Here is a 72,089-nt window from a genome sequence, read left to right on the forward strand (position 1 = left end):
ATTTATTCTATAGGTGATCTTTATTTTGGATATGATCAATTTCAGTTAGCATTAGAGAGCAGGGATCTTACTACGATGCGTACACCTCTCGGATTGGTAAGGATGTGCACTCTGCCACAGGGTGCTACTAATTCTGTAGCTCATATGATGAACGACATGAATAAGGTATTAAGGGACTTTATACCACATGTTACTATGCCTTTCATTGATGATCTACTGATTAAGGGCTGTGAGGAAAGCTCAAAAGATGAGGTAAAAGATCAGAGGGGGTGCCGACAGTTTGTTGCTCCACATATTGCTGACTGTGATGCTATTTTATCCACGCTTGAAGAAGTTAACTTAACACTTTCAGGGCAAAAATCAACTTTTGGTGCCAAAGAGGTTCTAATTGTAGGGTAGATGTGCAGTCCAGAAGGTAGAAGGCCAAGTCCGGCTAAAATTGAAGCTATTCAAAAGATGAAGGAAACGTGCTCTTCGGTTACTGAAGTTCGCCGGTTTCTGGGTGCATGTGTTTTCTATCTTATTTGGCTGCTACATTTTGCTCATGTTGCAGAAGTGCTTTATCAACTGCTAAGAAAAGGTAAAAGATTTGTTTGGGAAGAAGTTCATACACAGGCTATCAGGAAATTAAAGAAGATGCTTCTTGAGGCTCCGACCTTGAGGAAAGTCGATTACAAATGCGGAAGGCCAGTAATTTTAACAGTTGACATTAGCCCGACAAGTATTGGATGGGCTATAGGTCAAGATGATGAAGAAGGTAACAGGTATGCGGTTAGTTTTGGAGCAAAAGTGATCAATGCTCGCCAAAGAGGCTACCCACAGGTTAAGAGAGAACTTTGGGGCGTTGCTACTGCTCTAAGGTCTGATAAAGAATACTTTATTGGAGCTTCAGTCATGGTAGAGACAGATTGCTTGCCACTGATAGGGATGATTGCAAATTGCTCTACTCCGGATATTGCTATGCTACGATGGATAGCCTATATTAAATCTCTTAATTCCGAATTTTGTCATATTGCAGGTAGAGATAATCCTGTTGCAGATATTTTATCAAGAGCTAGATTTGAAGATGAAGAAGAGATGTTGACCACAAGTGATTATGTTGGCTTGAAGTCTATTCGTCTTCTTATCTGCATGCAAATTGTGGCAATATTGCTCATACTTTTGAGGTATTTTCTGAAGAGCTCTATGAAGGAGAATGGCTTTTGATTCGCTACCTTAGAACTCTTACTAAGCATGAAGGGTGGACGGATCAAGAGTACAAAAAGATCAGGAAGAAAGCTTACGGCTATTTTTCGAAGGATGGCCATTTATGGAAGCAGCCAAAACGCTCTAAAGGAGTACTGCAGCGGGTTATTTGCCAACCTACTCGACAAAATGGTGGCATCCAAAGACCAACACAATGGAAGAGGCCTAAATTTCAAAAACTTATGGAATTGGGTTTCTGGCCTTGAACAGGTAAGTCCAAGTCGCCATTAAAAATACATGGCATAAAAGTCAGAGTCGAGCAGCTAAGCCACTAGATGAGCGAGACGTTAGTCCCAAACCTTCATGTAATATTCTATGTGGTCTAAGCGTCTTAGTTATTCTAGGTACTACTAAAGCTGGAAGAGTTGAGCATATTTTATTGTGTCTCTCATGCTGGTATAGGTGAGCATAAGAGTCGAAGTCATTGTACTATAGTGGTAAGTGAAGGAGGAAGTCCAAAAGACACTCACGCACTTAGCACAATGAGATATGAGTGGAGAAGCTTCTACATCGAATACCCTTCTTGGAAACGTGGAAGCTATTGAGACGTCCTTTGATGTCACATGTGCTACATTTGTTCCTTGAAGCACCCATCAACTCCATCTCTTACACTACATGCTTTTGTTTGACAAATTTCTCATAAGCATATAGAGTGTCCCATAATTTGCACTTGCATTAGGCACTCTTCCTTTGTTTCTCCCAAGCACTCACCTTGCATGACAGGTACTTTAAGTGGATTTCCTCAACTCCAATAAGAGCGTATACCAAAGGCACTTTTTTTCCACTGGGTTTTTTCCCTTTGGTCATCCAAGTTTTAAGACCCTAATCTAGAAACCCTCATCATTGAATTCTTGTATATATTTCTTCTACATCAACAATAAGAAAATGTCTATCCAAATCAATCGACAACGACTTGGAGCAAACATAGCAGGTCTCCATATGCTTATCAAGAGCATCTTTTATCTAAAAGGGTGACAACAAAGCTCCATCAAAAAATGGCAAGTCAAAGAATGGCCTACAATGACAAGCAATGACAAATTCCACAAAAGAGTCATCAACAACAATCAAAAGTAGCTCACACAGTGCAACACCGGCTACCTATTGTGGAAAACTCGAATTGCAGTAGACATGGAAAGCAAACCCATCATAAAGTCAGCACCACAAAGAGGCTCAATTCTACAAACTCAAAAACATGAAAATCCCTCTTCATGGTGGCCTAGATTGGCAACAAAGAGGCAACTACACAACAAGAAGAAAATTTGCCTCGAAAATCAAAGATAAAATCACGTATCAACAACATGGCAAATATGAATCACTCAAGGAAGGGGGGAGTGTCATCAACGACAAAGCTCTTCCAAAAATCAAGTCCAACCTTGAAGACAACCCTATGACAAGACTGCACAAGGTCGTGTCAAGGGACGACATAATTTAGGAAGGGGGGAATGTTTGAGGAAAGATCAAACGGGCGTCCACTTGGTCGGACACGTAGTTGGACACCACATTTGTACTCTATTAATTGTCCGAGCTAGTGTAGTGATACTCTGTGTAAATCCCAATTCTAGAGTAGCAATCAATCCCCTGAGTTGTAATGTTGTAATGATATTTGTAAAGGTCCGTGTGAGCCGGCCACTGGTCATTTAGAAAGCCCTAGGTATAAAGGTCAATAACTTTAATGTGAAAGGGAAGGCTTATCTTGAGAAGAGGAAGGGAGCTCAAAAAATGTACACTCAAGCCACGAGCTGCTCCAATTTGTAATCAATGCAACTAATGAATGGGTGATTAGTTTTCAAATCCAAAGTTGCATTGTGTTTCTCTCTCTTTGCTCTTTAATTTAAGTATAAGCATTGTCAGTTTTGTTGTGGTTTGTGACTACGGGTCTGTGAGCTATAATTGCAAATTTGAGTGCTTAAATCGTTGTTTTTAGTCATTTTGACCATAGGAGAGTGTTCTTAGACCATAGGACGACAATTCTAGATAGTTCTGTTGCGGTTTTCAGGACCTTTTTCATGATGGAGGGTGATTTTGGTACCTTGTTGGATTGCAACCAGACTTGCTAGGGTAGTGCCCCTAGGTGTCCTAGACCTCCTCCTAAAGTTTCATTGCATTTCGAGTCCATTCGAGTGCCAAAATGGCGTGATGACCTAGAGCTGTGAGAAAGGACATAGGCAGATTTCCCTGATCATTTAGTGTTGGTTTGCTTGTAGAGTTGTTGAGTTTGCTTGTTAAGGTTTACTTCGTGAGATTGACGATCTCATAGAGTCTCTGTGCCCCATCCAAGTCACTTTCCCTGAGTATTGACATTATGTTAGTGGAAGAAAGCTATGCTAGAGATGTCCGTCGCGGCGACCCGCTAACAAAAGTCACGAGGAAATCCACATTGGGAGAAAACGTTTTCAAGTTTATGAAAATCCGAGCAACATTCGGCTAAGCACCTCAATATTATTAGAAAAGGCATAGAGGGTGGGAGCTAGACTAAAATACTATTACAATATACAAGAATCTTTGACATTTTCTATCTATAGACACGTTTAGAAAAATTCTAAACGTATAGAAATATTAATCAACAATGTGCAATATATTTTCTACTTACAGATACACAAAGAGACAAAACAAAAAATCTAAAATTATTTTTCTAGTAATTTAGAAACTACTCAAAATATCCCTCAAATCTCAAAAATGGCCAAAATTCTCCATCATATTTTTTGAGTAAGTCTCACACTGCAATTACAAATTTTCAAAAGTTCCAAAATACCCTTTATGTTATTTTTGCAAATACATTTGAAGACTTTTTCTTTGGTAACACTTGATCATAGGAAGAATGGTTCTCCCTCAATACAAGATGATAGAACTAGGACTTTATATGGTCTTGTAGAATCTTAAATGGTTTCTTGGCCTATTTTGGTGGAATTATTTGTATATGGCACTTAGAGATGGATATAACTGCCAAAAAGCATAGTGTCCAAAAATTGTTGAATCCATTGTAATTTGATTCAATTTAAAATTGATACAACGTTATTTTTGGAATGTTTCAATTTTTTGGGTATTTTGTAATTTTCACAAATTTTAGGATTATTTTTGAAATTTTCCAAAAAAAGAAAACTTTAGTCAATAGACCTTAAAGATCTAAACCAAGGAGTCTTCACACACACACACACACACACACACAGAAAATAAATATTTTCTAAACCGTTAGAGCTTGCACCATGCATCCCTATGGTGGACTATCTGTACTATTTTACGAGAGCCTATACATCTCGGTAGCTCCTACATTTGGCACCTACCTCTTCAATGCGAGAAATAGACCCAAGAAGATCTTCAAAGGATGGTGAAAGTGGAATCTGAGGTGCAAATGGGCCAGGTCTTTAGAATCTTTGTAAAATACCAAAATATGCTTATAATTATCGATCAAGATGCACGCTTAACAATAATCGGTTGGTGAAGCTGCTTCTTAATATTGCAATGCTTCAAGATTCTCCTTGCCGTTCATGATACAAGCTACACAGTGTGGAAATCCTTGTAGTCTAGATTCTCTTGACAATGACCTTCTTGCATGGCCATCGTAGAAGTTTTAAACTTGGCGCTTTGACAATTTTCTATCTAGTGTCTTCTTCTCAACTACCTTGGCTTGGCCACGATGGTACATCATATTTTGCTAAGGAGGGAAAATTTTGTGAGATGAGAGCACTCGAGATTTGCATATTGGTAGGTCATGACACTTTCCAAGCCGTCAATGAACTGGCCACCCACAAAGATGGCGAGTAGGGAGTGTGGGGGGGGGGACTGCCGGTGAGCACCATATGAAGTTCCATGTCAGTGTTTTGGCTGTCTTGTTCCAACTCTAGGTCCATGCTTGGATTTGTGCCCATCCACTTTCACTCAATTTTTGTTGGCTTCACTTATACAATACGTTGGCTCCGTGTTCCAAGTGAAAACCTGAAAACCGCTTGTGGCTAGCCATCCACGCCGTCATGGATGCCCGCAGGGAGTTTTCAGAAGTTCCTGGTGTTCTTTTTAATGATGCTTTTGGCAACAGGAAACCACACGCTCATATTCCTTGCGGATAGCAGGTTTCCGGAGAGAAAAACGTACACATCTTTGCCCAGGATGAAAGAATGTGCAGAGTTGCCGGTGCTTGCCAACTGCACCCAATGCGACACGAGCTTCACAACGGACTGCGCCTCCATGTGGGTGAGCTTCTTACAATGGAACCATATCTCCATTGCTTGCACAGAGACCAGCACAACATCCACCTCCTCGTTCTCCACTATGCGCAGTTGTGGCTTGCTGACCATGCCCGGAAAGCCTAATTCTTTGCAGAAAATGGATAGCAGTGCTTGTTCTTCCTCCCCAAGCACCTTGTTCGTCAACTCCCTCGCACTTGATTCACCATTCCCCGCGGACTCGCAAGGCTCTACTGCTCAGAAGCGGAAGCAAAATTGTGGTTGCTAAAACTATCTATAGCCATCCGCACTGACGCGGATGGCCACAAGTAGTTTGAGTAGAAATGGCCCACCATTTCCGTTCCAAAAACCTTTTTTGCCCTTGTGTTCTTAATGGATCACTCTTCAGTGCGGATGGCCACAAGTAGTTTGAGTAGAAATGGCCCACCATTTCCGTTCCAAAAACCATTTTTGCCCTTGTGTTCTTAATGGATCACTCTCTATTGACATTCAATGGAAAACTATCTGTAGCCATCCGTGCTGGCGCGAATGGCCACAAGCAGTTTTCAGTAAAGATGGGCCACCGTTTCCCTTCCAAAAATCATTTTCTTTAAAAAAAATTAAACTTGAACCATTTGACCAAGCCTTGCATACTTATTGGCTCATCTCTATTGACATTCAATAGAATCTTCATGAGATTCTTTCACTCTTCAAGGAGCTTCTTGCTTATCTTCTAGTGTTGATCATTTATTAAAAAAGCGAGGGTTGAACGAAAATTGTTGCAAGGTGTATTTTGTTGGCCTACACTACTCAGACGAACCCAACGGTGCCTTCAATGTTTCCAATTCACTATAAATAAAAAGCGAGTTCCAAGATCGACTCACTACTCTTGCAATACTCCCAACACCTATGACTCTCGCTCCTGCAGTACTTCGTGCCTTGCAAAGAAGATGGCTATTTGTGTGCCAAGAGAGAGAGAGAGAGAGAGAGAGAGAGAGAGAGAGAGAGAGAGATGTGCCAGTTTCCATATAGGCTCCAAATTGGACGATAGAACATCTTTACCTGCCATCCTATCTGGCTTTATGCTTGGTGGCAAGTTGCTCGATTTTTGCCTTGCTCGGAAATATTAGCTCACCATTTGGTAAGACTCAAAAGTCACCGTGTACTTGGGGAATTTTTCTGTGGATACTTCTACTGTGGTTATGTTTCCAAAATCGAGTTTAGAGTAGGAATTTCATCCCGATAGAAGTGGGACAGCTTGTATAAGTTTATAGGTTTTTCTCAAGTGTAATAAGAATAAAGAAATATCAAAAGGGACAATAGTCTTTGGGGCCAACAGGGTGTTGTTTTTTTCTTGATAGCACTCTAGCTACTAGGCCATGGTTTGTCTTGAAGTGTTGAATTCCAATCACATGCTTCTTTGTGAAGCTCCTTTGTGTCCTAAAGTCTAAAGTAAAGTTTTGGGTGAAAGCCAAAGTTTACTGCCATATGGGCCAGTTTCATGGTTCCGTTGTTGGGACAGAATCACTTTTTCCTGAAGAAATGAGCCTCGGTTTGTTTTTGAGCAAAGACACAAAGCTCAGGAACTTGCAATTACACTATGGCTGACAAGATGGATGAAACTAGGGAAGAGGGTTCCACTTCATAGGACATACATGAAATTGGGCATGTTCCTACATAACCTTTTTGGCGTTTGCCATGCTAAAAAAGTGGTCAAACTAGGATTGATTTTTTGCTCCATTTTTAGGGTTTGCAAGTATGAACCAAGACAGGATAGGGAGAGGTCTCATGGTGGGAGACTTGCCAATAGATCTCCTGTGGGAATGATGTGGGGCTGCCAAGTGGATGATTCTCTAAGGCGATTGCTTGGATTCTTTGACGCATTGGTAAATCATCTTGAAAATTTGAGGTTACTTGGTGGTGGTGGGTAGTATGCTACAATGTTGTGGAATTATGCTCCTTTGCAGAGGCAAGAGCCTCTTGCACAGGTAAAAGTTAAGGGACAGGTTGCAAGATGCTATTTGGTGAAGTTCAAGAACTATACACCTATGGATGCAAAGTGGATGGAAGAGCATGAACTGTCAGAGTCACCAAATGTATTGCAGATTTACCTTGAGGTCTTTGGGCCGGGTTATAGCCTATGTATGCCCCAACCCAACGTCTATAAAGGAGGGGTAATGATAGAACTAGCACATCAAATGTACTCATGGATTCAAAGCAATACCAGTGTACATATTGTTTGACAAAAGTATGAAGGTCTCATTAAGTCATTGTATACATGTTTTGAGAGTATTTCTTGCATATACATGCGATGATAAAAGGGTGCTTACCACACTAAATCATCTATGGCATATATATATGGCACGCAATCGAGGACGTTTGCAATTTTAAGAGGGCGGTATGTCATGAGGAGGTGGAAATTGCTAACTTGAGTTGTTGGTTTCTTTTCAAAGATTTTTGATTAATTTTTGGGACCCTCTTTTTGAAGTTGCAAATGGCCGGACATGATATGGCCAATGTGAATTGGTCAACAGTCAAGAGTTTCACCTGCAATTGGAAAGGGCACGTCACCACAAGTTGGTCCAGCGAATTGACACTGGAATTCGAGCACTAAAAGGGTGTCTTGGATCAGTTCAAAGTCATTTAGGCCCCTCGCTACACTTATAAGTCAGTGGGCACTAGGGAATTAACTCAAAAGAGGCAAACTGGACAGATGGCGACTCCAGATGCATTTGCTAGAAGCATCAGCAAGGGGACATCCATTTCAAGAGAGGGGGTTGATTTCAACCCATAAGAGTGCTACTGTGTGTGTGAGCAGTGGGTGCAGGTGCTCACAGCTTTAATGGAAAACTTGCCTTCTCCCTTGCTCTATGTAGCACGACGATTTGCTCTCGCACATCTCTCTCTCCCCTTTGCATGTATGGTAATGCCCCACTAGTTGGGATTCTAAGATGACCATGTACAGTTCTGGGGGAACCAGATTAGCTAATTGCTAATCCCCTTCAGGTATGCACAGTTCCATCATGAAAGAATGAAAAAATGAAGAGTTTTCTTGCGTGAAAACTCATTTTATTTATAGAGGAACTTCCGTATTGCAAGCAGGAGCACTTGAGATATGTGTAGACATGCTCTCTCAGCTCAAAACGATCGAAAACAGAGAATTACACATGCTGTGTTTCTCTGTTGTGTAGGTTTAGGGTGTTGCACCTAATTTGTAAGGAATCGCTTGGGGAGCCTTGAAAAGGCCTTGGGATGCTTGTACAGGACAGTAGGCACCTAACAGTGGAAAAACAAAAAATTATAACATGATGAAATTGACCTGCAGGTCACTAGAAAGCTTCCATACCGCAAGGGAAAGCGTCCTTGACGTGTACTTTTGATGTACAAGGATATTTGTGCCGTTATGCTGGTGAAATTGGGTCAAAAACTTGCATTTACAACCATGGACAAGTTTTAAGATTAAAAACGTCAGAAAGCGTGCGAAACGACTCCAAGTATAGAGAGACAAAAAGCCGTGGGACGTTGAATATCCTTAAAGTAGATAGGGATACACAGGTAGGTTAAGGGGTGATTTAGGTAAAAAAAAGGATGGGACACCAAACGCGTTTCGCTCATACTGAGCTCATCAGTGGTGTGAGTTTTCATATACAAGTAAAGGAGGTGAATGGGGATTTATATAGGGGCAACTTGAGGTTTTGGGGGGAAAAAATAAGGGAGTTAATGGTAGTGTACAAGTGTACATAAGAAAGAGTTAGGGTGGAAGAGTTAGGGACAAGTGAGTTAATGGTAGTGTACAAAAGTACAAAGTGAAAGAGTTAGCGTAGACATGTTGTACCCAATAGAGTTATGTTTTTCGAAGATGATGGTGATTTGATAACCAAGTTAGTGGGAGATAGAGGGTGAAGAGAAAGGTCCAGATTTGGGAACATAAGAGGATTTTTTAATATCCATTTTATATTTTTGATGGAGCTATTAGAACAATTTTATATTTTTTTTATGGAGCTAATAGACCAAAAAACATTTATGGGGCTAGTAGACCAAAGGTGTATTGGTAGGTGGAGTTGGCTAATGATTTAACAAGGGGTGTAGAAAGAGGTAGGTAAGGGATTGGTGGGGTTTAATTAGCCGAGGTGAGCCGCCAAGATAAGGGAGAAAGGAGTGGTGTTGGGGGGGGGGAGAGAAGGGGGGAAAAAAAAGGAAGTAAAGAGCGCGCGAAGGAAGGAAACGGGTAGGTGTGAACAAGATTAAAGTAGAAGGGAGGGGCCCCACCCAAAAGTCCACTATTTTTAAGGGAAAGGGTAGGGGTATCCAAAAAATACGGATATTTCCAAATATATATTTTTGTCGAAGGTGTGTGGCAAGCCAAAAGGGGAATGTGTAGCCCATTCAAAGATTTAGGTGAGTCTTCCAGGGTGGTGCAAGGTATGTACAAGCATGCTATGGAGGTTGGGCCCAGAGGTCCAGCAGATGGTGGGTCTAGGTAGAACCAAGAGTGAGGGGTTGTATTGGCAAGCCGAAGCGATAGGGTTGCTGATACAAAGGGAGGGTGATAGCCTTCTGGTGGAGGGAGTGAAAGGTAACTTGAAGGTTATGGGGGGTGATTTTTTAAGTCGAAGAGTGGGCTCCATGAGGGAGGTGCGATTCTGATAGGTGACTTTTTTGAACACATAAAGAAGAAAACCTTATGGATATCCTTTTGCCCCAAGGCGTTGATATAAGAGATTGCGGATAGCAATGAAACCTTCCAAGGAGCTTTCTCTAATGATAAATCTTTTGAGTTCCGCAATAATGAAAGCCACTTTTAAGTGTGTAGGGTGCCATGAGATCCATGGGATGTAGTTATAGGCATTTAAGGGTTTTTTATGGCAGTGAGAGTCTAAAAGGCTTGAGGAGGCAAACTTTGTTCCTTTAAAAAATCCTATGTCGAGGACAATGGCATGGTTGGGAGAGATGTGGCTAGATATTTTAATGTGATCTTGAAGTGGTTCTCCACAATCATTCAGACAAGAGGTGAGGGATTCCTTAGAGCCAATCCATAGCCCAAAGGCATCATCTACATACCGCTTGAAGTAGAGAAGGTTAGGACTATTCAAAAGAAAAGAAGAGGCTTCCAAATGGCATAAGAAGAGGCATGCATATACTACGACAAAATTGGAGCCCATAGCGATGCCTTTGACTTGTTTCCAAAACTTTCCTTTGAAGGTAATGTAGTGGTGCAACAAGATGAGCGCCGCAAGAGAGAGGATAAAGTGGATTTTGAGAGGGTCAAAATGGGTAGAAAGGGAGGCTTTGAGAGCCGCGAGGCCATGGTTGATTGGGATACTAGGGTAGAGGGCCTCTATATCAAAGGTGAAGAGTAGGGTATTGGGTGGGAGGGGGAGTTTGTTAAGGTCCTCGATGAGGGTGAGAGAGTTTTTAAGATTTTGTTTAAAGGTGAGGAGGATACGAAAGAGTTGGAAGTGAAGCCAAATGGAAGCTTTTTCAAAGATATAGCCTTTATAGGAGCAAATAGGCCGTGAGAAAAGGGAGGGTTTGTGTAGTTTAGGATCAAATAAATGGGGCAGGGTTTAAGTTGCTTGTCAAGGGGCGAGAGGATGAAGTTACGATCTAAAGTAGGTAACGTCAAAAATTGGATTGTAATGGAGGAGAGGAGGGAAGCAATAAAGGGAAAGGGGATGGAGAGGCAAGGCTCGTATCTGGAGGCATCACTGAGGTGAGTGAGGGCGTTACTTTCGTACCAATCAAAAGGTAGAATGGCCAAGCCTAGGTTTTTGTCGGCAGGTTTTATGACAATGCAAGGATCCAATTTGAGGCTATCTAAGGCTTGAATGACAAAACGGGGAGGTCTAGAGGGTGGGAAGAAATTAGAGTTTAAAATAAGGTTAAGGTTAATATGGTTAGTGAGTAAGATTTGGTTGAAAGCTGGGTTTTCCAAGGGCGGCTTCCAAAGGGGATTTGGTATTTTGAAAGGAGAGGGTGGTAGAGTTGGATGATTCTTAAAGAAAAACTTTAGTTTGAATTCTCTTGCCATTTTGATATGAGCGTTAAGAAGAGAAGCGGATGAAGGGTTTGAAGGGGGGGGGATGTATTTTAAACCTAAAGCTAAGCATCGCTTTTCAGGGAGGGAGAGTGTTTTAGGTGAAAGGTTATGTATTTTAAAGTTGGAAACACCGAGCTCCAAAGAGAAGGCTTTAAGCTTACCAAAAAGGAGAAGTTTGTAGTGTTGAGGATTTACAAGGTGTAGCCAATACTTCCTTCTCAAACGTCCTTTGCGGGTTGGGAGCTCGAGGTAATCTTTGTCAAATGGTGATGTAGCGGAAGTGTTGGTGACCCAGAGATGCGAGAGGAGGGGGGCTTTAAGAAGGAAAGATGCACCCATGTAGTGGGGTGCTTACACCCTAATCCCTCCACTCTCTTCCTTTTCCCGAGTGCTTTGCATTGTAGTGGGAGGTGCTCTTTTGAAAAAAAGTTTTCTTGTGGGAAGAGGAAGCGAGAGGAGAAATATTGGGGTGGGAAATGGTAGGGTGTGGGGGCCTAATGGGTTTAAGAGGGTAGGCCGGATTAGAAGGTAAATTGCGATGGTGGGTGTAGTGGGGTTTTTTTACATAGGGCGGAGATGCTTGGTGGGGAGGTTCTAAAGTTCATTTATTGGTTGGGCCTTGAGATGGTTTAGGAGCTATAGATTGAGGCTCCAACGGAGAAGGTTGAGGGTAGGTAGAGGGTCTAGGGGATTGGAAGGGTTTTTTGGAAGGAGGGTTGCATGTTCTTTGTGGGGAATGGAAGGGGTTTTTGGGAGGGGGATAGGGTTTACTTGGGGAAGAGGAGGGGGGGAAATGTGGTTTAGTGTAACTTGCATTTAAGTGCCCCTTGGTGTTACTTGAACCCAAGTGATCCGCCACCACTTGCTCCATGAGTCTTTTATAGTTTGTTCTTTGGGAAGGGAAAAGACCTCCTCTTCCAATGCATTGATAGATCTTTTGCGTGCAAGTATGGCATCTTCCTCCTTGGTAGAGGTTAGATAGGCATTCAAGATGTAGGTTTGGATTTCAAAGAGGAAGAGGTTGAGAGAGGAGGTTTTCCATTCTTTAAGCTTAAGACTCCAATCATGTTTTGACAGTAGTGGAATGGAAATCAAGAGAAGCCTATTGTTAAGATCATTGAGGCGTTCTTCAACAAGTGCATGGTAGCCATCAAGATAAGATTGGAGGTTTTTTATGAGTAGAGTTTGTGCTTGGATGAGAGCTTGTGTGGAATCAAGTTGGAAACATATAGTGAGTAAAGTGAGCTTGGAATTAAGCAGAGCTTGGGCTTGTGATGATCTTGTGAATCATCAATGGTAAGCTTGGGAGGTTTGATACAAAGGCTATTGGGAGATTTTTGGTACGGAGTAACTCATTGAGATGTGCCAAGAAACTTTTAGCTCTTTTTAATTCACCGTGTAGTTTCTTGAATTCTAAAATAGAATTGGAGAGAATCACCTCAAAATCCACTGGCTTCTTGAGTTGTGGTAGCGACGCCAAATTGGTGGAAGGGTAAATTGAAGAGGAAACCTTTGGCTTTTCGAAAGCAAGAAGTGTGTTGATGGTGGAGGATGAAGCTATATTAAAACGGTTGTGGGTTAGGTCAGTTTTGGCAAGCACCGAGGAGAAGTCAAAAGAATCTTCAGGGAGTTTTTCCAATTCCTCTGTGATATGCTCGTAATCATTCAAAGCATGCGGGTTGTCTGGTACAACGATGATGTTACCAGTGGGTGCGTGCATTGGAGGCACAAGGGTAGACGAGGTTTCTGCCAAAAGAACCGTGGTGGCTGAGACAAACCCGGGGAGGGAGGGTGCGGGGGGTTCCGCCAAGCCCATTGAAGCCGAATCCAAAGTGAGGGTTGTCGGTGGTAATTGCAGAGTTTTAAGGTTATCCATGGCAGGATAAGTGATAAAGTGTGTTGCCGATGAGGTGGGTTAGGTTAAGAAACGTGGGCTAAAGTGGAAAAGGGTGTAAAGTGTTGCATGCAGCAGAACAAACTATACAATGCAAGCTAACCCAAAATCAAGCTAAGTCCTCCAACGAAGGTAGAGAAATTGAAGCTCTATTGGAGTAGGGTGACTTTAGGTGAGAGGGGAATAGATCCATTTAAGTTAAGGTGAGAGGTTAGCCATGTAAAGTGGAAGGTTTGCCATAGCTCAAGGAGAACATTGTTGAATGGATTCCCAAAGTAAGTGGTGGAAAGGAGAGCTATGCCGAAGGGATTTCCGAAGCGTGTTGCAAAAGGACATCGACCCTGGAGCCAAGAGTTCTGCCGAGATTTGAAGAAGAGGGTTGTGACGTTGTTAGCGGTCCTCCGTCTTCAGTGTGTAAGCATTACTGGTGCACTTCAGCAGGCGGAGTTAGGTGGTGCTGCGGTGCTGCTAAATTAAGCTTGGATGTGCTCCAACAGCTCCAAGGTTTGCAAAGCCCATGCTGCTACATATACGATGGCATGGGTCAGACACGGAGCTGCTCCGTGGCCAGCCCCTGGTAAATTGGTTGTATCGAGTATGTGGGGTTTAATGTAGACAGGGCTCCCAAGGTGGGCGGTGGGGTATACACAGGAAAGAAAGTGGGGAGATGTACTCAACAGTGTGTTGAGAGTAGGCATACGAGCAAAGGGCTGAGTGTCGGGAGTGGAGACCCCAGTCAAGGGTACTTAATGCAGGTTGGCAAGCCTGCGGGGCACAGGACGCAAGGCAAGCGGGGAGGATTGTCAAAGAAGGAGTGCGAGGGAACCAAGAGGAGAAAGGGAGTTGAACAGGGCTCAGCTTGTTTTGCAAGGCCTTACAAGGTGAGCATGAACCAAGAAAGGTTGAAAATAAGCAAAGCCGGAGGTAGGCAGGATCGAAGGGGGCTGAGGGCGTGAGGAGGACCCCGCCTACGAGCATTGAAGCAGGGTGGAGACAGGGTGGAGGTGGTGTTGAGCATATGGCGCTAGGAAAAGGATGTATTAAGCATCGTTAGGGAGGGCGGAGAGCACAGGACGGGCCATGGCGGGGAGCGTTGCTGCTGCAGTTACTGAGAGGCCAAAAAGTAGTAAAGGCTAAGGTGTAAGGTTTTGACCGGAGTTTTTAATAAAATAAAGTACCATAATCCCAGGGCTTCAAAATGGAGGGACATCGTGCAAAAAATTCAACAGAGTGTCGAGTCTTTGATGGTAGAAACAAGGATGTATGGAGCATGGGGGGAGGACAAGAAGTAGAAAAAGAGGGCAGGTGGACTAAGAAGAGCTTAAAGATGATTCAAGTGTATGGCATCTTAGCGAGGAAGGACGAGTGAGAGCGGGAGATATATATGCGGAGTGTGCATCGCTTATGTATTCAAGAGACAAGTTGTAAGATAAAAAACTTTTCAATGATTTTTGTTTAATTTTTGGGACCCTCTTTTTGAAGTTGCAAATGGCTGGACATGATATAGCCAATGTGAAATGGTCGACAGTGAAGAGTTTCACCCACAATTGGAAAGGGCACATCACCACAAGTTGGTCGAGTGAATTGACACTGGAATTCAAACAGTAAAAGGGTGTCTAGGCTCAGTTCAAAGTCATTTAGGCTCCTCGCTACACTTATAAGTCAATGGGCACTAGGGAATTAACTCAAAAGAGGCAAACTGGACAGATGGCGACTCCAGATGCATTTGCTAGAAGTATCAACAAGGGGACATCCATTTCAAGAGAGGGGGTTGATTCAGCTCATAAGAGTGCTACAGTGTGTGTGAGCAGTGGGTGCAAGTGCTCACAGCTTTAATGGAAAACTTGCCTTCTCCCTTGCTCTATGTAGCACGACGATTTGCTCTCGCGCATCTCTCTCTCCCCTTTGCATGTATAGTAATGCCCCACTAGTTGGGATTCTGAGATGACCATGTACAGTTCTGGGGGAACCAGATTAACTAATTGCTAATCCCCTTCAGGTATGCACAGTTCCATCATGAAAGAATGAAAAAATGGAGAGCTTTCTTGCGTGAAAACTCATTTGATTTACAGAGGAACTTCTATATTGCAAGCAAGAGCACTTGAGATATGCGTAGACATACTCTCTCAACTCAAAACGGTTGAAAACAGAGAATTACAACATGCTGTGTTCTTTGCGAGTTTAGGGTTTTGCACTTAATTTGTAAGGAATCGCTTGGGGAGCCTTGAAAAGGCCTTGGGATGCTTGTACAGGACAATAGGCACCTAACAGTGGCAAAACAAAAAATTATAACATGTTGAAATTGACCTGCAGGTCACTAGAAAGCTTCCATACCGCAAGGGCAAGTGTCCTTGACGTGTACTTTTGACCTACAAGGATATTTGTGCAGTTATGCTGGCGAAATTGGGTCAAAATCTTGCATTTACAGCCATGGACAAGTTTGGACAGCTTGGTGAGAGTTAGGAGGAAGCATTCAAATCGTTTTCCAGGGGAGCCTTGGGAAAGCATTGGGTGCTTGTACATGACAATTTAGAGAGATTTCCCGCGGGGAATCTCATTGTATTCAAGAGGCAAGTGACCCTATAGGTGCGAGAGCTCGAATGCTATCCATAGAAGTGATCGACACGTGAATCGGAGCGTAAACCAGAGAATTCAACGTGCTACAATTTCTCACCAGGTTTTGTGAAGTGCTCTAAAGTGTGTGGAAAGTCATCGTGTACTTGGGAATTTGTCCATGTAGACTTATAATGTGGTTATGTTTGTCACAAATTGATGATGTGGTAGTACTGCCTGGACACACACACACAGTAGTAGATTGATGACGTGGGGAATTGTACGAACTTCCCAAAAATTGCATTGTTTGGCTGATGACGTGGCAACTGTACGGACATCCGCAATTCGCATTGATATGCTGATCTGGAAGTTGTACTTCGTAATTTGTGTTGGTTGCTTTTTTCTAGCTGTTGAGGACTAGTTGCTTTTGGAACTTATTTTCTTTTAAGTTTGAAGCTTTTGGATTTTTTTTTTTTGAGTTTAATTGATTTTGGGGTTCTGCTTTTGGCATCCCTTGTAAGAATAAAAGAGCCCTAAGGGCCTCACTCTTCAGAGCATCTGGATGCAGAGTCTAAGAGAGAGGACCCTACGGGAGTTGTACTTTGCTCAAAGATTAATATAAAAGAAATATCGAGAGGGGTGCCAGTCTTTGGGGCCAATCTCACTAGGCATGGAACTACATCGGGCCGTGCCAACCAAATTGAATTGTGATTTTAAAGTTATGAAGTATTTTAAGTGATTCTCTCTAGTGTCGTGACAGATTCTAGACTTGGAGTGCCCAAGTTAGTGACAGTGGTATCAAAGCATCAGGCGTGTGCTTTTCTCAAAGCATACCAGTCCTACTAAAGAGCAAACAAGGCACTTTTCGCAAATTCGCAAATTGTTAATGAAGAACCTTCGTGCTCTAACCCCAGACTTATTAGCCACTCCCACACTTACTTTGTCGCGCATCACGCGCGCTCCCATTTTCATCGCTCTGTCTTACAAGGCATAAAGCCATTAAGAATCCCAAATTACACTTATGGATTCCTACAAGAATCAATCGACTTCGACTTCTTCTGCATCTGTTGTGATGCGAGAGGAGACCATGCAAAAAATTTTAACGATTTAATTGAGGAAGATTACGGGCCACCTCGGCCTAATTAGTATGAATTTCAAGAGATGTAACATCAAAAGTAGGTTGACGAGTGCAGAAAGCTGATGATTCAATTTGCAAAAGACCCTCTGTTTGCAAAAGTTTTGTCTTGGCATTCCACCGTTGAAGTGCACACTCCGTGGTAGAAAGCCACCGAGCCACTAATCAAACCGGAAATCAAGAAGCCTCCTACATCGATTATGTTTATGGAATAAGAACTCCATGACGCGGTCTAGATCCATATCAATCAGCTTCTGGACACTGACAAGCGCAAGAAAAAAACGGAGCCCAGCGGCCTCTACACTAGGCTCGTGCACGCAAAATTCGTCAAGGGGAGTGAACATGGGGCACCACCTAGCTTTGAGTGGCTAGTCATGGAAAATATCGATTCAATAACACAAACACAGCATATTGCACACACGCACACACACACAGATAGAGATGGAGACGTTGACGGAGGGGATGAAAAACCCTTTGGAATGTGAGGGCAAACTTGATTCAAAATGGTATTTACAAAACCCTTCGTTTCGACAGATGGAGACCGCGGTGTGTGTGTGTGTGTGTGTGTGTGAGTGAGTGAGAGAGAGAGAGAGAGAGAGAGAGAGAGAGAGAGAGAGAGAGAGAGAGACTATAGTGAATTCTGTAGGGAATTTTCACGCGTGCAGAGATCCTACTTTTGTGCATAATGACCCTTGGAGTCGGTGTGTGTGCATGAATTCTCTTTCAAGTGCTCACCCCCCCGATAGTGACCTCGTAGTGCTCTTTTATAGGTGTAGGCTGCTTAGTTTACTATAAACTGATTAAGTTTAGAGCCCTAAACTGGAGAGACAAAGCAGGCAGCTGGGTTTCGGATGGTTGGCTGGTGATTTTTTTTGGGAGAAATAAGAAAATGATATTCTCTTAGGTGGGCCTTTGTGACCATTATGTATCTCCTTAGAAACACTATGTATCTTTTTGGTCTTCTGTGGTTATAAAAATTTGATTTTTGATATAGCACATATTGTCTTGAATGAAGATATAATAATTGAGTTTGAATCTTGGTTTTATCATTCTAACTAACTTGAGTGATGGTGTGTGTGTGTGTGTGTAGATGACTACTATCTTACCTTGAGAGATATGGGCGGTTATACTCTCTCACCTTATGGTGGAGGAGCATTTTCAAACTGGAGTGGGAGTACAAAAACTTGGCACTACCACGCATAGTGGGCAAGAGAAGAAAAGGTTGATGTCTATGGATTTCATTGTACCAAATACTTTCTGAGCTTGGTATCATTATGATATAGAGAACCCCGAGTTTAGACCCCTTGAGCATAGACCCTCGCTTGTTGTGAGTATCGAATGGATACAATCTAAGTTGGAAACAGAGATTGTAGTCACTAATCAAATACTATACATAAATGCTTATGAACTTATCCTAAGACCGACATTGTTTTCGCACTATTGTCCTCATACATTATATTAAATCCATTAAGATTTATTAAAAACTTTCAAGACACTTTGTAGATTTTAAAAAACCCAAGGTTTTGTGATATAGGAATTGGATTAATTTACACATTATTTTTTGTCCTATTTCCTTTGCATCTTATCTTTAAATATCTATTCTATTTGATTTGAGGACTTCTAGTGGAATAGAATATTTTAGTAAGTGTAACCTTGGTTGATATGGTGCAGTAAGTTACCATGCCTCCTAGAGGAAATGCGACTACTACTAACAAATGCGCCTATTGTTTCTCAACACACCATCATCGATAGAGACATCAATGCTATGCTTCGCAAGTCTCAACCTAAAAATTTTAGCAAGGAAGGAAAAGATATAGGCAGAGTTCTTGAAGATTGGATTGAGCGCATGGATAACTACTTTGACTTAGCCCATTTGTCAACAGTAAACAAAGATATCATCGTGTTAAGTTCAAACTAGAGAAAACAGCCAAGCGTTGGTGGAGAGACCATTGCACAGAAAACAATGTTTATGATAATGTTGTAACTTGGGATTATCTTAAGACCCAGCTTAAGAAGAACTATCAAAACAAGGTCTATCATTCAGATCGTATGAATGAGTTTCTTAACTGTACTCAAGGAACCAGAGATCTGAAATCATTCTATCAACATTTCTTAACCATTGTCAAGTATACTCCAACAGGAATGACTCAAGAGGTCAAGGTAGCTTGATTCATGTGAAGGTTACATAATCCTATGAAGACTAGACTCCAGAGTCTTCGTCTTACCAATTTTGTAGATGTCCTTGATGCAGGCAAACCCATCAAAATAGAGTTATCTACTACCGGAAAGAGGAAACCAGAACCTATCCCTATTCATGAAATCAAAAGACCTCGTTCCGAGGAGGAACAAAGATCTGGGAATCCACAACAAAGAACAGAGAACTTAATACGTATGAAAGCTAGATAGGATCATTTGTGCTACACTTTTCTTGATCATTGTCATCAATCCAAGGTGTCCATTTAACAATTCAAGCTTTACAGGATTGGTGTACAATTATGAACATAGAAACTTCAATCCGAATCAGAACTTCAAAATTTTAGACCTAGACCATCGGCAGTTCAGAGGAATTTCAATCAACAAAAACTTTAACCAAAACCAGAGACAACCCCAAAACCAAGCGAATTTTAGGTCAGGCAATCCACCTTTTGTTCAAAATCGACCGCCTGTCAATAATAACAACAACGGGAATGTTAATCGTCAACTTCGTCGAGGAGGAGGAGGAAATCAAAGACCTCAAGGAAGACCTCAAGTTAACGGAGCTAAAGGGGTTAGAGGTGAAGGAAATCAGGCAAACGTGTATGTTCATGCTGCAATTGAACATCAGGGAGTGAATGAACAATTTTCAATTATTCAAACCCCAGCGAAGGATCAAGGTAACCATTTTACCTTATTGATTGATTCAGGGAGTACACATTCTTTCATATCTCCTAAGTGCATCAGAAACCTCATTTCGCTTGAACACCTTGATACAGCCTTACGGTAGAATCAGCTACATGTAGGAGGGTTAGATCTTCTACTTCAGTGGGTAACTTGAAGTTTGTTTTTGATGGTCTAATACTTCTGTAAACTTTAGAGTCTTACCCATAGGAATTTACGATGGAATTCTAGGAATGGATTGTCTTAAAGCCAATGATGCTCACATACATTGTAAAGATGCTTCATTGAATTTTCAAAATGATCAAAATCCTAGGGTTATAGTTACTAGGAAATGTGAGAAGCCTAAGCTTAGACTAGTAAACTTTACCAAACTTATGAAGAGTCATAGGAAGAATGAGAGGATTTATGCAGTAAAGCTTAACCCTAAGGAGAAGAAGATAGATTCATCGGAACACAAATGGATAACAAAATTTGATGATGTATTTTCCGAAGAACTTTTGCAGCTACCACCCAAGTGTGATGTTGATCATGCAATAAAGCTTACTCTAGGAGCTCAACCAATTACTCGTAGACCTTACAAAATGTCAGTATCTGAATCTGTGGAACTCAAGGAGCAATTAACTCAACTCCTTGAACAAGGCTTCATTCGACCGAGTGTCTCTCCATGTAGTACTCTTGTTCTCTTTAATTGGAAGAAGAATGGTACTCTACGTCTTTGTATTGATTATCGTGGATTGAACCAGGTAACAGTCAAGAATAAGTATGCAATACCAAGCATTGATGAATTGCTTGACCGATTACATGGATCTTCTATCTTCACAAAGATTGATCTTACGTCAAGGTATTACCAAATCCAAATCAAGAAGGAGGACATACAAAGATAGGATTTAATACTCGTTTTGGACATTATGAATTTACAATTATTCCTTTTGGACTTACTAATGCTCTTGCAAATTTTAATTATCTCATGACCAATGTATTTTGAGAACATCTTGATGATTTTTTTCTTGTCTTCTTTGATGATATCCTGGTTTACTTAAGAAACAGAGAAGAACATGAATAACATGTACGGTGAGTACTTGAACTCTGTCAAAATCAACTTTATGCCAAACGTATCAAATGCACCTTCTTAACTGTGACAAGGTGGAATATTTGAAATTTATTGTATCCAAAGATGGTGTTTCTACTGATCCATGTAAGATCAAAGCTGCCATAGCTTGGCCTACACCGAAATCAGTGCAATAAGTACGTGGATTTCTTGGTTTGACAAGATGGTATCGTACATTTATTGAGGGTTATACTAAGATTGCATCTCCATTGACTAATACGCTTAAGAAGGCTAAAGTGTTTACTTGGAATGAACGTGCTCAAGCTAGTTTTGAGAAACTCAAAGAAGCCTTGGTGAATACTCCCATACTACAGCTCCCAAACTTCTGAAAGACATTCACTGTGCTCACTGATGCAAGTGGACAAGCAATTGGTTGCGTTTTGCCTCAAGAAGGAAAACCAATAGCTTATGAATCTCATAAGTTACGTATACATGAGTTAAATTATTGTACACATGACTTGGAATTATTGGCCATTGTGCATGCTCTTAAAGTATGACAACATTATCTTCTTGAAAGGAGATTTGAACTACATACCGACCATAAAAGCCTAAAGTGGATCTACACCCAACCTGACCTTAATATGCGGCAAGGGAGATGGATGGATTTTTTATGCAAATATGATTTTGAAATTGAATATAAACCTCGGAAGGAAAATCTTGTGACCGATGCTTTGAGTAGGAAGAGTACTATAGCAACTATCACAACCTCTACTACTTCTTTAATTGACCTTATTTAAGAAGGTATGACTAATGACCCGTATTACTTAAAAATCCAGTACTTAATGAACTTGAATAATCACACAAAGAAGCAAGAAAGACAAATCAAAGGCTTTCACGTTGAAGGTGATGACCTTTACTTTGGTAATGTCTTTGGATTCCAAATCAAGGTGGAATCAATCTTTAAATATTATAGGAAGCTCATGATATACCTACAACAGGACAATCGGGATACATTAAGACTTATTGTACTGTAAGAAAGAGTTTCTTTTGGCCAGGACTAAAGCGCGATGTGTTGACCTACATTGCAAGATGTTTAACATGCCAGCGTATTAAAGCTGAACGAATTTGATACCCCAATAAGCTTCAACCTACTGCTTAAGTCCGAGCTTCAAGTGAAAATTGTGCAACATTAGCATGTAAGGGGCAGAAGTGCAAAATAGACAGGGTGGCCATGGATTTCATTACAGGCTTTCCTACATCTCTAGGATATGACTCTTATTTTGTGGTTGTTCATATGCTTACAAAAATGGCTCATTTATTTCCGGTCGAGACAACATTTATGGCTAAGGATATACCTCAAGTCTTCATGAAAGGTGTTTTCATGTATCACCGTTTACCTCGACGGCGGATAATTTTTTATCGTGATGCAAAGCTCACCTCAAATTTTTGGAAAGCCTTATTCTCAGCAACAAGAACCCAGTTAGCCTTTAGTATTGCTTATCATCCTCAAAATGATGGGCAAAGAGAAAGGGCAAATCAAATCATTGAAGAAATATTGAGAGATTTTTGTATGCATGAGCAGAGTAAATGGATTCGATATTTGTATTTGGTTGAAGTTGCGTATAATTCATCCTTCTAACGCTCAATTGAAATGAAACCTTTGAAGGTGGAGAGAGCTAGCGGGGAATGAGGGTAGGGAAGAGGAATAAAAATCATTCATAGGAGAAAGAAATAGTTCTTTACTTATCATCACTCTTCTTGCTTAGCATAGCATAATAGCATAGTAATGAAGATGAAGAATGTGGAAAGCTTTAGCATTGAAGCATAGCTCTTGGTTGAATTTGAATTCCATTGCTAAGAGTGTTGGTGTAGGCTCTCCGCTTCTCAACAAGCTTAGAGAAGTAGATGGAGCTCTTGCACTTTGCACTTTGCACAATGAGAGAGAGAGAGAGAGAGAGAGAGAGAGAGAGAGAGAGAGAGAGAGAGAGAGTGTATGTGGGAGAGTATACCCCCTCTCATGCTTGGTCTCTCTCTCTCTCTCTCTCTCTCTCTCTCTCTCTCTTTTGTATTATTTAATTATATCATTTGGACATGTGTCCTCTTTTTCCTCTTTGAGAAAAATAACTTGATTATTTATTTTTATACATCTAAATTCTCATTGGACCCTTTAAAGTCTATTCAATAAGATTCAAGTACATCATGAGGGCCACATGGGGAGGATCTTCACATGTGTCTTTTATGCTTCTTAAGTCATTTGGACATGTGTCCTCTTTTTCCTCTTTGAGAGAAAGAACTTAATTATTTATTTTTATGTATCTAAATTCTCATTGGACCCCTTTAAAGCTTATCCAATAGAATTCAAAAAAATCATGAGGGCCACATGGAGAGGATCTTGACATGTGGCATTTATGTTTCTTAAGATATCATGTTTGAATTGAACACTTCAAGCACCTAGTCATTTAAGCATGTAAATTGTTTATTCCTCTTGAGAGATCATGGTTGAATTAAAAAGTTCAAGAACCTTAGTCATTTAATCATGAGAATCACCTCAAGCTTGGGCAATGTTCCCACAAACACCTTAGTTAGCAAGCCACCAAGCACCTCATACTTGGGTAGGATTCCCACCTCAAGGTCCCTAGCTTGTCTAAGGTCAAAGGAATTTTTAACACTAACTTTTGGAGGTCTTTAATAAAGCAAACCCTAAGGTGTTTAAGCTCCATTAGGTAGCATTGCTCTTTACTAGTCTATCTCTTGTTTGGACCCCTATAACCTGGGCCCCGTGGTTAGACAGATCCATAAGCAAATATTTATATTCTAACCCTTGTTCTTGTTCTCCCACATAAAATGATCATTTTGATATGAGAAAATCATTTGGGTTGGTTAGATATTAGATTTATGACATTATCTCTCTCTTGAAATCATAGTCGTCCTCGACTATGATCTATGAGGTAAAGAAGATAAAGCCTAGTCATTAGTCCATGTTTCTTAGCGGATAGAGGATACTTTTTTACCCTACGACATCATTATAAAATGGATGACTAATCCATTTGGTGCTTGGGAGACTTAGCTACGCAAGCATGTCTGCTCTTTAGTCCATATCATACTCCCAAAGAAGAGGGACAAATTCTACTTGGTGTTTGAGTGACACCATCATCACAAACATGATTCTAAGCATGTATACTATTTAAATTTGTGCACAAAAGAGGATTAGTATTATGAGACAAAAAAATTATTCATTTAGAAAGCATCTACATTTACTTACTCTAGTATGGCATTGTAAGCATTGACAAGGTTCATACTATCCTTAAGTTGTATTCCTTGCATCTATCTAGCATCTTCAAAAGGATAATTTTTGAACTTAATAAGATACCATCGGATAATCTTACCATGTCGTAGTACATTGTCTTCATGAAAAAGGATAGCTTCACGTTGTAGCACCTCTTCTTGGTCTTCAATTCCAGGAGGGTCTTCAATAATTGGTTCTTTTGGTGGATCTCCTTTCTAGGGCTTAAGTAGGCTCACATGAAAATCATTGTGTATGAGCCAATGGTTGGGCAACTTGAGTTGATAAACCATGTCATTGATTGGCTTAAGAATTTAAAAAGGACCATAGTATCTTTTTGCTAGTTTAGCATAATACTCTTGGTGGCCCTTAGGATTGTTGCCTATAGTATACCTTAGAAGAGCCTTGAGAAACTTTATCAAGACCCAATCATTTTCCTTTGAGGCTCTTCTGTGATATTACCAACAGTCCTTTTTGTCTTTGCTTTGAGATGGATATAACCTCTTTAATCTTTGGAAAAGATTCTTGTGAGTCTCGGCTATATTCATGAGCAGTGAAGATCTTCCCATGTACTTTAAGTAGTAAGGGACTTTTGGATCTTCCCTCTTTAACCTCGAAAGTTGCTTTCCCCTTAGAAGTATGTACAATGTCATTATGCACATACTCTATAAGAGGTAGGTACTTCTCTCATTGAGAACTTTGATTTACTTTTATTACAAAGGCTCTTAGTAGATTCAAGAGTCATTAGATTAGTTATTTCACTTTGGTCATCCGTTTGTGGATGATAGGCTTAAAGAGAAATTTTATCTACTTCCTAGATTCTCAAAGAGACCCTTCTAGAAACTAGTGGTCATTCTAGGATCTTTGTCCAACACTATGGATGCTGGCAAGCCATGATACTTGAAAATTTGATTTCTAAAGAGGGTTGTCATTTTGATGTGCCTTAATAGTCTTTTTGATAGACATGGAGTGTGGTTTCTTGCTAAGCCTGTCGACTGAAACAATCCAAGTTGCGTCCCTCAATCAAATTTCAATTTTTGGTATACCATGTATTTTGAAAAATACTCTTGTATGTTTACTTTTCATGGTAGACCAATAGAAATACATTTTTACTCCTCAAAGAGTGGATTATGGAATTGCTCTTTGCCCCGCATAAGGAGAAACATGGGATTCATACCTGACTTTCTTATTGTATGGGTGAGTAACACATATCCTATTTCCATTTGGAAGATAACCATCCTTCAAGGTGAATGGTTCGTTTTTCTTCCCTAATGCAAAGGCTGTAATTACGTACTTAAAATCTCACTCAGTAACATACTCATCTATCATAAAGATAGATCATTGTGAGTTATTATAAACACCACATTTACCCTTGGCCATTGTGAAACTGCATCGACCACTTGATTGTGCTTGCTAGCAATGTGAGTAGTATGAAATTTAAATTGTGAAAGAAAATTTACCCACCTCATTTGTTTGTCGGAGAGCTTGCTTTGCAACATGAAGTTCTTGAGGCTTTTTCATCCATTCATATAGGATGAATGGAGTCCCCAATAAATAGTGCTTCCATGTATCTAGGGCATGTAGAACAACTAATAGCTCTTTCTCATAAATTCCCAAGACCCGTTCATCCATATTAAGCCTTTGGCTCTCATATGCTATGGCATACCCTTCTTGAAGCAAAACTGCTCCAAGGAAATCACCACAAGCATACATAGGACCTCAAATGGATTTGAGAGATTCGAAAGCATAAGGAATGGTTGGGAGGTAAGCTTCTCTTTGAGCTTGTCAAAAGCATTTTGTTCTTTAGCAGTCCATAAGTACTTAATATTCTTCTTTGTTAAGTCATGCAATGCTCCTGCTATTTGAGAGAATTTTGCTATGAAACGTCTATAGTATGCACACATACCAATAAAGTTTCTTAGCTCATGTAGATTCCTTGGATTAGGCCATGCTTTTATTACCCCCAACTTTGATGGATCCATATGGATACCATCTTGAGAAATAATGTGACCTAAATATTGAATCTCTTGTAGGAAAAAGTCACTTTTCTTTTGATTAATGAAAAGCTTATTCTCTGTCACAACTTGAAAGATTGGAGATGTCACTTGTACTCCTCAAAAGATTTGAGTGGCCTGAAGATTTTTTTCCATCATGAGTTTAAATGTAGCTGGAGCATTTGTCAGGCCAAAACTTATAACTTATCAAATAGATCTTCTACCCGTGGCACGGGAATCTTTTGTTTAATAGTGAACCTATTTAGTGCTCTATAGTCGACACACATGTGATATATGCCATCTTTCTTTTGCACTAAAAGTACTGGTGAACAGAATGGAGAGGAGCTAGGCCTCACCATCCCTTTTTCCACCAATTCATGCACTTGCCTCATGATCTCCTCTTGTTGAGCTTGTGAAACTCAATAAGGAGGTTTATTTCCTAGTAGAAGCTCTATTGCGTGGTCGTCATCCCCTCGTTTTGGAGGTAGCTCACTAGAGATGTCATCAATGAAAACATCTTGGAATCCATTTAGGAAATTAGACAACCCTAATCCTCTTGATTCCCTTTATTGATACTTGTGAAAACATTAGAATCATTTACAGATTATCTAACAAAAATCATGTACGCAAAAATAGAGCTTTTCATTGAATTATCGAAAGCAAGCATATTAACCACGAATATGGTGTTCCCGGACTCATTAGCATCTATGTACATGCTCTTTTCCCTGTAGTAGCTGAAATAGATTCTCCTTTTAGGGAACTTCATGTTGGCATCCATGAGGGTAAACAATGGTGCCCCTAGGATAACATCCTCATGTTGTAGAGGAGAGATAAAAAAAGTCTTCTTTGTCGACGTAGCTTTGGAGATGAATCTTCAACTTCCCAATCAAGGGAGTAACGAAGGCTTGCTCTCCCTTGAAATTTGTGTCAGCCATTACAATATCTCCCATCTTGAAAGCTTGAATGACCAACTTAGTGACCAACTCCATTGATATAAATTTGTGAGTAGAGCCAGGGTCAAACAAGATGAAGGCATCATGCTTCCTTACTTTTCCCCTAGCATAGGAGAGGGATGAGCCTTTGCAATGAGTATCCTCTTTTGGAGCTTCTACCATGGAAGCTCTAGGAGTGTCATTGCGTACATTTCTTTGGGGTAAGAAGGATAACCATGTCCTTGTTCCCCACACTTTAAGCATTTGTGGTCTTTATGAAAGGCCTTCAATTCTTTGGGAGAGAGCTTATTTTTACCTTTGTAATCTCTTTCTCATTGGCCTTGTTTTTGTTGGTGTTGGTGTTGCCTTGGGAAGAGTTTTGAGCATTTCTCTTCCCTTTAGCTTCATTCTGATCCTTGTTTTCCATGGGCCTGAAATTTCTTCTCGCCCCTTATTGGAAATTGATCCTTGAAGCAACCATAGTGTGGTGGATGAATTTGGTGATTGTGCTTGGTCGTTGTGAGCTGATATACTTTAGATAACCTCACACAAAATTTTTGCTTTTGTTTAGATAACCTCACACAAAATTTTTGCTTTCGTTTAGTGAAGTCTATGCTTTGAAAGACTGTAGCTTTGAGATGTAAATCCCAAAACTTGACTATATATTTGTGGATAGACTTGTTGAAGAGTAGCTTCAAACTTTTCCATTTGGTGAGCACTTTGTCCTTGGCATCGCTTGCAAGAAATTGCTTCATTATGGAGACTAGTAGAGTTTTCCATGTCTTTGGGACTTCACCTTTTCCATGAAGGCTAGCCCACTATTGACGATGTCATAATAATCAATATCTAATTCTCCTAAATGATTTTCTCATATTAAACTGATCATTTAATGTGGAGAAGGCCAGGGGAGAAAAAAACTAGAATATTGGTTAAGCTAGCAGACCGGCCACAGTAGGGATCCAAAGGAGGGAAAATAGGGATCCAAAGGGGGGGCCATCTACAAAAGAGCCATGTACAACAATGGGCTAAAAAGACCCTAAGGTTCAGCCCATTAAGACATCCAAAATGCTAAGGTTCCAAAATTCAAAGGTTGTGTCCAAAGGTCAACCCTAGGGAAAATTGGATGCTTTGTGTGTGCCCTAAAAGTCTTTGCACATCCCTACATGGGAGGGGGTGAGCCCTAAAGGTAGGGGATGAGAGAGAAAGCCACACACACACACACACACAGGCTCCCTTTACACAAAGGGAATGAGGGACACATGTCAGCTCCCTAGGCCAGATGCCCACAAGGTGTGCCCAATTTCTATTGGATGACCCTTGAAGTGGACCAATGAGAATTAAGCTAGATTAAATCTAGTTTAATTAATTTAAAAACATTTAATAAAAGAAACCAATGAGAATTAAGTCTCCTAGAAGACTATTGGGTAGTCTCCCAAGGGGTCCAATGAGCATTCAGGAGCCCCATGGCTTGCCTGATTCCTATTGGCCAGGAGGCAAAGGGGTCTGTTGAGCCAGCAGAGGATCACACCCGCATTTTTGCTGACACCCATCATTTTGTAACCATTGATTGTAATAAATGTCTTTCCGACATTAATTTTGATTTGAGCCATTCATTAAGTAACGGGACTCAATTGAGTTTCCAGCTTGTAATCCCGAAGTAATTTCACCTGTTGATGTAAATAATTAGAGATGTTCTCACCTCCAAGGCTGAGGTATATAAGCCAAAGTTTTGTAACCTAAGGGAGATTCAATTATTAATCAAAGTGAGTTTTTGAGCGCCGTGACTGTGTCTGAGAGAGAGAGAGAGAGAGAGAGTCTTATCTCCTTGCTACGAGAGCTACGGGGCCACCATTGGAGAAGCGACACCGCCATTGTGTTAGCAACGGTGAGAGCTACGCACAGATACCAAGAGTGCACGCTATCGGCTTCTACGTGTGGTAAGTTCCTACGAGCTTCGGTGTGAGTTTTCTTCCAACTGGTGTGTCGGAATAGAGCGTGCAGCATATCTATAGAACCACAACGAGTAGAGCTACACATTAGTACCCTCGGGGTCAAGTTTCGGTCACTTGTATTTTTCGGCCTGTCTTCATACGCGTTTGCCGCACGGAGTGGTTATAGGTTGATTTTGCAGTTCAAGTCTTTAGGGTGTTGTTCTTACCTAGTGCATAGACTTCCCCTTGAGTTTGAGATCGATTCAATGATTCTAGATCCTGTTTCGTATAGCATTCGTTCGTAGTACGGATTTCAGTCACTTACGTGTTTTAGAACTTAGATTTGATTTCCTTAGTAGTGATTGTCATTAGAAGGTCGAGTAGGTGATTTGACACCCACCTAGTTGTTTCCATGCGCCTGCGGGTCAAGCTTCGTCCTCGTCTGACAAATTCTGTTGTTGGTTGAGTTCTCGCTATTTAGCTTCCGCTAGCGGCGTAACCGCCTTAACATTTGGCGCCGTTGCCGGGGACGAGAGCCCTAAGTAGGTGACCTTAGACTAATCCTACGAGGTGAGTCGTATAAACTACTTTGTATACTTTAGTTAGAAAAGATCTAGGAGTGGTGGACTCCGAAGGTCTCGAGAGATACTAGGAAGTGGGGTATTCCTGGGTCTTCCGTGTTGACAGTATTTTTAGTTTAGCTTAGATTAGATTGTTTTTGATGGTGTTTAAGTGGTTGTTGACATAAAAAGCATTTGCTACTCCTTGTGTGGTAGTAAATCTCTTTATATTTTCAATTGCAAAAAATCCATTTTATGATTAGAAGTAGCTTAGGTAGGGCCTGATTTGATCCTGATCTAGAGCTATCAATTGGTGTTCTATTTGCTTGATGTGTTTGATTGCATGTTAGATCACTGAAAAAGTTGCTTTGGTAGTGAAATATGCAATACACAAAGTTCAGAAAAATTTTCTGTGTAACTGATTGTTGCTGAGCACTTAAAAGAGCTATTGGAAGAGTTCTGTGCTAAAAAACTGGAAATCTGCAACTTTAGACATCATACGCGTATGATGTCTTAGGACCTAAACAGAGACTAAAATTGAAAATTTGACATTGCCAGAGTGTTTAGAAGGGGGGTTTTACCCTAAGATCAACTTAAAACAAGAGCATTAACACTCAAAGAAACCCAAAAAGACAAGTCGGAGTCCAAGAAACGCAAAGAATAGGAAATTTTGGATTCAAATCTTGTTTTTACATTCAAAACATGACAAAAACACTTGAAACTCAATTATAAACATTGGAGAAGGCTTAAAACCAAAAATAGTCAAAATCTGGGACAAAAAACATCATACGCGTATAATGTCTTTTGGCACATCCACTGCTTATTTTTGAAATCTGACCTGACAAGATTGTTACAAACACTGTGGGAAGCATAAATATCAAGTTTGGACCCAAATTGATGAAAAAGACATCATACGCGTATGATGTCTTTGACCTAATTTTGGACATATTTTGATACTTTGCCAACACAGATCCATTGTAATAGCTATCTAGAGGCTATATTTCAAGTTTCATCCCATTTGGATAACAATTGACCCAAAAAACAAGTCAAAAGCGGAAAATTGCCAAGAAAAGCCTAAATTAGCCATAACTTGCTCAAACAGAGTTCAAACTGAATTTTGTGAGTGAACAAAGCATAAAGGGGCCACTGAGAGTGAGCATAACCAAAATAGTCAAAATCTGTGAAAAAAGACATCATACGCGTATAATGTCTTTTTCAGCATAACAGTAACAAAATTCTCACTTGATGAAACAGAAGATGTCCAACTGACAAGATTAAACAATTGACCAAGTATCAATCAGTTTGGATCAATTCTGACCACAAAAACTTGGGGAAAACAAATTGCCGAGACAAAAAAGTTACAGTCCTTTAGGGGAATTGATGAATTTGAGATCGGGCAGGAATCTCCGGAATAATCAACCAAAACAAGGGGAACCAGCAAGTGTCATATCAACCGAAGGAAGTGTAAACCAAAGTTGGGTGCAACCATTAGAGCCGATCTTTGAAGGAAGTGTCTCTGATACTTCTTCGGAGAGATCTTACGAGATTTTCACCGAAAACTCGGAACACTTGAACCTGAACAACAGAGAAAATATGGCAGCAGGATCATCAAACCCTTCCGCCACCATGAAGCTATTGTTCATAAAATACCAGTACGACAATGAGCAAGGTGCCAAGATCTACAAAGATGGAATGGACCGCTATTGTGTAAAGATAGAAGATAGACCTAGTGAGTTCAAGGACTTAGTGCCTGTGAGCTATAGCGGAGATAGATATCTAGATGACGAGGGTACCATGTACTTGGTAGTCCTAAACCCTAACATTGTGGACAAGTGGGGATTGATGGGCACCAAAGCCAAAATAGATGAAGAACTCGAGGAGAAAGCACCAATAATGAACTTCCCTAATGCGAGGTTAAGAAGAGAGAATGAAACTACAAGGATCAACACTGATAACATCTATGTGGGGCTATACAAATATAATAATGGGGAGCAAGATCTCTATTATAGATGTGAAGAACCCTACACCGGAGAGTTGACAGACAAAAAAATACTCTATGTCTTTACCTATACAGAGGGATCGGAAGTGAAAATTGCTGCTTACGATAAGTATGGCAGGCAATACTCAACAATGGGCAAGAAAGAATTAGAAGGATATACATACTTTGGGGGACCACTACATCAGTATTATGTTACTTCTAGCTCACATAGACCAGCACCAACAACTGGAGTGCAAAACTCAATGACAACAGGAGGACAAAGAACGCAGGTTGCTGACTCTTTCAGCCAACCTCAGTACTCGAAGCCCGGACCAATGGGATCATTACATTCCAGAGAGTCAATGGAGACGAATCGAGGTAGTGCAGTTCCAATCCCCACCTATACCACTCCAGGTCCAAGGTTTGAAGCGAAACCATCACATTTACCTCCCAGTAGTAGATTCAGGGCAGAGGAACCGACGAGGGTAACCCATGAAGTCCATGATGCTAGAGAAAGCTTTAGCCGAGACACAGGAGCAATGAGATTGGTAGCAGATCATAGACGTATGAGACCATCTCAAGTAGCCAAGTGTGTGCAAAAGAAGTATGGTGGTTCAGGAGATCCGTATGCACATGTGTCACTCTTTAAGCAAGTCTTAAGAGCTGAGCAGATAACCGATTTCCATACACAATACGAGGGATTTGGTCTTACTCTAGAAGGTACTGCATTGACATGGTTTCAACCAATGAACATAGGGGGATTCCATGACATTGACCATTTGCTAAGAGAGTTTGCTGAGGAATTCTCAAAACGAGGGATTAAGCACAATACGGTCTCACAAATATATGCTTTTAAACAGAGAGAACACGAAAAAGTGAAGGAAGCTTCACTTCGCTTCAAACAATACATTGAGAGATGTCCAGTACGTGAACGACCACAAGATGACAGACTATCTGTTCTCTTTATTGAGGGACTGAGGAACGACACTCTCAAGAAGGACTTGCACTTGAAAGCTTGTACAAGTTTCGAGCAAGTAACGAGAGAGGCATTGTACTTAGTGGATAACTGTACGGTTTATGGAGAAGTGTCAGCGGATACAGATTTTGCATCCAGTAGCTCCTCCTCCGTAGCGAGCGAGACTACCACTAAAAAGAATGTTCAAACAACAACCATGACAAATGTAGAGCAAATGATAGAAGATGCTCTAAAAAGGATGGCACCATACCAAAAACCATTGCCAAAACCACTGAAATGGTGTGCGATTGAGCAAAAATGGACAAATCATCCAACAGAGGAGTGTTATTACAACAAAGGGTATGTAAGGGAGCGCCAGTATGCACCTCTAGCTCAATTAGCACCACCTCAGATACATCCAGTACCTCGATACCCAACGGGAAATGTACCTGGACCTATGGGGATAGAAAGACCGCAACCGGTATTGGGACAACAACCACCTTTACCAGGAGCAAGACCAGTGGGCATTAGATATGCACCAACCTTAGAGAATCAGGAAGAACAAGCCTTAGTGCCTGTTCAAGCCTATTATGAAGAATCTTGTGCACACATGTCTCCAACTATGTATTACCCACCAGAAGAACCCAAACAACCAGAACCATGGGGCATGATAGGGAATGTTGGAATACCAACAATTACAAGTGCTTCTGATGAAGAGAGATACAATTTGGACGCAGGAACATTGATGTTCATAGCTAATGGGGGGTTAGCAGGACAGAGACCATCCTATCCACAAAGGACGAATCAAATGGGACCAAGACCAACACTAGGACCCTGTTACAAGTGTGGAGGTGACCATCTAATGAATGTTTGCCCACATACGGAAATCATTAGAATTAACGCTTATTGCACTGAGTGTGGGGTTACTCACTTCATTGAGGATTGTTCAAAGAATCCAAACAAAGTGCAAAAGACGACATTGAATATGCTAGAAACTATTCCTACCAGCAGTGGGTCTGAAAATGAAACTCTGATACCAACGCAAGTTGTTACTAGAGCTCAAGCTAAGAAAACCACTAGAGGACCCGAGAATGGAAAGTTAGCGACTGAAGTGGTTAGTCAAGGACCGCGGAGTCAGAAAAACACATGGAAAGCTAGAAAATCACGCATGAAGTTGAGAAAAGAACGTGAAGACGCTATTCTAGCTGAGGAACTAAAGCAAACTAAAGCTAGATTAGAAAAACTTGAGAGTCAAAACGGGAAACGAGAGATGAGCCCGGAAAGAACGAAACAAAAGTGTATCAAAGAAACAATGAGCTTAAGCTCAGGGGGATCAGTGCTAGTCGACAAGGTACACGAACCATTGGACGCACTGCTAAGAGCTTACGAAGCTAGGTTAAAGAACAACCAAACACAAGAACAGAGGTGGATGACATACCCAAACGCGGAATTGGAAAAGCAGAGACTTGAAATGTGCCAGAGAATGATCGAGACTGCACAAGCCTTATTAGAACCACCAAAAGAAACAATGAATTGTGGGAAGGAAAACCCAATTCAGCAAGAGACTATCGTTTCACGGGTAGCTGAAAAGACTCCCAGTGCACAAAAGCCTGAAAATACACACAAGGATGACCACATAGTGTTGAACACAACCGATCAGGAGGTCGAGAGTTTTCATCCAGTCATACAGAGGTCTTACGGAAGAGATGATGATTACAATGAATTTTGGAAACAAGTGAGAGAGGCAAACTTTGCAAACGAGCTAAGTTGCCAAGCTAATCAGACAAATGGGGAAAGGGACATCAGAAATCCTCCCATTGTGGAATTTGAGGCAGGATCTCAAGTGGACTTGGATCTGCAATCTTACTGTGGAGATGGGGGCTCTGTTAGAACAATGGAGAGCAAACCTCATTCACTGAAAACCTTACCTTCATACTTAGGAGAGTATGAAGCAAAATCCGAGATTAGAGCACTTCCCTCACGAAAAATCTCATCAGAAAAAGTCATGGACTCGCAAGGATTGATAGAGATTTTGTCAACACCAGTGACATGCACTATCACTCTAGCTGAGCTTTTGAGGCTAAGACCACATATGTGGACCACTGTAGGAAAATGCTTGGAGAAATTCGGGATAAAAGATCCAACATCGAGATTGCAAGAGAGCATAGAGGAGCTGAGCAAACCACAAAAGAACGCTAAGCCTGTACCCTTAAACAAGGTCGGAGAGTATTGCGAAGGTGAAGAGGGGAATACAACCTTACCAGTTGAATTCCAAGGAGTGAAGACGATGGCAATACTAGACAGCGGAGCAGGTGTAGCCATTGCTACAAAAGAAATCTGGAAAAAATGGGGGAAACCAGCAATAAGGAAGACTAGGTTGAAACTCCAATTAGCAGATGGACACATGGAGAAACCTATGGGTTTATTAGAGAAAGTCGTAGTGACTTCTTGCGGCATTGAATACGAACATACTTTTGCTATTGTCGATTTTGCCAAGGAGAATAACTATGATATCATACTGGGAAGACCATTCATGAGACAATTGAAAATGGTCCAGGATTGGGGCTACGATCACATATACCTGAGAAATATGGAAACCACTACACGTGTGAACCTGAAAGACCATAGCTACAAAGATGTGAACCGAACACCAGTAGAGGAGTTTGATTCGGCTACTTTAGCGGGATCCAAATTTCCAGCTTGGTTAGGTAAACCCAAGGAGTTATGGATGTGTGGAGCTTCAAAATGTGGAAGTCTGAAAGGAGAAGAATGTGTTTTAGAAAGGGCTATCGAAGACGAAACTTATGTAGGAGAACCCTTTTCAGAGGACACGTTTGAACCATTAGAATGGACACACATTCTAGCAACCCTAGATGTTTGTGCAATTCCAGATGGTCCCACAACGAAATTTTGCGACAAGGACGGGTACGACGTGGTTCCGTATTTCATGTTGAGAACTATACTCAAAAAAGAAACTGAAAAGAACAATACACTGGAAAAGGAAGATGAAGAAGAGGTGTTTCACGACATTCCCGATCATCCTGAGTGGGGAAATGAAGCAGACAACGAGTCAATGGACAATTCAAGCGGAAACGAAGAAACTATAATGGATGTCCGATTTTATGATTTTCCGAACCAAACAAAACAACGCCAGAAACACTATAGAGCAAAGAAAAAAACAAAAGGGGTTAGAACCAATCCGATGCCTAGAATAAGAGGAAAAAATCAATTCCTAATGCTAGTAAAGGCTGAAGATTGTGTTAAGGATAAGATTTCTGGAAGAATGAGAGGCAGTGATCAAAAGAGCTTACGAAAAGACAAAAGAGGCTCAAGAAATCAAGTTCAAAATAATGGAACGAAAACTGAAACAGAAAAATCAGAAAAGAACAAGCGCAACAGAGAATACACGGAGTCCAAGTTAGAACGTAGAAACAAGTACAGAGAGCTCAAGAAAACTCTGAAGGAAGTTTGGACGACAGAAATTGAGAGTGGAGAGGACGAAAACGTCAAAATCAAGGAAAACATGGATGTTCCCTCTCACTATAGGAAATTCACAATAGAGGATAGGAAGGTGATATTAACCCCACCTATTCGAGAGAGGAAGGAGAACGAATCTTATGACGGACCGGAGGATGCAAAAAAAGTTGATTTAGCAGCTCCAGGTGAGACGCCTAGACCGGTGTACATAGCCACAGATTTGTCTCCAAGCGAGGAAGAGAGACTTTTGAGTCTTCTCAGAGAGTACAGGGATGTGTTTGCATGGTCTTATAAGGACTTAAAGGGAGTTGACCCATCGATATGCCAACACACAATCCCACTGAAACAAGACGCAAAGCCTAGCAGACAGAGACCATACACATATAATGATACTTTTGCTAAGCGAATCAAGGAAGAGATAGATAAGCTAATGGAAGCTGAATTCATATACGAGATTGAACACACTGATTGGGTATCTCCGATTGTGGTAGTACCTAAGAAGAACGGAAAACTCCGAGTGTGTGTCAACTTAAAGAAAGTGAATGCTGCAACAATCAGGGACAATTATCCCCTGCCGATAACTGATCATGTTCTAGAGCGTGTATCAGGGAAAACAGCATACTCCTTTCTTGATGGTTTTTCAGGATATAACCAGCTAGCCATAGCACTGGAAGATCAACATAAAACAGCTTTTGCAACGGAGTGGGGAATTTATGCTTATCGGGTTATGCCTTTTGGTCTAACCAATGCTCCCGCAACCTTCCAGAGGCTGATGACGCATGCTTTCAAAGAATACTTAAGGCTGTTTCTAGAAATCTACATGGATGACTTATGTGTACATTCTCTTCTGAGAGATGAGCATCTAGAACACCTAAGAAAAGTATTTGAGAAATGTAGGACATATCGCATTTGTCTCAATCCTGAGAAATGTGTGTTTATGGTCCGACAGGGCAGAATTCTGGGACATATTGTCTCACAAAACGGAATATCCACGGATTTAGAGAAGATAAAAGTTATAGTGGATATGCCTAGACCAACCAATGCGAAACAAGTACAGAGCTTTATGGGACATTGTGGATATTATAGACGATTCATTTACATGTACGCTATAATAGGCCAACCACTTTACAGGCTAATAGTGAACTTTGAATGGACAGAGGAGTGTGAGGAATCGTTCAAGAAATTGAAAGAGGCACTCATTACCGCTCCAGTCTTGAAATCACCAGATTGGGAGAAGATATTCCATGTGCATATAGATGCTTCGGCATATGCAATAGGATGCATTCTGGCTCAGCCAGAAGAAGGAAACATGGATTTTCCTATCTGTTACGCCAGTCGACAGCTCAACCATGCAGAGAAGAATTACACCACAACAGAGCGAGAAGGATTAGGAATGATCTATGCTGTGAAAAAATTTCGGCATTATCTTCTAGCCAACAAGTTTGTGTTTTTTACGGATCACCAAGCCTTGCTCTACCTAGTGAATAAACCATGCAATACCGGGAGAATAGTGAGATGGTTCATTATCTTACTGGAATTCGACTTCACGGTAGTAGTAAAGAAAGGAAAAACACATCTTAGAGCTGATCATCTTTCGCGATTGACGAATGGAGAAGACCCTATAGGAGTAGATGACGACATGCCAGACGCGTACTTGTTCAACATAGAAATGATACCGAGGTGGTCTCAAAATGTCGTTAACCTATTAACCTATGGAGGAGAGTTCGATAGAAGAGAATACAACCTGAAACATATTGCTATTCAGCAATCCAAGAATCTTCAATTGGTTGCAGGAAGGTTGTATCAATTGGGAAATGATCATGTTTTACGACTATGCATCAATCCTGAGGAATATAATATATATCTGCGCGAAGCACATGTTCAGGAATGTGCATTTCATTGTTCAAGAAGGAACACATATAGGAATTTGTTACAATTGGGAGTCTATTGGCCAGGAATGAAAGAAAGCGTACATGAATATGTCACTGTATGTATTGTATGTTCATCAAAACCGCCAGCCGAGTATTCGACATTATATCAGATAATGATCGCTCCAGAATGGAGTCAGTATATTGTTGAATATCTCACAAATAGAACTTTCCCAGAAGGAACGTCAAAAGCTCGTCAGAAATCTGTAGAGACAGAAGCTAGAGATTACGCTTTAATAGGAGATCAACTCTATAAGAGAGGTAAAGACAACCAGCTTAGGATTTGCGCATCAGAGTCTGAGTATGTGATAATCCTGGAGCAAGCTCATGGAGGAGTAGGTGGAGGCCATTTCTCAGGTGATAAGACAACAAAACTTGTCTTAGCCGCAGGAATATGGTGGCCAACATTACATATGGACGCTGAGGAATACGTTAAACGGTGTGATGACTGTCAGCGGACCAAAGTACCACTTAAAAGAGATGATATGCCGCTTAGACCAATGATGGGGGCAAGAGCTTTTGCAAAATGGGGGATTGATTATGTCGGACCCATTTCACCTCCTGCATATAAGACTCATGCACAATACATCATTGTGGCTACAGACTATCTAACAAAGTGGGTCGAAGCAAAGGCAACTCAAAAAGCAGATGCCAGGACCACGGCACAATTTCTATATGAATACGTCTTTGTACGATATGGATTGCCAATAGAAATTGTGAGTGATCGAGGCACACATTTCATAAATGAAGTGATAAAGATCCTTCTAGATGAATTCATGGTAATCCATAGGAAATCAGCCCCGTATCATCCACAAGCAAACGGACAAGCTGAAGCAACAAACAAAACCATATGCACGGTCCTTACGAAGATTGTATCTGAGTCGAGAACTGACTGGGACCAGAAGTTGCATTCAACATTATGGGCATATAGGGTAGCATATAAAACATCAATAGGAACGACCCCATATAACATGGTTTTTGGGCTAAATGCTATCTTACCAATAGAATTCTTGATTTCAACCTTAAGGGTGGCTAAGGATCTAGAGTGGACAGGGCACGAGCTCTCTGATAGAATAGATGACCTGGAAAAGCTAGATGAGCTTCGCCTAAAAGCAGTAGCTTCTATCTACGCTCAAAAAAGGCGACAAAAGGAATTTTTTGATAAGCATGTGCGGACTAAAGAGTTTAAAGTTGGGGACTATGTCCTAGTTTACACTCTGAAACAGCATGCTAAGAAGCTTAAAAAGCGAGGGATGGGACCTCTGGTGATTAAAGATCTATCACCAAGTGGAGCCGTCAAGCTTGCTACATTAGACGGAGAAGAAATGCCCAATTGGATTAGTGGATGCAGAGTGAAAAAGTATCTGTTGCCGCTAACACAAGACATGCTTCTCAAAATACATCAAGAAAAGCTGCGTGTCCAAAAAAGAAAAAGATTGTAGAGGAAGCGCAAGCCGAGGCGAAGGAAAGAATGGAGAAAAGAAGACTACTGCGTCAGAAACAGCGCAATGAAGGAGCAATACGAATAAACGCAGTCAGTATAACAGAAATGGGAATGACAAAGAAGAACCCATCATTGAATGCAAAGTAGGGACCAACCAAATCAAAGCCAGAGCACTATTGGATTCAGGAGCTCAAGCTAACCTACTTTCACTCAGTTTGTATAGACAATTGACAAATGACACTAAACTACAAACTGCCAAGCAAGAGTTAAAGAGTTACTCTGAGAATTCAATCAAAACTGTCGGATGCACAGTTTTACATATACAGATTAACCAGTATGTGTATCCTCATATGTTTTACGTGGTTGAAGACCAAGCTACACAACATCCATTATTGCTAGGACAACCATGGCAGAAGCAATACAATGCAATGATTGACTGGAGTTCTAAATCAGTGCTTATCAAATACGAAGGTGAAAGTCAATCAGTTAAGTTCACCAAAGGAGAAGAGCCAACTCCAAAGGACGAATCCAAAGACAAAGATAAACAACAACCAGAGAAAAAGAAGAAGCAATGGCAACCAAAAGTTTCTATACAACCGGATTACTCTTCGACGAGGAATTCTCAACAGTGGATAAGGAAGACAAGCAATAATATAACAGCTCAACCTTGGAAAAAAACGGAGTCAAAGTTGGTATGGAGACCAAAAAAGGTTGTGCCAGAGAACACAAAGGTGGAAAACAGAGTCTTCAATACCAGACAACAGAGTGATCCCCGACAATCAAGGACAGTGAAACAGATCTGGATTCCAAAGAAGTTCATGACGGCACAAAGCTATAGCAAGCAAATTTGGATCCCAAAGATTTGTAAACAGGAACTCCCTTCAATACAATCAACGGAAACTCCTAGGTATTTCAAGGCGAGGAAATCAACACACAGAACAAAGCAGGTTTGGGTCGCAAAGAGTTTGTGGCAAGCACAAGCAAAGCGGAAGCAGATTTGGATTGTGAAAAAAGACAACAAGGTAACGAAGAATCCATCTACTGATTCTACTACCGAAGTGCCAAAACCAACCCAAAACCCGACCACCAATCCTTCAATCAAACAAAGAGCAGCTTTATTGGAAAGAATGTTGTATCATCGCTCTACAATTGCATTGGGAACTTATGACCAAAACAACTACAATGCTTCACCCACAGACACTTCATAGTCGTCCGGGAGGACTCAGACTAGGAGGGGGGGAGGTATACAGGAGCTACAAAGCAGCTACAAGCGGAAAAAACAAAGAAAAACAAAAATTATATTACAAGGGCAGTGTCTTACATGATTTTGCAATTTTTTATGTTTGATTGCGGATATTGATAATATTTATGCCCTTATATACCTTGTTTTGCAACAAGAAGAGATCAAATGATGAATTTGGGTCTCTAGATGTGTAAATATCACTAAATAAGAGTGTTTTTGGAGCTAAAAAGTGGAAAAAAGTGGTAATCCAAGTCCAAAAATCACAAAGAAGTGTATATTCATATACACAGGGTTACCAGCTATTTATCGTGTATGTTTGGAATTTTTTGGCTTCAATTTGCTATTTTCCTTTATTTTTTATGATTTTCTTAATAAAAATAAAAGAAAAATAAAAAAGCAGGTGAAATGAGATCGGAAAAAAGAAAAGAATAGACGGTGATGATCCTAATGACAAGGGCAACCCATGGTAAAAATGGGGTACAATTCTGAAAAAGTTGCGGAAAGCCCGAAATGACAGAATTTTGGCAAAGTGGACAGATTTCTCAGAAACAGGTCAAACGGAGTCCAAATTGAGAAATTTCAAATCCTAAAGTGCATTTCACGACGAGATAGGAGCACATGTCAAATTTGGTAACAAGTGATCCGGGAAGCCCGAAGTTAAGTATTTTTCACTTCACTATCAAGCTCATTTCCACTATTACCTTCTTGGAGAGAGCAAAGAGCACACAGGAGCATCCGACCTTCTACCGCCTTCTACGACTGCTACGAGAGCTCAGAGGACACCAGACATGAGAGGTAGACTCGTTGCCATAAGCTTTTGATGCTTATCGTTAACTTTTGTCGCGAAAACTCACCAAAACCAAGAAACAAGAGCAGACGGGGAATGGGGAGGAACGCTAGGTAGGGGCACAACCGCCTAACCAAACCTTGCAAGAACTTAGAGGTGGGTTACCCTAGTATAGGAGATGAGTTTCTAGCACTCAAAGCTCGAGAAAGAACGACTGGAAAAACCCTAGGTCAACAGAGCCTGCAAGAGGCAAACAGAAAAAAGTTGTCGGAACGACACAAAACTTCTCAGGAAGCTTAACAACATCGAGGGCAATGCAACCATGGAGTATCTCCGGGTTTGGATCACCAAAAGTAGGTCGGAACAACCGATTCGGCTGCGGACACACAAAGCGTCATTTTGGCATAACGGCTAAAATTGACGACCAAATGACATGAAACTTCACAAGCAGCTTCAACTATACATGGATGACTTATGTTTGCAAGCAAAACCCAAAAGAAAGCTGATTCACTTACCGATGGTGAAAAAGACGCTTTCGGGCAACCAAATGGAGAAAGATGGAGAACGGGGAGCCAAAGTCAAGTTCAACCAAATAGGTGGCTTCACAACATATCCAATGAGCTGGAAATGCAACTCTCAAGAAGAAAAGTTGAAGAAATTCAACTCCAAGGCAAAAAGACGACTTCGGAGACTGAAATGCCTATAAGGGGGCTTTTTAGCTAAACTGATGACTTTTTAAGTTGAAAACTAGTTAGCAGGGCTTAGGGCACTAGCACAAAGCATTCTTTGCACAAAAAGACCAACATTTCAAGAAAAGACATCATACGCGTATGATGTCTCACAGCATGATTTTCACATCCATTTCAACATTTGAGTGCATAGCCTCATTCCACATGTTAATCACATCCTATGAACCAAGTATCATGAGAATTGGAGTTAGAAAACCCAAGGAAAACCAAAAAGACGCAAAGTAGGCCATAAAATTGATTTTTGGTCCTAATTTTGTCAAAATAACTCCAAACTCATTGAAACTTTGTAGGATTGTTGATTAACACATCTACAAGCTATCTGGAACCAAAAAGCACCATTTTGACACAAAAGACATCATACGCGTATGATGTCTATTTGCACTTACAGAGCCAAAAATGCTCATTTGTCATCATACATCCATTATATATATCTAATACATGCTACATATGAAGTTTGGAACCATTTGGTCAAGTGGATCACCCCATTAGCCCAATTAAGAGAAAATCCTTCATACAAAGCCTATTTTTGTCCCAAATCCAACATATTCAAGTCCAAACCAAGATTTGAGTATAAACAGTCCTTCACTAGCACATGGAGAGTCCACAGAACCAATCCCATGAAAAATTGATGAAAAAGACATCATACGCGTATGATGTCTCCAGAGCCATTTTTAGTCCAAATTCTATCCAAACTTGATAAATCCACTGAATAAGCCTATCTAAAGCCAAATCCAAGCTTATAGAGAAATTTGGTCCAAAAATGCACTAAAAGACATCATACGCGTATGATGTCTCACTATGTGATTTTGGCACCTCAGGGCTTCAACCACCAAACAGAAGTGTTCTACATGCCATTTGAAAGTAATCCACCAAGTTTTACCCAATTTGGATCATAAAATCCATTTCCCTTTCAAAATTTTGCCAAGAGCCTGAACTGGACTAAACTGGCCAAAACTTGACCAAATGGGATCCAAACTCAAATCCAAGCATATGATACTCATGTATACACTATCAGCTACAAGCACAACCAATATGAAGTCATTCTGACACAAAAGACATCATACGCGTATGATGTCTCAAGCATGTTTTTGAGCCCAGTTTGCATATTTTTTCACCTACATTGCATCCTTAGGCCCTGAATAGCTCATGTTTCAATTTTCAAGTCATTTGAATAGTTAAAAGCTTCATTTCGGCTTTCAGTACTAAAAAGACGCTAACTTCTGAAATTGGAGTTACAGGATCCATGGATTCCGCTAAGTCATCGGCAACTAAGAGAAAAAGACCAACCATCAAGGATGCTCTTGCAGAAGCAGAACCTTTTGATATTCCAACAGAAACCCTCAAGCCAACCAAGACTTGGGTGGAGGAAGCAGTACTAGAAAAAGAGGGAATAAAGATCTACCAGGGGACTTTCAGAGATCCTCAAGGGCAATCGGTCGATGTACCTATGATCCCACGAGAATTAGTGGATTATAGCAGATCAGAGAACATAAGCAGATACCTGGAAAAGGCTGACTTACACAGGTTCTTCACCTCGAGACCATCAGGTGTAGACACAAGAAGAGTGTATGAGTTGGCAACATCCATTCAGAAGGATGGGAAAGCCACGTTGACAGCCATGGATGGAGAAACAGTTGAAGTACAGATCACTCCACAGCTCATTGCAGATGCATTGAAGCTGCACAACAAAGGGAGTTCTGTCAGAGAAAGAAGGGAGGCCATAGAGGTCTATGGATCAAAGAAACAAAATACAACCTACGGAGATATGGCAGATCAACGAGCGGCAACCCTTTGCCGATTATACAACCAGTTTTTCCATGTGTGCAGTAAAAGACCGCAGAAGTATACTACACCACCCCATGCCATTGCGACAACCATCACATGGGCACTGAAGAGCAACGTGCCAAAAGAGGTGAATTATGCTCAATACATCCACGAGCAAGTAATCGCCATGCACAACTAGAAGCCAAAGTACATAGGAGGAGGAGAAATCCTAACAAGAATAGCTTATGAAGCTATTGGAGCTAGGGATCAAGGGCCACGGGTTCCCTCCCAGAATGAGTGGCTTAGAGAAGCCGATGAGGAGGAAGAACAGCAAGAAGTATCCAAGAGGGCGTCCACAAGAGCACGCCGAAAACTAGAAATAGTTTCAGAACCTGAAGAGGCTGTGGACGAGCCGCTCAAGAAGAAAGTGAAGAAGAAGGCGATCCCAAGCAAACCAAAAGTCAAAAAGCCGCAAGAATGGAAAGGCTGGTGGAGCAGTTTAGAGCGGAAAGAGCTCTAAAGGGGACTTCGAAGAAATGTGGGTGCCAGACCCCAGTAAAGTCGGAACCAGCTCAGCCAGGCCACATGTTGATCAATATGATCAATATATTAGAGCTTATGAGGAGTCGGAGGCCATACTGGAGCAGCAACCTGTCGAGCCTTATACTGAAGAGGAAGTACAGCTTTTAAAAGCTGAGCTGCAAAAGGACGACAAGGGAAGAAGAAAGTAGATGAGTCTACTGAACCTCAAGAGAAAGACGGGCAAGCAAACAAAGGGAAAGCCAAGATGACTGAGGACAATCAGCCCTCTTTTACTGTTGTACCAAGCCCGAAGAAGATGGAAATTATTGTGGAGGAAACCACAATAGAAATAGAAACAGAAGTTATGGAAAAGCCGGAGGCCGGGACCAAGGAAAAGGAGATAGATCCAGTTCAGCAAAAGAAAGATGATTATGAGGATCTGGTAGCGATCGGATACAGTGAAGAAGAGGCCCTGGAGGCAGTTTATGGGATATCCCTACGGAAACAAGATGATCGAAAGGGACGAGGAAAAGACAAAGGGTACAATGGAGAGTGAAGAAAAAATGGACGAACAGAACATACTAGAAGAGCCGAAGCCATTGGAGGTGGTGGCAGAAAGAGCTGTCAAGTTGACAGATGAAGATGAAAAAGACATGCACATGGTGCATGAACTGCTCAGCAAGATTAAAGAAAGATCCAGAGCAAAGGAAGTAGCACTTGAGACAGCAAAACAAAAGGAAGCAGAGTTGCAGGAAATTAGAGGATGCTATGACTGAATCTGAAAGTCATAAAGCATCACTCTACGACGCAGAAAACGAGAGAGACGGCTTGATACTCCAACTAGCCGAAGCTTCAAGAGAGGTAACAAGTTCACAGGAAGCAAAGGAGCGAATAGAAGATGAGCTGGAGGCAGCCAAGGATGAGCTCATTGAGCTAAGGGAAAGAGTCGAACTTCAAGAAAGGACAATCACGAGACTCAGGACCAACCCTAGAGCTAGCAGAGCAGGAACCGAACAAAGAGGGAGCTCTTGTACCAGCTCTGGAAGACCAGGTCCGAAGCTTACAAAGAGAGCTAAGATTAGAGCAAGTGCAAAGATTGCACATGGCGGAGGGATCATTGGCTGCAGAGGAGAGGCTCACATCAGAAAACCAAACACTAAGGACAGAAAATGAGGCCCTCCGCAAACAGCTCCAAGACCTCCAAGAGCAACAAAGAAGAGAAACAGAGCCACCACAAGAAGAAGCAGGGGGAGCAGCCATAGAGCTACCAGAAACTGGAGAGGCAACCACAATTGAAGATCCAGCCCCAGTTCAAGAAGTGGCCTCGACTTCAGGAATCTCTGAAGAAGAAGAACAAAGGCTCCAGGACCAAATAGAAAAGTCAACAGAGGAAAGTGCCAAGGCGGAAATGGAATGGGAAAGGAGACTCCTCATCTCCATTAGACTTCAAGGTTTAGACACAAAACTGCTCCATGAAGAGTGGATGCAACCCAGCCTGCCTTTCCCTCTGATGAAATTTGAAGTGATAAAGACGAAAAAGAGAATAGAGGAGGAGCAGTATGTCGCTCTTTACGAAGGCGACATCACAAAGGATGAACAATCAAAGAAGATTGTAGATTCTCAACCTAGATGGAGGAAAGGTTGGCTGAACAAATACCCAGCCTACCTCATCTACTTGGTAGAGGCTCCAAAGGAGATTCGGGAGGATGCAACCTTCTGCCCGGTGCCAAGAGTCAGAAACTGGAAAGAGCATGGCAGGATTGCAGAAAAGAAGCCAAATTGGCTTAATTATCCCAGGATGCCAGGACCAAAGGAAGGAGAGAGAATAGGTAAAGCCTACATGGTGAAAACCCTAACGGGCACCATCAAACTCTTTACTGGCTCTCCTAACCTTTCGTGTCAGATGCTAAAGAAAATCTGCAGGACTCTCTTAGCATGCATTGAAGTGTTCGCGCCAGATAAAGCCACGACCTCGAGTCTACTATCGACGGCCGACACAGTGACGGATATGATGTATGATCTTTCATTGCAGCCATCACCAAAGGTGTTACATCTCTTGTACCAAAGAATTATGTTTTTACCTAGCTTCCACATGCAAACATTCGAAGAAGCTTTCTACACCGGCTTTTTCACTCACGAAAGCAAAATATTCGGCCCAACCTTGACCATCGGCAACCTACGCTACGAATCACATTTGCAGATGCTCAAGACGAAAGGACTCTATTGACCAAGCCTAAAAGTCATGTCAGGGACGACATGAACGCGGAGGGGGGGAGTGTTGAGCCAGCAGAGGATCACACCCGCATTTTTGCTCACACCCATCATTTTGTAACCATTGATTGTAATAAATGTCTTTCCGACATTAATTTTGATTTGAGCCATTCATTAAGTAACGGGACTCAATTGAGTTTCCAGCTTGTAATCCCGAAGTAATTTCACTTGTTGATGTAAATAATTAGAGATGTTCTCACCTCCAAGGCTGAGGTATATAAGCCAAAGTTTTGTAACCTAAGGGAGATTCAATTATTAATCAAAGTGAGTTTTTGAGCGCCGTGACTGTGTCTGAGAGAGAGAGAGAGAGTCTTATCTCCTTGCTACGAGAGCTACGGGGCCGCCATTGGAGAAGCGACACCGCCATTGTGTTAGCAACGGTGAGAGCTACGCACAGATACCAAGAGTGCGCGCTATCGGCTTCTACGTGTGGTAAGTTCCTACGAGCTTCGGTGTGAGTTTTCTTCCAACTCGTGTGTCGGAATAGAGCGTGCAGCATATCTATAGAACCACAACGAGTAGAGCTACACATTAGTACCCTCGGGGTCAAGTTTCGGTCACCTGTATTTTTCGGCCTGTCTTCATACGCGTTTGCCGCACGGAGTGGTTATAGGTTGATTTTGCAGTTCAAGTCTTTAGGGTGTTGTTCTTACCTAGTGCATAGACTTCCCCTTGAGTTTGAGATCGATTCAATGATTCTAGATCCTGTTTCGTATAGCATTCGTTCGTAGTACGGATTTCAGTCACTTGCGTGTTTTAGAACTTAGATTTGATTTCCTTAGTAGTGATTGTCATTAGAAGGTCGAGTAGGTGATTTGACACCCACCTAGTTGTTTCCATGCGCCTGCGGGTCAAGCTTCGTCCTCGTCTGACAAATTCTGTTGTTGGTTGAGTTCTCGCTATTTAGCTTCCGCTAGCGGCGTAACCGCCTTAACATTTGGCGCCGTTGCTGGGGACGAGAGCCCTAAGTAGGTGACCTTAGAATAATCCTACGAGGTGAGTCGTATAAACTACTTTGTATACTTTAGTTAGAAAAGATCTAGGAGTGGTGGACTCCGAAGGTCTCGAGAGATACTAGGAAGTGGGGTATTCCTGGGTCTTCCGTGTTGACAGTATTTTTAGTTTAGCTTAGATTAGATTGTTTTTGATGGTGTTTAAGTGGTTGTTGACATAAAAAGCATTTGCTACTCCTTGTGTGGTAGTAAATCTCTTTATATTTTCAATTGCAAAAAATCCATTTTATGATTAGAAGTAGCTTAGGTAGGGCCTGATTTGATCCTGATCTAGAGCTATCAATTGGTGTTCTATTTGCTTGATGTGTTTGATTGCATGTTAGATCACTGAAAAAGTTGCTTTGGTAGTGAAATATGCAATACACAAAGTTCAAAATTTTTTTCTGTGTAACTGATTGTTGCTGAGCACTTAAAAGAGCTATTGGAAGAGTTCTGTGCTAAAAAACTGGAAATCTGCAACTTTAGACATCATATGCGTATGATATCTTAGGACCTAAACAGAGACTAAAATTGAAAATTTGACATTGCCAGAGTGTTTAGAAGGGGGGTTTTACCCTAAGATCAACTTAAAACAAGAGCATTAACACTCAAAGAAACCCAAAAAGACACGTCGGAGTCCAAGAAACGCAAAGAATAGGAAATTTTGGATTCAAATCTTGTTTTTACATTCAAAACCTGACAAAAACACTTGAAACTCAATTATAAACATTGGAGAAGGCTTAAAACCAAAAATAGTCAAAATCTGGGACAAAAAACATCATACGCGTATAATGTCTTTTGGCACATCCACTGCTTATTTTTGAAATCTGACCTGACAAGATTGTTACAAACACTGTGGGAAGCATAAATATCAAGTTTGGACCCAAATTGATGAAAAAGACATCATACGCGTATGATGTCTTTGACCTAATTTTGGACATATTTTGATACTTTGCCAACACAGATCCATTGTAATAGCTATCTAGAGGCTATATTTCAAGTTTCATCCCATTTGGATAACAATTGACCCAAAAAACAAGTCAAAAGCGGAAAATTGCCAAGAAAAGCCTAAATTAGCCATAACTTGCTCAAACAGAGTTCAAACTGAATTTTGTGAGTGAACAGAGCATAAAGGGGCCACTGAGAGTGAGCATAACCAAAATAGTCAAAATCTGTGAAAAAAGACATCATACGCGTATAATGTCTTTTTCAGCATAACAGTAACAAAATTCTCACTTGATGAAACAGAAGATGTCCAACTGACAAGATTAAACAATTGACCAAGTATCAATCAGTTTGGATCAATTCTGACCACAAAAACTTGGGGAAAACAAATTGCCGAGACAGAAAAGTTACAGTCCTTTAGGGGAATTGATGAATTTGAGATCGGGCAGGAATCTCCGGAATAATCAACCAAAACGAGGGGAACCAGCAAGTGTCATATCAACCGAGGGAAGTGTAAACCAAAGTTGGGTGCAACCATTAGAGCCGATCTTTGAAGGAAGTGTCTCTGATACTTCTTCGGAGAGATCTTACGAGATTTTCACCGAAAACTCGGAACACTTGAACCTGAACAACAGAGAAAATATGGCAGCAGGATCATCAAACCCTTCCGCCACCATGAAGCTATTGTTCATAAAATACCAGTACGACAATGAGCAAGGTGCCAAGATCTACAAAGATGGAATGGACCGCTATTGTGTAAAGATAGAAGATAGACCTAGTGAGTTCAAGGACTTAGTGCCTGTGAGCTATAGCGGAGATAGATATCTAGATGAAGAGGGTACCATGTACTTGGTAGTCCTAAACCCTAACATTGTGGACAAGTGGGGATTGATGGGCACCAAAGCCAAAATAGATGAAGAACTCGAGGAGAAAGCACCAATAATGAACTTCCCTAATGCGAGGTTAAGAAGAGAGAATGAAACTACAAGGATCAACACTGATAACATCTATGTGGGGCTATACAAATATAATAATGGGGAGCAAGATCTCTATTATAGATGTGAAGAACCCTACACCGGAGAGTTGACAGACAAAAAAATACTCTATGTCTTTACCTATACAGAGGGATCGGAAGTGAAAATTGCTGCTTACGATAAGTATGGCAGGCAATACTCAACAATGGGCAAGAAAGAATTAGAAGGATATACATACTTTGGGGGACCACTACATCAGTATTATGTTACTTCTAGCTCACATAGACCAGCACCAACAACTGGAGTGCAAAACTCAATGACAACAGGAGGACAAAGAACGCAGGTTGCTGACTCTTTCAGCCAACCTCAGTACTCGAAGCCTGGACCGATGGGATCATTACATTCCAGAGAGTCAATGGAGACGAATCGAGGTAGTGCAGTTCCAATCCCCACCTATACCACTCCAGGTCCAAGGTTTGAAGCGGAACCATCACATTTACCTCCCAGTAGTAGATTCAGGGCAGAGGAACCGACGAGGGTAACCCATGAAGTCCATGATGCTAGAGAAAGCTTTAGCCGAGACACAGGAGCAATGAGATTGGTAGCAGATCATAGACGTATGAGACCATCTCAAGTAGCCAAGTGTGTGCAAAAGAAGTATGGTGGTTCAGGAGATCCGTATGCACATGTGTCACTCTTTAAGCAAGTCTTAAGAGCTGAGCAGATAACCGATTTCCATACACAATACGAGGGATTTGGTCTTACTCTAGAAGGTACTGCATTGACATGGTTTCAACCAATGAACATAGGGGGATTCCATGACATTGACCATTTGCTAAGAGAGTTTGCTGAGGAATTCTCAAAACGAGGGATTAAGCACAATACGGTCTCACAAATATATGCTTTTAAACAGAGAGAACACGAAAAAGTGAAGGAAGCTTCACTTCGCTTCAAACAATACATTGAGAGATGTCCAGTACGTGAACGACCACAAGATGACAGACTATCTGTTCTCTTTATTGAGGGACTGAGGAACGACACTCTCAAGAAGGACTTGCACTTGAAAGCTTGTACAAGTTTCGAGCAAGTAACGAGAGAGGCATTGTACTTAGTGGATAACTGTACGGTTTATGGAGAAGTGTCAGCGGATACAGATTTTGCATCCAGTAGCTCCTCCTCCGTAGCGAGCGAGACTACCACTAAAAAGAATGTTCAAACAACAACCATGCCAAATGTAGAGCAAATGATAGAAGATGCTCTAAAAAGGATGGCACCATACCAAAAACCATTGCCAAAACCACTGAAATGGTGTGCGATTGAGCAAAAATGGACAAATCATCCAACAGAGGAGTGTTATTACAACAAAGGGTATGTAAGGGAGCGTCAGTATGCACCTCCAGCTCAGTTAGCACCACCTCAGATACATCCAGTACCTCGATACCCAACGGGAAATGTACCTGGACCTATGGGGATAGAAAGACCGCAACCGGTATTGGGACAACAACCACCTTTACCAGGAGCAAGACCAGTGGGCATTAGATATGCACCAACCTTAGAGAATCAGGAAGAACAAGCCTTAGTGTCTGTTCAAGCCTATTATGAAGAATCGGGTGCACACATGTCTCCAACTATGTATTACCCACCAGAAGAACCCAAACAACCAGAACCATGGGGCATGATAGGGAATGTTGGAATACCAACAATTACAAGTGCTTCTGATGTTGGAACACCTAGGAAGCCTCCTTGTGAGACTACCAAAAGAGGTCTCTCTCCGATTCGGGAAGAAGAAGAGAATCCATATGAAGGGCTCAAGAATTTACTTCTTGATGATGCATCTCCTTCCCAAAGGAGAACTCAAGAGCCTCCACCGAAGGAACGAGAAAGAAGCGAGTCTTCCGCCACCTCGGCGGAGATGGCTCCATGAAGACAGCGGGCTAAACGCTCTCCATCACCACGAAAGCGGAGAAGACCATCACACTCTTCTCCACGCCATAATTCAAAGAGGGATGATAAAAAGCAAGAGAAGAAAAAGGCGAGAAAGAGGACACCCTCTTGTCCATCTTCTTCATCCTCTTCCTCTTATGAAAGCTATGGTGAAGACGACAAAGATCAGGACAAGAAAAAGGCAAGAAAGAGGTCACCCTCTTCTCCACCTTCTTCAAATTCTTCACCTTCTGAAGAAAGTGATGGTGCAACCTTTGAACCATCAAAAAGAAGAGGCTATAGGAAATCCTATGCCGCATGGAAGAGGTCGTCCAAGTTGAAGAAATTCAAAGAGGGAGGAAAGAGCATCTCTTTCCTTACCTATGATGGTACCTTTGGTGCTACGGACAAAGTCTTGGCCTTTATCCAACAATTCGATGTGGCGTTTGGAGATGAGGGCTTCACAGAGTCCTCTAAGCTACGCCATGTAGCTATGCACTTTCAAAAGTCCGCCAGACAATGGTGGTCTAGCCTACGAGCCAACGGTGAAGCTCCACGAACATGGAAAGCTTTAAGAGCTTCCATTATGAAGCAGTTTTTGGCCACCGATGCCAAAGACAAAGTACTCACCGAATGGCGAAGCTTAAAGCTCTCTCCCAATGAATCTATCCACAAATATGTAGACAAGTTTTGGGACCTACAACTCAAAGCCACTGTCTTCAAAAAGTTGGATTTTGGAGAGCAAAAGCACAATTTTGTGCGGGCTTAACCGAAGAAATGGCGGAGTATGTCAACTCCCAAAGACCACGTACCATATCGGCGGTAATACACCACACTATGGTCGCCTCTCGAATCAATTTCCAAACGGGGGCAAAAAGAAATAATAAGCCCCCGGAAAACAAGGGTTCCAATGAGCCTAAGGGGAAGGTCAATGCCCAAAAGTCTCCTAAGGGCAGCTCCAACAAAGCTGAAGAGAAGGGAGTTTACAAAGGTAAGAATAAACTCTCTCCTGAAGAGCTTGAGCGTTATCGTAAGGATAACCGGTGTTTCAAGTGCGGCGAACAAGGGCATGCGTACCGCACTTGTCCCCAAAAGAACAACCGCCAAGATCCTCCTAGAGCTTCCTTGGTTGAAATCCAAGAGGAGGAGACTCACCAAACTCACCACAAAGGATCTCCTCTATGCCATGCTTGGGGAAAGGTAAGAGAACATGATGCTTTTATTCTCTTTGACCCTGGTTCTACTCACAATTTTATATCTATAGAGTTGGCCACCAAGCTAGGAATACAATCCTACGAGATGGGAGATGTCCTACCCGCAGACAGTGCCTTCAAGGGGGAAGAAGCTTCAGTCACTCCCTTAATCGGAAAATTGAGGCTTCATGTCCAAGGCTATGTGGACAAAGAGGACTTCTTTATCTCTCCTCTCAAGCATGAGGATGTAATCCTAGGGGCACCATGGTTTGGCCGCCTGGCTGCCAATGTTAAATTTCTTGAAAGGAGAATCTCCTTTAAGTTCAGGGAAAAAGACATGTATATAAATGCTAAGGAAATGGGTAACACCATCCCCATTGTACATACACCAGCTTTCAACAAGTCAATAAAGAGCTCTATTTCCATGTACATGATTTTTGTTAAAGACTCTCAAAATGAACCTAATGCTTTAGCAAAAGAAAATAAAAGCAACCAAAAGGAATTAGAGTTATCCAATTTTCTCAAGGGGTTTCAAGATGTTTTTATTGACGACATCCCTTGTGAGCTACCTCCTAAACGAGGTAATGATGACCATGCAATTGAACTTCTTCCAGGAAGTTCACCGCCTAATAAACCTCCTTATAGAGTTTCTCAAGATCAACAAGAGGAGATTATGCGGCAAGTGCATGAGTTAGTTGAGAACGGTATGGTTAGGCCAAGCCCATCTCCATTTTGCTCACCTGTGCTATTAGTGCAAAAGAAAGACGGCACATATCGTATGTGTGTCGACTATAGAGCACTAAATAGGATCACTATCAAGAATAGGTTTCCCGTTCCACGGGTAGAAGACCTATTTGATAAGCTACAAGGATCGACCTACTTCAGTAGGGTTGACCTAAAAAGTGGCTATCATCAAATAAGGATAGTTGATCAAGACATTGTAAAGACCGCATTTCGTCCTACATTTGGTCTTTACAAATACATTGTCATGCCTTTTGGCTTGACCAATGCACCAGCCACATTCAACCGCTTGATGGAGAAGCTATTCAGGCCTAATCGAACCTTCACTAGAGTGTTCTTTGATGATATTATCATCTACTCTAATTCATTGGAGGAACACAAGCAACACCTCCAGGTAATATTTCAAGTTTTAAGAGAGAATAAACTTTATGTTAATCGAAAGAAAAGTGAATTTTTCTTGCAAGAGATTCAGTATTTAGGTCACATTATCTCTCAAGATGGCATCCAAATGGATCCATCCAAGTTAGAGGTAATAAAAGGATGGCCTAAACCAAGGAATCTTCATGAACTAAGAAGCTTCATAGGTATGTGTGCATACTATAGACGCTTCATAGAAAAGTTCTCACAAATTGCGGGACCATTACATGACCTAACAAAGAAAAGCGTTAGGTATACATGGTCTGTTAAGGAGAACAATGCTTTCGAAAAGCTTAAAGAAAAGCTTATCTCTCAACCTGTGCTTACACTACCGGATCTCTCAAAACCATTTGAGGTCCAATGCGATGCTTGTGGTGATTGCCTTGGAGCTGTTTTGCTCCAAGAAGGGCATGCCATAGGCTATGAGAGTCGAAGGCTCGACCCTGTTGAGCAAGCTCTAGGCATATACGAAAAGGAACTCCTTGCAGCTCTACATGCCTTAGATTCATGGAAGCACTATTTATTGGGGACTCCTTTCATTCTACGAACGGATCACCAAAGTCTTAAGTACTTCATGACGCAGACCAAGCTCTCCGACAAACAAATGAGGTGGGAAAATTTCCTTTCGCAATTTCATTTTCATATTGCTCACATTGCTGGCAAGCATAATCAAGTAGCTGATGCACTCTCAAGACGGCCGAGAGTGAATGCGGTTTCCATAGCAACTCACAATGATCTATCTTCAATGATAGATGAGTATGCTATTGATCCCGATTTTAGAGATGTGATTTCAGCCCTTGCATTAGGGAAGAAAGAAGAACCATTTACTTTACAAGATGGTTATCTTCTCTATGGCAATAGACTATGCGTTACTAACTCACTACGTGAGAAAGTAATGTATGAATCTCATGCTCCACCTTATGCGGGGCATAGAGGGATTCAGTCTACCTTGAAGGGAATTGAAACATATTTCGCCTACAATGAAAGTGAACATACAAGAGTATGTTTCCAAATTTGTGGTATGCCAAAAGACAAAATTTGATAGAGGGAAGCAACTTGGATTGCTTCAACCCTTGCCAATCCCTAATTCACCATGGGAGAGCAGATCCATGGATTTTATCTTTGGATTGCCTAAGTCTATCCATGGGAATACGGGAATATGGACGATAGTAGACAGGTTTAGTAAACAAGCTCATTTTATACCTGTCAAAAAGACTATCAAAGCCCATCAAATGTCAACCCTCTTTATTTCACAAATTTTCAAGTACCATGGCTTGCCCATGTCCATAGTGTCGGATAGAGATCCTAGAATGACCAGTAATTTCTGGAAGGGTCTCTTTGAGAATTTAGGAACAAGGCTAAACTTCTCTTCGGCCTATCATCCACAAACTGATGGCCAAAGTGAAATAGCTAACCTAACCATTCTCGATCTACTAAAAGCCTATGTAACGGAAGTAGATCAAAGATCCCAATGGGAGAAGTACTTACCCTTAGTGGAGTATGCTTACAATAACACTGTACATACTTCCACGGGAAAAGCACCTTTCGAGGTAATTGAGGGAAGATCAAAAAGTCCCTTGCTACTTAAGGTACATGGGAAGATCTTCGCTGCAGATGAGTATAGCCGAGACCTACAAGAATCTTTCCAAAAGATTAAGGATGTTATCTCTATCTCATAGCAAAGGCAAAAGGCTGCTGCTGACAAGCACAGAAGAGCCCAAGCCTTTAAAGAAAATGATTGGGTCTTGTTAAAGTTTCCCAAGGCTCGATTAAGGCACACAACGGGCAAGAATCCTACGGGTCACCAAAAGTACTATGCTAAACTAGCAAAAAGGTACTATGGTCCCTTTCAGATTCTTAGGCCAATCATGAGATGGCCTATCAACTCAAGTTGCCCAATCATTGGCTCATACACAATGCTTTTCATGTGAGCCTATTAAAGCCTTACAAAGGAGAGCCACCTCAAGAACCAACTATTGAAGACCCACCGGAGATCGAGGACCAAGAAGAGGTGCTGCAGCCCGAGTCCATTCTCCGACATGAAGACAAGGTACTAAGAGGCGGTAAGACTATCCGACAATATCTTATTAAGTTTAAGAATTATCCTTTTGAAGATGCTAGATGGATGCAAGGCATACAATTAAAGGATAACCTAAACCTTGTCAATGCTTACAATGCTTCCCAAGAGTAAGCAAATGTACAAAATGTTAAAAATGAACGAAATTTTTGTCTTATAAGACTCTCTTTTTCTTTATTTGTGCACAAAAATGAAGTAGTATGCATGCTTAGATCAAGTTTGCGGAGACGACGTCTCCCAAACACCAAGAAGAGCTTGTCACTCTACTATGGAAGACTGATAGGACTAATGTGCAGACATGCTTGCGGCAGCCTCAGGCTCTCAAGCGCCAAATGGACTAATCATCCATTGTGGAATGATGTCGTAGGGTAACATAGGGATCCTCTACCCGCTAAGAAAAGGACTCATGAACATGCTTTATCTTCTCTACACCATAGTCGAGGACGACTATGATTTCAAGAGAGAGGTAATGTCATAATAATCAATATCTAATTCTCCTAAATGATTTTCTCATATTAAACTGATCATTTAATGTGGGGAAGGCCAGGGGAGAAAAAAACTAGAATATTGGTTAAGCTAGCAGACCGGCCACAGTAGGGATCCAAAGGAGGGAAAATAGGGATCCAAAGGGGGGGCCATCTGCAAAAGAGCCATGTGCAACAATGGGCTAAAAAGACCCTAAGGTTCAGCCCATTAAGACTTCCAAAATGCTAAGGTTCCAAAATTCAAAGGTTGTGTCCAAAGGTCAACCCTAGGGAAAATTGGATGCTTTGTGTGTGCCCTAAAAGTCTTTGCACATCCCTACATGGGAGGGGGCGAGCCCTAAAGGTAGGGGATGAGAGAGAAAGCCACACACACACACACACACAGGCTCCCTTTACACAAAGGGAATGAGGGACACATGTCAGCTCCCTAGGCCAGATGCCCACAAGGTGTGCCCAATTTCTATTGGATGACCCTTGAAGTGGACCAATGAGAATTAAGCTAGAGTAAATCTAGTTTAATTAATTTAAAAACATTTAATAAAAGAAACCAATGAGAATTAAGTCTCCTAGAAGACTATTGGGCAGTCTCCCAAGGGGTCCAATGAGCATTCAGGAGCCCCATGGCTTGCATGATTCCTATTGGCCAGGAGGAAAAGGGGTCCAATGAGAGTTTAGTTTAATTATTTAATTACCTAAAGCTCTCACAAAAGGGGAAAGGGGGACACATGTCAAAAGTCTATCACTTATGGTGCTTAATTGTAATTGGCTTGACTTGGGGAGGGCCAATGAGGCTTCAGCAAGAGCAATTAGCAAGAGGGCTCGCCCAAGAGAGAGAGGGGGCTGATTTTTGCAAGGCATTATCACACACACACACTCACACAAGCTCATGTGTGAAGAAAGAGAAGACTATCTCTTCCCAAGCTTTAATGGAGAACTCATCACCTACTCCAAGCTTGTGAGATAGAAGCCTACATCAACACTCTCTTGGCATGTGGATGCAAATCCAACCAAGAGCGAAGCTTCAATGCATGCTCATCTCCTCTACCAAGCTAATTACTAAGCTAAGCTATGCTACATATGAGTGATTATGTGAGGATATGTACATCTTTCTCGTAAGATACTCCTTCTTCCTCTCAATCTACTCTCATACCCTGCTAGCTCTCACCATCTTCGAAGGTGTGTGAGGTCTTGGGTCTGAGAACGGGGATAATTCAAGTTGTGTTTGTTAAGTGTTTTGCTTAGTGCATGGCGTTTCCATCTTCATTGCACTAGCTAGTCTTGAAGGAACACAAAGAATTGTATTGTACAATGTCTCTCTTGATGGGAGAAACCATAATACAAAGCCTTTTGGAGGGGGGACCGGCTCCATAAAAATCCGGTCCTCAACTGTTGTCAATAGCTTAATTTCTCTCTCTTTTGAAAGTATTGTCGATGCTATCTAACTAGGTGTTATGCTTTTTGTTGCTCTCTCCACCCAAGCACTCTTGTAATTCTCATTAGGAATCTATTCTAATGGAATGCCCACTATGTTCATGCTAATTTCCGCTACACATAAGTTATTAGGCCATTAATTGTTACATACGAGCAGATTTTTGGAAGTGCATAGCTACATGGTGTAGCTTGGAAGACTCCGTGAAGCCCTCATCTCCAAAGGCCACATCAAATTGTTGAATGAAGGCTAATAGTTTGTCGGTGGCAACAAAGGTGCCATCATAGGTGAGAAAAGAGATACTCTTTCATCCCTCTTTGAAATTCTTGAGCTTTTGGGACGTTCACCATACATGCTAAGTTTCCGATGTTCTCTCCTCTTGTATTCTCTAGGAGAATAGTTGTTGCTTTGTTCAAAATAGGAGGAAGGTGAAGAACAAGGAGAAGAGGGTGACCTCTTTCTTGCCTTTTTCTTCCTTTGTTTCCTCACTTCCCTTTTGGAGTGACGAGGAGAAGGACTATGGGTTGACCGTTTCCTCTTGGGAGGAGTTGGTGATAGTTTAGACCGCCGTCTTCATGGAGCCAAATATTTAGAGGAACTTAGGGATTTTCTTATTTCTCATCCTTTGGATTCCTGCTCTCTAATGGGAGAGAGTCTTCTTTTAGGAGTCTGATCAAGAGGCCTCCTAAACTCTCTCTCCTCTCCAAGAAGAAGGGAAACCCCATAAGCATGAATTTTTTGAGTAACTTCCACTTGCAAAGTAGGGTTGTCCATAGCTTGATGTAGCCTAGTAACAAGATAGTTAACAAACATGGGGGCATTATCATTAACACCTTCATGTGCAAAATGAAAGTTATCAATATTCATTCTACTCTCTTGGTTATTGTTAGCCATGCTAATTATACTTATGTGTTTACTTAGTGTATTCTTTGGCAATTCAAAACCTTAGTTGCTACTCCTCTTAGCCTTTGAAAATTAGTACTTAAGTATCTACACCCACGGCTCAAATTGGTTAATTATAGAGAGTAGTGGAGTGGGTCTAACATAGTGGAACTGCCAAGCGATATCTCCTTTTGGACTTCTAAAGGCTCAATAATGGTAAAGCCGTAAGCAGGTCTAAAAAGACCCCATTATTAAGACCAAAGCTCGTGAGGGAGGTCTGCACCATATCCCATATAGTGGGCTCAACAAAACCGATAGTAGATCCCAGTCCCACTTACCCTAATATCATTAACAAAATCAACCACAAATAGGCTACTTAAGGACCTCTCTTCTTAAGCAAGAAAAGAGAAACCAAATTCTTTGATACCAATGTAATGGAAGTGACCTATGAACTTTGAGAATATCGGAATTCAGAGAATTTGAGTGAGCTTTTTTGTGAGATTACTTTGAGAACATAGAGGGTGAACTTAATTGATGGTAGCAACATAAACATAGTACTTAATTAACTTGCATGAAAAATACTTTTTCAAGAGAGATAGTATTAGAGAACATGGCAATAGTTTGACGATCGGATTTACTTGGAGCCGGTGGTCCCCCTCCAAAAGGCATTTGTATTATAGATTCTTTCATCAACAGAGACTTGGTACAATACAATCTTTGTGTTCCTTGTGACCTAGGTGATGCAATGAAGATGGAAAGCTTCATGCATCACGAGCATAGCATTAACTTTTCAAGAAGCATTAACTATCCTAGGCCTCAGTCCCAAGGCCTCAAAAACCTTCGAAGGTGGACAGAGCTAGCGGGGAATGAGGGTAGGGAAGAGGAAGAAGAATCATTCGTAGGAGAAAGAAATAGTGCATCACTTATCATCACTCTTCTTGCTTAGTATAGCATATATCATAGTAATGAAGATGAAGAACATGGCAAGCTTAAGCATTGAAGCATGGGTCTTGGTTGGATTTGCATTCCATAGCCAAGAGTGTTAGTGTAGGCTCTCCACTTCTCAACAAGCTTGGAGAAGGAGATGGAGCTCTTTCACTTTGCACTTCACACAATGAGTGTGTGTGTGTGTGTGTGGGAGAGTATACCCCCTCTCATGCTTGGTCCATCCCTCTCTCTCCCTCTCTCTCTCTCTCTCTCTCTCTCTCTCGTAATATTTACTTATATCATTTGGACATGTGTCCTCTTTTTCCTCTTGGAGAGAAAGAACTTAATTATTTATTTTTATACATCTAAATTCTCATTGGACCTCTATAAGGCCTATCCAATAAGATTCAAACACATCATGAGGGCCACATGGGAAGGATCTTGACATGTGTGTTTTATGTTTCTTAAGTCATTTGGACACGTGTCCTCTTTTTCCTCTTTGAGAGAAAGAACTTAATTATTTATTTTTATGTATCTAAATTCTCATTGGACCCCTTTAAAGCTTATCCAATAGAATTCAAGCACATCATGAAGGCCACATGGAGAGGATCTTGACATGTGTCTTATATGCTTCTTAAGATATCATGTTGGAATTGAACACTTCAAGCACCTAGTCATTTAAGCATGTAAATCGTTTATGCCTCTTGAGAGATCATGGTTGAATTGAACACTTCGAGAACCTTAGTCATTTAAGCATGAGAATCACCTCAGGCTTGGGAAAGGTTCCCACAAACACCTTAAACACCTTAGTTAGCAAGCCGACAAGCACCTCATGCTTAAGTAGGATTCCCACCTCAAGGTCATCCCTAGCTTGCCTAAGGTCAAAGGAATTTTTAACACTAACTTTTGGAGGTATTTAATGAAGCTAACCCTAAGGTATTTGATCTCCATTAGGTAGCATTTCTCTTTCACAGTCCATCACCCCTTTAACCTTGGCCCCATGTTGAGACAGATTCATAAGCACATGTCTATATTCTAGCCCTTGTTCCTATTTACTATCCCAAATTAATGATCAATTTAATATGAGAAAATCATTTGGGCTGGTTAGATATTAGATTTTTATGACATGGATCCTTGACAGGTCTCTAGGCCTTTTAAAAATCAGAGTCTTTAAGTAAGAGCGGTCCAGGGAATAGAACTTCACCATTGACAATGGCTTGGGTCTATAGCCCTAGAAGAAGATCTAGTCCTATCTCACAACGGAAGCGCAACAACATCTTAAAATTCCAAAACTGTTTCATCCCTATAACTTCCACAATTTGGGTTAAGGTATTCTCGACCAACGCTTTTTTGCTCCTAACAGATGTGAGGGCACAGCCGCCGCTGGTGAACTCCTCTTCCAATTGGAGAAGTTTTCTGAATGTTTTTAGAGCACGGGGATGGATAGTTACCTGACGAATCAAGTCCACCCGTCCTCCATGATTGACAACCTTAGTCAATTTCCACTTACCACTCCGCACTCACATGACTCTTTTGTTCTCTAATTATTATCACATTGTTTCACAGTGATTCCTTCAATTAAGTATTAAAGACAACGTTGAAAAGAATTATTTTAGCAAACATGCATTTTTAAACTTAAGACATGGTACTGTTAATTTAAAAACATTGACCATAATAACCATGACCAGTAGTCTTCTTGTCTCAATACCACCCAAGGGTGAAAAAGGGTACTCATTTCTCATTCATAATCCAGGGTGGAAACCCATCACCCAAAGTTTGAGGCGCCCATATGCCAAACCAGTTGCCCATACAACCGAGCGGCTCCCCTAAGATAAAAAACGGTATCTTAACTTATGTAGAAACATCAAGACATGACATGGAGTAGAAACTCATCACTCATGGGGGTAACCTACTTATCCGTGGCTGGAAAGCTATCATTATTCATCAAAATATACCAAGGAGTCGGAGGTTTCTTTAGACAAGCTGTCTTAAGGATGATCAATCATTCTTTCCTAAGTCAAACAGCCTTAACCCAAACAATTCCTTCCTAATTTATGAAAAATGATGTTGGTTTCTTGGAAGATGTCTTCTGTGTTCAGCCAATTTTAATTTTCCTAATTCCTTACTCCCTCTTTTATGTATGCAATATTAATATTTTTAGAAAGAACTTCAATTATTTAAACTTAAATTATAATGAATACCCACCTGTGGACTGGTCGAGCATTTGTTGCAGTGTTGGGGCTTGAATGCTCTCATAAGTAGGCCTATTACTAGGCCCGGACTTGTCCTCGTGCGACACTCTAGCTCTCTTGGGATTACTACCCTCATCACCAGATTCAGGATTGGCTTGAGTCCTTTTTGCTGCCATGACTTCTATCGTTATAAAAAAAGACGTCTATTTATTAGGTGAATCATCCAAAAACTTGACTTTACCTTCGTATTCAATCTAATTCCTCTTTTTATCCCAACTCAAGCGGCCCTCAGCCTCCAGATAGTGCTACCTACTACTAAATGTGTCCTTGGCAGGTCAATGATGGCCTCCCCTAGCACCGGTGGATATTTCCAGGCGAGAAATTTTTGGTGAGCGCTTTTTAGGAATTAGGTGAGCAGATTCCTAAAAAGATTTTCTCTTCTTCCTTGTCGACTCTTTTGCCTTTTTTATATCTCTATCTCTCAGAGAGAGAGAGAGAGAGAGAGAGAGAGAGAGAGAGAGAGAGAGAGAGAGAGAGAGAGAGAGAGAGAGAGAGAGAGAGAGAGAGAGAGAGGTATTAGGGAGGTTGAGATATAAACAAAGATATGTGAGCTAAGGGTACTTAAAACAATAACATCCATTAATAATAGAAAGTTACATTTTATTGTACTTGCATTACACAGGCAAGAAGCGTTTATCTTCTGGAAGGCCCAGTTTCAGGAGTAGATGTGTTGCCTTCGAGTGGCAAAAGAAGATTCACCACGTTCCCTAGCTGCTGCGTCATTTCCTCCTCATCCTCCGCTGTGATGAGCCCAATCTTCTTCCAGCAAGAGAAAGCGAATTGACCCTTCTCGACCAAGTTGAGTAAGGTCTGCATATTGAGTTCCATGCGGCAATGATAGAGGCAATACACATTGATTGTTGTCTTTAGAGCCTCCCTAAACTAGTTGGCTCCATACAACGCCTCTCTGTTGGGAATGGCTTCCATGGCATCCCACACAGACTTGATTTTATTCTCAAGATCGTCGATCATCGTGAAAAGTAATAGAGGTGTGCAACGGAAGCTACAGGATGCTTTCACAAAAATAGATTCAAGCAATGGTAATTTATAGCTATTATGAAAATATTATATTACTTTATTCACGATTTGATAAATAAACAACCATTTCCCAAATTTGAAAAAAATTTGCAAATCAATGTACCAAAATGTGGCCATCATAAGATAAAATTAGAAAGTAGTACAATTGTCCATTTTGTGAAGCATACAAACAAAAAGTAAGAATCGGCAAATGCTATGCATCCATGCCTGGATAGGTGATATCTGCATCTGCTAGAATTGGTTGATGGATAAACATGTTCTCATTTTGGCTTAACCCTAGCACACACACATAAATAAAATACAAATGTTTACATGCAAGATATGGTTTTTGCTTTGACACCCATTCCATGAAGTTTGGACATGTGCACGATGGTTGGTTGCAAATACAAACTTTGTACATCTCGACATGACCATCTTCACTTTTGGTCTCTACTTTGAAGGCATTAACACCATTTGCTGCACATATCTCTTCTATGACCTTTGCTCTCAGGGCTAGTGCTAAACTGATCTTGCGAGCAACATCCTCGAAAATGGAAGTCCAATACCGTACACGCACACCATCTTGCACTGTGGCTCTTGCACTACCTTGAGGAGTGGATGTATGTTTTGACTTTGAAGGAGAGTTGGTCATATTTTGTGCAGGAGCAACCAGTGTTACATTAGATATTCCTTCTTTGTTGAGCTCCACTTGATATCCCCCTTCATGCAATATTTTCACCTCATCCTCCGATAGGTTGTGCCCACATGCACCGGCCAAGTGTGTGGTGGATGCTGAGGCTACCGCTCAATTTTCTGGGCTACTATATGGCAATGCAAGACATGATCCGGAAAAAACCAAAACCATTGATGCACCACACCATTTGGATGGTTTCGATATCCTTCAAAAGATGGGGCCTGTATACCAAGGCTATAACGTGCAATACTGCATCCACACCTTCGTCCTCCTCTTGACGTGCTGCTACATGTGACCCTACTACCTTGTGGAATTCGACGTATGGCCCACATTGCCTCATTGACCTTGCGCTCAACCACATACTGCCCACCAAAACCTATACATCATTTTTGGGGTTTGTGATATCCCTTCTTCTGCAAAGTTGATCGAGTTGTACTCAGGCCTATGCGATAAATTATCTTCCACGTTGATAACCTCATTTGGCTTGCCTTTTTGCCTTGATGTCTCCTTATCTCCTGTCAATGGAGTTGGTTGTTTATACATTGGAGTGCCCTCAGTAGCCTCATTCACTGCTCTTATCACTTGGCTTGGACGTTTTTCATGGCGTTCCACAAGCTTTTGTATTGATGGACCCTTCCCAATGTGTTTTCCATGGCTGTATGAAATGGCCTTTGTGCTCTGTGAAATGGCCTTTGTGCTCTGTAAGATGGAATTTGCAAGGTCGGTTGTACATGCATCGTATAGTGAAATGCGTTTATGAAAACCCTCCCCTGCTAGCCAGCTGTCATGCTTACTCTCCGCAAGGTTTGTGCGTGGAGTTTTTGGTCCATTAGAGCTACTTTCTACGCACGTCATAATGCCATCCCAATGTGCAATACAAATTTCCCACCAACTAAGCAATGAATCTATGTATGGAATGTTACGGTCTATGCAATGACCGTTACACCACCATTGGCATATCAGATGAGCCTTTGCTACTGCACCCTCTTTGTTGGTGTTTGCCTACACTTCTCACACATTTCTTTGTGTGTGTGTTGAGAAGCTTGCACCACATACTTCATTGTGTGTTGATTCAAGCTTTGCTTCCAATGGAAAAGACAAGAACGCTCTCGACCGCTCATTGTATTGGTCTTGTCACCACCATTGAAAAAAAAATCGAGCTACATTCCAATTTGCTTGAGCTTCATCCGCCATGAAGCCAAAGAAATTAGCTCTATCACACCCACACGATATCATTACTTCATTGAAGCACTCCCAAAACAAACATTGCGTTTCCATGTCTTCCTGTTTCATTTCACAAGTTGCAGTAGTCAAAAGGTCCTGCATGCTGCGAACAAATTGTTTTAGAGAGAGTTAAAGGCAACCCACAAAGCTGTTAAGGTGCTCCATGTACCTTGGATCATAGACATGACATGCCAAAATCACCCATTCGTTAACACGTCTGGTGTGATCAAACTGGATCCACACACGTCGAAGATCGCCATCCCGATCTTGTCTCATTCGGTTCACCAGGTCTACATTGGATGCTGGACCAATTGTGGACATTTTGAAGACATAACATTGCTCACCCTCGGTACCTTGACCAGGAAAACTGCTTTCATGGAAAAAGTCATATGTGCAGTCTTGCTTCAACTTTAGGAGTGCATCAATGCCAAAAGATTCTTTGTCAACCCCTCTACGTAAAATAGATACTGACCTTCGAAACCTAACAATGTTCAAAGAGTTTAGATAAAAAATAATTTAGCAAAGAGTTTTACATCGAAATAAGAATCTAGGAAATTCTCATACCAACATCTTGCACCAATGGCCCCAACTCCTTAGCGATTGCAAATAGCTATTGCTCGCCTAAAATTCCTTCATTGGTGTTGTTGCAAAGAAGTGTTGTACTTATAATTTCTTTTGCCAAACACATTTGAACCTTCCTGGCTCTTGCGTGTGGGTCAACAGTCAAAATCCTTTGCGCAATCACCTTGGTGTTGTCGGTTAGTATTTTCGATGTGCCGTTGTGCACATCGTGTCGATGTGTGCCACGATGAATCATGACTCTAGTGGAAGTCGCATCGGATGGCATGACATAGTATACTACACAATCACATGTTACAATACAGAAAGCAATTGTCTTACAAAAGTGGCATGTAAGGCTCTTATCTCCAATCTTACAATATTGTCTGGGTGCAGTTGCCTTTTGTATGTACCCTTTGAAATGACTTGTATTGGGAATATGAAAATTAACCAAGCAGACACATTGTTCATTCAAGCACTTGAGAGATCCTATGCAATGATTAAGACACACTACACCTGGAGAAACTATATTAGAAGTTTGTGGCTTCGACCACAAATGAGGATCATACTTATGCTCCATGGCATCCATATGGTGCAACTTTCCCATGGTAGGTGAAAATTCTAAAACAAGATCACCATTGTAAGACCTTGGAGTCTCTGTAACTTGTTCCACTTATTGTATTTTCATTAAAAGCTTTGTCAATGTGCCCTTCTTTTCAGTCTGTAAGAGTTTTTGTCTTGTACTCCTTTTGAAGCTATTTGAGAGCAAAACTCGAGGCGGGGTGCATAGATGTATTAACTTCTTTTGAGCGAATTGCACCTGTGACGGACTATCCACAATGGCAATGGGAGTCGTGCTAGGTGAGCTTGCATATTGTGTTTGATGGGATACGTTGACTTTGTATTTACGTGAAAGCTGTTCATCCAGTACATAGATGAATTCACCCAAATTGTTGAGAGTCCTTTCAAGAGGCAAATTCATTTCAATATCACCAACTTCGATGACTGCATCTAAAGTTGTAAATTGCATTGGAGAAATTAATTCTAAAAGAAATGATTCAGATATTATAAATTTACCATTGTAAAAAGGATAAGAAAACTCTTTACCCAGGAAAAATAAAGAGCAAGCAATAATAATATGCTAAATAAATAATCAAGCACAAAATCACATTGTATAAACTAACAAATTGTTTATATACGCACGTCTAATAATATAGCCGTTATAAATTTAAATTTAATAATATTTTATTATTTCAATAAATTTATGTAAAGAATATACAAAATATTTAATAAAACAATTATTTGTTTGTGACAGTGTGAGCACGTGAATATTAGTCTAGCGCAATAGATAAAAGAAAAAAATTTGGTCCAATTATTATTATTATTTTTTCAATGTTTGTGTGTAAGGGGGATGTGTGAGCGGTTGGGTGTGCTAACGAGAGGGGGGCAAGAAGTTGTAAGTCGAATGGTTGGGGAGGCGAGGAACGAGGGCGTGCGGACGATAGTACACCCCACCCCCTCCCCCGCCATGCGGGCGGCGAGGAAGGGGGGGGGGGGGGGGGGATGTGTGCGCTAGCACTACCGGGGACGTGTGTGTGGACGCGGGTGCTACGAGGGGCGGGGGCCTGTGTGAGGGGCCTGGTAAGGGGGAGGCGGGGCGGGGTTTGCCGGTGGCCTTTACATAGGGGCGGTGCTCATGTGTGTGCGGGCTGCCAATACATTGGCCATGGGCAGCCACGTGCCCCTCGCCAGTGCGTTGGCCATGGGCAGCCACGCGCCCCTGGCTAGCGCGTTGGCCGTGGTCGACCAAACACCCCCATGCGGAGGCGTGTGTCTACCCTTGGCCAGCGCTTGGCGAGCGGCAGTCCACACACACACGCACACCAGCGTGTGTGTGTGTGTGTGTGGACACACACAGGTGAGTCCACGTAGCCATGGAGCGGCCACGTGGATTTGCCATGTGTACCGTCGTCAATCAACGGTACATGTGGCGTGACATGTGGCCTAGCGAATTGCCACGCATGCCACGTGTACTATGACAATGGTACACGTGGCAAGTCCATGTGACCACGAGGCGGCCTGCGTGGCCGCTCCATGGCCACATGGACTGCCATGTGTGTGTGTCCACACAAACACACACACGCTGGCCTACACGTGTGTGTGTACACACACACACACATGCGTTGGCAAGTCCATTCGCGTGTGTATGTGAAAACACACACACACGCACACGTGCTAGTGCGTGTGTGCCATGTGTGTGAAAACACACACGTTGGCTTGCGCGTGTGTGTACAAGCACACATGCCAGTGTGTGTGTGCATGTTGTGTGTGGCACAAACACACGTACACACACACGCACACTCCCACGGATATGCACACCCATAGGCCAACACACACACGCACGTGCACACACACACAGCCACGGATACACACATGCACATGCCAACACACACACGTGCACGCGCGCACACACACACACCTTCACTCACCTCTCACACACACACACATTTCAAATTAATTAAAGTAAAAAATCAAAATTAATTAATAAAATTTAAAAGCTTTATAAAGAGCATTTACACACTCTTTTTACTTTTCTCATCTCTATTTTCTTCTATTGCGCAAATCTCTCTGTGTTAAGTCTTCTTTTGCTCACTTATCTTTCTCAAACTCTTAGCTACAATTTCTCATAAGTCATACTTATATCTATCTTCTTTAATTCTATAGCACAAGTATGAGAACAAGAAATCGATCCAAAAATACTGGTGCTGTGGATGAGGTTGATGTTACTACGTCGCAAGAAGTCCCTCCGCGATGTACTCAAGAGACCGAACAATCTCAAGGCTTGAGTTCTTTAGATCGGATTGTGTTCATCGTAACCGGAGTGGATGGAGCAAAATGTGGTGGACAAGCACATTTCATTGGGCTGGGTGGATTCTCATAGAGCTCCATACGATGGCAAACTTCCACGCTTGCCTCTATGTCGACTTCTTTCAAACCCCACCATCCGCACACATGATCACCATGTGGTGGATTTGCAACTCTCCATCGCAAACAAAAGCTACCAACCAACCATGGCAAGATTTACTATTAGTGACTAGATTCCTGGGGAGGATAACAAGCAATTTTCTTGTCGTGGTCACCCTTCGAGAGATCTTGAAATGTCATATGATTTGGTGGAGGAGCTTCGTCAAATCCCCGAGCTTAGTCACATGGTCGAGAGGTACTTTGTGGTTTGGGATGGTAATCATAGATTGGAGGCATGGATGCGGTGGATGAACGAGAATGACACCCCAATCGAGAAGACACCAAAGGTGGACGTTCTTGCTGATTTTCAACCCCATGAGATAGTGGAATTTCTATTGGTTTTGGGAATGATCAATAGATAAGCCCAACTGTTTTTGTGCAAATGTAAATGCATCTTATTTTTTTGACAATGTAAATTACAATCGAGTGTTAAATAGGGCCACAAGGGTTTCAGTGCCTTACACAACATGATATTTTCATGATGAGAAAGCTAGGGTTGGCGGACCCTACTTCAGTTTTGCAAAAATTTCTTGAAAGAGCGCATTTGTCAACAGAAAGGGCTTTGAATTTTAGGGATCCAAACAAGTCAAGGTGGTTAAAATTGCCAATGGGTGTCCTTGCGCAACTCATTTGGAAGGTATGCTTTAACCCAATTCTAAATGAGAATATGTTTTAATTGCAAAATCTTATTATGTGTATTTTGATTGAGTCCTTGGCAAATGATAGGAAGAGTACGATGCTATGTATAGTAGTAAAAGAAAAGGGCTGCCATCAAAAGGGAGTTTTGACTACGAGTTGGCACCTGACGCATACGAGGAAAGCATCAATCTAGCGCTATCTCAAACAGAGCAAGATTTCAGGCGGAAAGGGTTTGAGATAGCCGCCATTGCAAATCCAGAGAATGGCAATGATTTTTTCCAGAAATGTATATCATTTACAAGTTGGGGCAAGAAGACCACCAAAATGACACCCTCGAGAGTGACAGAGGTTGTGCGTGCACGCATTAGCCCGGAATCGTAAGTAAATGTCATTTAAATCATTTGATATCTTTCTCTTTTTAATATGTAGCAATGAAAAATAATTCTCACTTTTCCTTTGCTAGGAAGTGCCGCTTGATTGATTTGCTCCAAGGTGTGTTAAAAGAGGGATTTTTTTAATAACCCATGAACACACGCTATATAGGGGGAGTATTGAATGGTGAACCCCCCGAGGCTATGAGCCACAGTGTACCGACACTTTCCTTCATTCCACGACCAGTAGGAGGCATCCAAGAGTCCCCTCCATGTTCACCATCACATGGCAGGGCTACAGAGGACCTATTAAACATGGCAAGAGTTGTTGGAGATAACCATCCAGATACGTGAAATGGTTAATGTTGTGTTGTTCTCTTTAGCATTGCTTGAAAGATGTATTTGATCTTATGTTGCTACATATAGATATGCATGTAGAGCCATGCCACCTTGCAGTGCATGCTAGTGTCAAGTTCTTGGCAAAAGCTATTCCAGATGTGTTGTGCAATGACACGTCAGCCACACTAATTTACAATCAAACTTTATGTCCACAATTTTAGTGCTAACAAAGATTGCATGCAGTTCTATGCAGTCACTACATAGATTCTTGGGCTCTCTATCAGGAACATGGCAGATCAACCCCAGCTTGAGATTAGGTGGCGTACGTTTGATGTACATGGCATTTTCCTTACACACTAGGCCACATGCAGCTAGCACAGGTGGGGTTCCTTTATGGAACCAATGGGATAGTGAGCTTGTGGATGCTGCATTCTTTCTAGCAATCGAATTTCTTTTGGTTGATGGCATAGTTGTGGCGACATGTTGTGCAGAACATCTGTCCATTGTCACTTCGAAGGCAGAGGGAGCTCGTTTCTAGTTGTTGAGGATATTGTACACTAGCACACACTGCAAGGTGGCGCGGCTGCAAGGCGCGGTTGCGCGGTTGCCGAAGTCTGGCTGCACGACTGTTCAGGACTATGTAGAGGGCGTATGTTATTTTTTGTTTTGATACTGAATAGTAACTTCGATGTTTGTATTTCAAAATAACAACGTTTTACTGTTATTTTTAGGTTGGTACTTTGTTGCTGAGGTGTCGACTTCCGAGGTATGATCGAGCGGATGGAGAGATTTCAGCAAATGTACGGGCCTTCTCTGCAGATGACGACATGTTGTGGGAGAAGCTACCAGGTTCAAATTCCACATAGTGAAAGCTTGATCGTATGGGCAGGCCTTATCGTAGAGGTGTTGACAGGAGTCCAGTGTTTGCCAAGTGATAGAAACTTTTTGGAAGTTTTTCTTCATGTTCCTATAAAATTATAGGTATAACAAATCTAAAGATTACTTTTGTTTTGTAGATGGCTACTAGGTACCTTCACACACATGGGAGATGCTGTGTTGGATTGTTTTGTAGGAGTGGGGACATTGGCAGCACAATGTTTACTACTACGCAGGCATTGCATCAGTTGTGAGAAGGATTAGTCAGTTTTCAGTGCTTGTCTAGAGCCAGCTCAGCGCCTACCTTCTGATTTAGGCTCGACATTGCTGTTTCATAGGAGTGTCAGAGCTCAGGTAACTGAGCAACTGAATCAAGTGACAGAGCAGCTTCATCCGTTGGAGCCACCTTTCACGACACCACTCAGCAGACAAGGCGGGGCAATAGCAGCTCCATATCCCACTTTCACGGCCCCAGTTTTGGCATGGCGTGCAACTGGACCATCTCCCAGTGCATTCATTGCCTACACATCTGAGGCCCCGCCAAGAGTTGATCCATTGGCTCTTTCACTACCTACTGCCCCCCCCACATATAGTTCGTACCCTCTGCCATTTGGAGGAGTTCCCCCACCATTTGGTGCACTGCCCCCGTTGGCACGATCTAGAGCATAAGGCCCCCACCGCCCTTCTTTCATCCACCTCACCCATGATGTATCCCCCCCCCCCCATATGTATTTACTTTTGATGCAATGGAACACATAGATTTGGGGTTTGCTATATGAAATAGACCATAATTGTGTGTAAGGAGCTTCTGTTTGTCTTATTAATAGTGTATTGAATGCATCCATGGTGTTTTTTGTTTGAATGTAAGTTGGCCGTGAACCGACAATCAAATTTTAGTTGAAACGAGAGAGAGAGAGAGAGAGAGAGAGAGAGAGAGAGAGAGAGAGAGAGAGAGAGAGAGAGAGAGAGAGAGAGAGAGAGATGGGTAGATTATTGTAGATGGCTAAGACAGTCTCACTGGGTGGGAACTGGCTCCTGTGAGACGAATAGTGGTGGATAAGTCAGTAATTACCACGGCAGTTATGACAGTAATTCCCAAGGCATATAAATAGGACCCATTACATTGTAATCAGGTTGGCATTAGTCGTGGGCATGAATCGATTCATTTGTCAGTTGTACTTTTGCTTAAGCTTTTGATTCATAATCCTTAGCCCTGAGCTGTTCTTGAGCTACATCATCTTTATCTGTAATCTTTCACGTGTAATTCTAAATACATTAGCCTAGTGTACTTCAGTCATACATACTTTGTACTCATTATCTCTCTAAATCTGAATCTGAAT

Source organism: Adiantum capillus-veneris, chromosome 17, assembly GCF_014529385.1.
Source record: "Adiantum capillus-veneris isolate H3 chromosome 17, ASM1452938v2, whole genome shotgun sequence".
Taxonomy (NCBI): Eukaryota; Viridiplantae; Streptophyta; class Polypodiopsida; order Polypodiales; family Pteridaceae; genus Adiantum; species Adiantum capillus-veneris.